General features: G+C 33.1%; 1 protein-coding gene and 1 long non-coding RNA gene across 2 annotated transcripts; one reads left to right on the top strand and one right to left on the bottom strand.

Moving 5' to 3' along the window:
• Positions 1-17,476: 17,476 nt before the first annotated feature.
• LOC139851676 (probable WRKY transcription factor 14) lies at positions 17,477-47,398 on the bottom strand. Its single transcript, XM_071840776.1, has 3 exons — positions 46,529-47,398; positions 45,571-45,711; positions 17,477-18,019 (listed from the first exon to the last, which is right to left on the bottom strand). The coding sequence occupies exons 1-3, from the start codon at positions 47,059-47,061 to the stop codon at positions 17,557-17,559; spliced, it is 1,137 nt and encodes a 378-aa protein (XP_071696877.1). The 5' UTR covers positions 47,062-47,398; the 3' UTR covers positions 17,477-17,556.
• LOC139851677 (uncharacterized) lies at positions 46,343-47,456 on the top strand. The gene is made up of 2 exons (XR_011760685.1): positions 46,343-46,691; positions 46,789-47,456. It is a non-coding gene; the product is annotated as an uncharacterized lncRNA (long non-coding RNA).
• Positions 47,457-72,089: the final 24,633 nt, after the last annotated feature.

Below are 72,089 nucleotides of genomic sequence, written 5' to 3' on the forward strand. Positions count from 1 at the left end.
CGAATATTAAGATGCTTCTCCGATCCTTGGGGTATTTCATTCTTTAAATTTCTCTCTTTTAAAACACCTTGTTGCACCTCCTTTATTTGAGTAGTAAGGTTAGTGTGAATCATTATATTCATAGCTTTTACTCGAATGGGTTCTCTGTCCTTTCTGCTCAAGGCATCGGCTACCACATTTGCCTTCCCCGGGTGGTAACGAATCTCAAATTCATAATCATTCAATAATTCAATCCACATGCGCTGCCTCATGTTCAGTTGTTTCTGATCAAAAATATGTTGGAGACTTTTGTGGTCGGTATATATAATACTATTGTCCCCATATAAGTAGTGCCTCCAAGTCTTCAATGCAAAAACAACAGCACCCAATTCCAAATCGTGAGTCGTATAATTTTGCTCGTGAATCTTCAATTGTCTTGACGCATAAGCAATTATCTTCGTTCGTTGCATTAATACACAACCGAGACCTTGCTTTGATGCGTCACAATAAATCACAAAATCATCATTCCCTTCAGGCAATGACAATATAGGTGCCGTAGTTAGCTTTTTCTTCAATAACTGAAGCGCTTTCTCTTGTTCATCCTTCCATTCAAATTTCTTCCCTTTATGCGTTAATGCAGTCAAGGGTTTTGCTATTTTGGAAAAATCTTGGATGAATATTCTGTAATAACCAGCCAGCCCTAAAAATTGGCGTATGTGTTTCGGAGTTTTCGGGGTTTCCTACTTTTTAACGGTTTCAATCTTTGCTGGATCCACCTGAATACCTTCTTTGTTCACTATGAGACCGAGGAATTGAACTTCTTCCAGCCAAAATGCACACTTTGAAAACTTAGCGTACAATTTTTTTTTCTCAGCAACTCTAGCACTTTTCTCAAATGTTCTTCGTGCTCTTGATCATTCTTTGAGTAAATAAGTATGTCATCGATGAAAACAATGACAAACTTGTCAAGATATGGCCTACACACTTGGTTCATGAGGTCCATGAACACAGCTGGTGCGTTAGTCAATCCAAACGGCATAACTATAAACTCGTAATGACTGTAACGCGTCCTAAAAGCAGTCTTTGGAATATCATCCTCCTTCACCGACATTTGATGATATCTAGAACGTAAATCGATCTTCGAATAAACCGACGAGCTTTGTAGTTGATCAAATAAGTTGTCGATTCTCGGTAATGGGTAACGGTTCTTGATGATAAGTTTGTTCAACTCTCGGTAGTTGATACACAACCTGAATGTACCATCTTTCTTCTTGACAAACGGAACAGGAGCTCCCCATGGTGATGTACTTGGTCGAATGAAACCACGCTCTAAAAGTTCCTGTAACTGACTTTGTAATTCTTTCATTTCGCTGGGTGCGAGTCTGTATGGAGCACGAGCTATTGGTGCATCTCCTGGTACAAGGTCTATTTGAAATTCAACGGATCAATGTGGGAGTAATCCCGGTAATTCTTTCGAAAATACATCGGAAAATTCTTTTGCGACGGGAACATCACTGATGTTCTTTTCTTCAGGTTTAACTTCTTCGATGTGCGCTAGAATGACGTAACAACCTTTTCTTATTAGTTTTTGTGCCTTCAAACTACTAATAAGATTTAACTTCGCGTTGTTGTTTTCTCCGTACACCATTAAAGGTTTTCCTTTTTCACGCATAATGCGAATCGCATTTTTGTAACAAACGACCTCTGCTCTCACCTTTTTCAACCAGTCCATGCTAATTATTACATCAAAACTCCCTAACTCGACTGGTATTAAATCAATCTTAAACATTTCATCACCATTTTAATTTCTCTATCCCGACATATATTATCTGCTAAAATTAATTTACCGTTTGCTAATTCAAGTAAAAATTTATTATCCAAAGGCTTCAATGGGCAACTTAATTTTGCACAAAAATCTCTACTCATATAGCTTCTATCCGCACCTAAATCAAATAAAACATAAGCAGACTTATCGTCAATAAGAAACGTACCCGTAACAAGCTCCGGGTCTTCCTGTGCTTCTGCTGCATTAATATTGAAAACTCTTCCGCGGCCCTGCCCATTAGTATTCCCCTGATTCGGGCAATTTCTAATAATGTGGCCCAATTTTCCACATTTATAACAAACAACGTTGTTATTACTTGCTCCAACACTACTCGTTCCGGCATTACTTGTTCCGACACTATTTGTTCCTTTAGTTCTGTTAAACCTTGGTCCGTAGACCTCACACTTTGTCGCGCTATGACCATTTCTTTTACACATGTTTCAAAATGTCGTGCAAAACCCCGAGTGATTTTCTTCACACCTTTGGCATGTCTGTTTTTGGTTTTTGTTGTCGTTGTTGTTATTGAGGTTGTTATTGGGATTGTTATTGTTGTTGAAACAGTTGTTGTAGTTGTTATTGTTTTTGGGACGTTTGTTGTGTTATTGTTAGCTTGCCTCCATAAGTAGCACCCGTTCTATTTGTCAAAAAGAAAGAGGGTACGTTGAGAATGTGTATTGATTACCGAGATCTCAGCAAGCTAACCATCAAGAATTTTTATCCATTCCTGCTTATTGATGTAGTTTTACCAACTGCAAGGATCAAGTATCTATTCGAAGATTGATCTTAGGTCGGGTTATCATCAATTGAGAGTCAAGGAAACCGATGTTCCTAAGACTACTTTCCTAACTCGTTATAGACATTATGAGTTTCTTGTCATGTCTTTTGGTTTAACCAATACTCCTGCTGTATTCATGGATCTTATGAACCATGCATGCAAACCTTATCTTGATAAATTCATAACCGTTTTCATTAAGGACATCTTAATTTATTCCAAGAGCGAGAAAGAGCATGAGCAATATCTGCAATTGATTCTAGGGCTCTTAAAGAAGGAACAACTGTATGCCAAGTTTTCCAAGTGCGAACTTTGGCCGTGAACCGTACAATTTCTTGAACATGTAGTTAATAGTGAAGGAATATGTGTCAATCCTATAAATCACCACTACTCAGAAATTTTTCAAGAACTAGTCATGGCGGAAGTCCATAAGACTAGATATTCTAATCACCTAGGCTCTTTTAGCTGAAATTTCATACAATATCAACTCTCATTCAAGTAGGTCCCCACTGTAATTAAGTGTAGACTTTACTTTAACAAAATGTTAACCGAATGATAATTTTTAGTCAACACTTCCTGTTAAATAAAGTTCATACATTTCACATCTCGAATCTTAAAAAGTGTCTTGTTGACGATATACTCGTTATTCCCTTAAATGATCTTCGCATTAATTTCACTTCATCGAAAAACCTATAGAAGTTGTGGATCGTGAGGCTAAACGTTTGAAACAAAGCTCTATTCTGGTTGTTAAGATCCGTTGGAATTCACGTAGAGGCCCCGAGTATACCTGGGAACGTGAATACCGGATGAAGCGGAAATATCCCCATCTATTCTCAAACGTTAATACATCCGAGAAGTCTTCCTGAAACTTCGGGATGAAGTTTAAATTAACGGGGAGGTACTATAACAACCCTCACTTTTCCCTTCTGAATTTACTAAGTCGTCCTTAGGGTTTCAATGTCATACTCTGTGCATCATCATTAGGGTTGTTATCCATTTTGTCAAACGAACATTTATGCTTTCATTAAATGATCGCGTGTATTGTTAACACCCTGAAATTTCATAAAACCCTAAACCTAACCCAACTTACTAACTACTAAACCCTAATCCCATTTAATATTTAATATTAAATCATAACCCTAATACTAAATAAATAATATAAATAATATGTCATAAATTGAAATGTGATAATATTTAAGAATTTATATCAACAAATTGGAACCAAATATAATTAATAAAAGTTAGGGTCTAAATATTAAATAAATGTAACCCTAATATTAATGATATTAATAAAAAAATACAAATAATATATATAAAAAAATAAGTATACCGTATAAAAAAATAAAAATAAAGAAGTCATATGTATCACAAATAAATCAGTTGTAGGGGTTTTTAGGAAGACAAAACTTGTTTCCTAAGTATTATCAAGCCTAATTAAACTCAAACTAATCCTTGAATCCAAGAGCAATTAGGAAACAATTAAAACTATAAAACCATCGTGATTTTCCTAGAGTTCTCACCACAATATCCTGCAATCAAGTCGACAGTTTTCCAGCTTGCTTTCCCTCTAAATATCGTCGACTATCTCCTGCTATTTCCCTCAAGTTTCGGTCGATTATAAACCCCTAAACCAGCTGCAAAGTCAGTCGATCCTATCACCTACATCAGTTGTTTTTCAATCGACAATAACCTCCACACAAACCCTACTTGTAATCGTCAAATACCATCATCATTCGCCATTCAAACCTCCTGCTTATCTTCTGTCTTCTGTTGAACTAAATAGCCCAGGAAAAATTCAAGTAAGTTGCTTCTGTCCTGCTGTATATTTCAATACCCAACAGCCCTTTTATGTTTGATTATTGATGCTTGTTTTTCTTCTGTTTCTTGCGTGATCAAACAGCCCAAAATAATCCATATTTACTGCTAAACCTGCTGCTACCTACTGCTGCGTGTTCTCAGTTTTCTGTCGAGCAGATTAGAACCAAAAGGACACTAATTGGGTCGTACTGCTGCTGCTGTAACCTGTTTCTGTTTCGCCATTCATCATCATCAAACCTTGTCTCCAATCTTGCTTGAGGTAGCCTTTAAAACCTAGTCTAATGGTGTGTTTAAATCAATTATACATAAGTATGTTACTAGGTATTATGTTAAGTATAATATTGAAGAATGAATAACAATTGTGTTTTAAAGTTTATAAAGATTTATGAATTGATGTAAGGTTAATTATAATGATTAATGATAAAGAATTTGATCAAGTATTATAATTAGTTATTAAAAAGAAGTTTATGATTTTATGTAGGAATATGGTTAAAGATATTATGATAAAGAGATTAATTAGTAGTTATAAGTATGGTGAATATGAATAAGGATTTCAAGATTTTTAATAAGTTTGTGATTAAAAGAACTAAGATTATGTACATGAAAAAGATTATGAGTATTATGTATTAATGGATTATAAATATCATGTATGAATAAATATAAGTATTATTGAATATAAAGTATGAACTTGATTAGTTATTAGGATGAACTAAGAGATTAAGAAGTTATGATTTTATGTGATTAAAAGATAATAAAGGTTATGATTATGGATTAGTAAAGTATTTATGATCATGGTGTACGTGCATGCATGCATGCTTGCATACGTACGTATGTGCATGTATACATTGTAGGTATATGTGTGTATATATATAAATATATACATACGTGTATATGTATATGTATATATGTATGTATATGTACGTGTGTATGTATGAATGAATGTGCATTATGTAAGTTATATGCGATTAGTAAACATAATAATAAAAGTAATAAGCGTATATATACATATCATCTTACACTTACCTATATGTAACACCTACACCTAATGTATATATATACCATATAGTTATAAATACATACATGTATAATAATAATAAAGAATATATGTATATGTATGTATCACATAGAGGTATATTTATAGATGTAACATATAGTGAATGATAGACATAGTAATTGATTAAAGTAAATAATAATACTATTATTAGTATAACTTATACACTTATCTATATAGTAACACTTAAGTACACTAAGTATATTATCACTTATATAAATATAACTTTTCTCGAGAACTGTCACTGTTAATATAGTTTGCTATAATAATAAACAAACTTTATGTCTATAAGACATTAACTAATCGAACATAATATCTCTAGGTTGAGATCTCTTCTTACACACTCCATTCGTACTACTCGCGTGGATTTTTCTTGCTTGTTATTAAGGTGAACTTCATAGCCCCACTTTTTAACTATTTATATTACTTATTTTAAACTTTTGGGGTGAGACACATGCTTGCTTTCAAACTATTTTACGCTTAGACACAAGTAACCGCAAACTATTTAACTATGCTGACATGCTTTGATTCATGCTAAATCCCCACCATGATATCGTTAATTACTGGAATTTGGTAAGCTTAGTTATTGTGAATAGCGCTATTGAGAGTGAAGTCTCTAACCATTTGACCGTTGGTCTTTGGTTACATAATAATGATTACGACACTGACAGTTCAAGGTGTCCAGGGGTAACTCTGTTTACGTTTCGATATCATAACTTTAGCATTTACTTTTGATAACTAAATCTTGTGGTCTAAGACTATATATATTAAACCTATGTTGTTCACTCAACCATTTTGGTTGACACTTTAAGCATGTTTTGTCTCAGGTGAAGATTGCTAAAGATTATTTGTTATTTGGGCTTGCTGCTTTTGGAGTCCGCATATATACATTCATATTATTGCATTAGAACATTAAAGTATACAATTGTAATGACTTAGTACATTCCGTGCTTTAGTACATTGGTTATCAAATAAAACGTCTCATATAAAGTCGTTCTCGTTTTTACATACTTGTGTTGTGATATTGTGAAGTCATATTTCCCCAGCCCTATTTGGGGGTATGACAGGATAGGTAGAGTCAAAATAGGTTCTCAACCCGTAGCGTAAAATTGCTTCTGGGTTTCCTGCATTTAATGCCTTAAAGAAAACACGGCGTAACTTAAGGTCTCCCCAATGTGATAGACCCCATATTTCAAAACAAAACCTTTTATAAACTAAGGCATGTCTGGAACGTTCTTCAAATGTTCTACAAACTAATTTTGCCGTAAACGATTGTGCCGACGAATTCTGACCAACTCTAGACAAGATTTCATCAATCATGTCCCCAGGTAGGTCTTCTAAAATTTTTAGTTGTCTATCCTTAACATCCATTTTGTGTTTTTATACTGTAAAAATAGACGAGTTTTAGATTCATGAAAATACTTAACAAACAATACAAGCAATTTTTATATTTATCATAAAAGCACAAGCACACTATATTATATATATTACACAACATGATTACAACTCTCTAATCTGAATCACTGGATTCTTCTTCTTCGGACTTAGTTTGTTTTCCTAATTTTCTAGGAATATATGTGTTCCTCTAATACGAGCCGTCATTTTTCATAATGGTTTAGAAAAACCTGGTGGTTTAGAGGTTCCCGGGTTATTGTTACAATTTAGGAAATACAGATGTTGCCGATACATATAAAGTTCATCGGGGTTGGAATCAGGTTTCTCTATTTTTATACCTTTTCCCTTATTATTTTCTTTTGCTTTATTAAATTGGGTCGAGGTAATTTCTATAATATCATCGGAATCCTCATCGGGATCCGATTCATCGAAAAATTGGTAATCTTCCCAATATTTTGCTTCCTCGGCGGAAACACCATTGACCATTATTAACTTTGGTCCGTTGGTTGAGGATTTTCTTTTATTTAATCGATTTACTGTAGGTATTAATATTTCTTCCTCCGGAACCTCTTCTTCTTCCGGTTCCTCCTCTTCCGGTTCCTCCTCTTCCGGTTCCTCCTCTTCCGGTTCCTCTTCGGAAATTTGTGAATCTTCCCAAAATATATTCGACTTTTTATTATTATTAGGCGCGTCGATGGGATTTGTACTAGAGGTAGACATCTATCACACAATATCAAACATGTTAAGAGATTAATATATCACATAATATTTTCATGTTAATAATATATAGTTTCCAACAAAAGTGTTAAGCAATCGTTTTTAAAGAAAAACACGGTCGAAGTCCAGACTCAATAATGTATCCTAACAAACTTGATAAGACACACTAATGCAAATTTTTGGTTCTCTAAGACCAACGCTCGGATACCAACTGAAATGTCCCGTTCATATCGATTATAAACGTTTCATATTAATTGATCTCTTTGCGAGGTTTTGACCTCTATATGAGAAGTTTTTTCAAAGACTGCATTCGTTTTTAAAACAAACCATAACTTTTATTTTATTGACAAGATTAAAAGGACACCACCTAGATTATCAAGAATTGATAATCTAAAAATATCACACATACACACGACCAATACATATTGGTTTACAATATTAATATGTTACAACAAAGTAAATCTCGAATGCAGTTTTAACAAATATTATACAATCATGCTGACACCGAATCTTGTCCATATTTTATCATGCAATAGCGGAAGCTCTTAATAATTACCTGCGAATAAACATGCTTTAAATGTCAACAAAAATGTTGGTGAGTTATAGGTTTAACCTATATATATATATATATATATATATATCAAATCGTAATAATAGACCACAAAATTTCATATTTCAATATACATCCCATACATAGAGATAAAAATCATTCATATGGTGAACACCTGGTAACCGACATTAACAAGATGCATATAAGAATATCCCCTATCATTCTGGGACATCCATCGGACATGATAAAAACGAATTCGAAGTACTAAAGCATCCGGTACTTTGGATGGGGTTCGTTAGGCCCACTAGATCTATCTTTAGGATTCGCGTCAATTAGTAGATCGGTTTACTAATTCTTAGGCTACCAAGCAAAAGGGGCATATTTGGCTTCGATCATTCACCCATATAATGTAGTTTCAATTACTTGTGTCTATTTCGTAAAACATTTATAAAACTGCATGTATTCTCATCCCAAAAATATTAGATTTTAAAAAATGGGACTATAACTCACTTTCACATATTTTTCATTCGTCAGAAATAAGACTTGGCCACTGGTCGATTCACGAACCTATAACAAATATGTACATATATATCAAAGTATGTTCAAAATATATTTACAACATTTTTTATTACATTTTAATGATTTGAGTTTATTAAGTCAGCAGTCCTCGTTAGTAACCTACAACTAGTTGTCCATAGTTAGATGTACAGAAATAAATCAATGTATATATTATCTCAAATCAATCCACGACCCAGTGTCTACAAGTCTCAGACTCGATCACAACTCAAAGTATATATATTATTTTGGAATCAACCTTAACCCTGTATAGCTAACTCAAACATTACTGCATATAGAGTGTCTATGGTTGTTCCGAAATATATATATAGATGGGTCGATATGATATGTCAAAACATTGTATTGATGTCTATGGTATCTCAAGATTGCATAATATGTTAGAATACATGTATAATACAATATAAGTTAGCTAGGATATGATTAATATAGATTTGTTACCAATTTTCACGTAGCTACAACAAGCAAAATTATCCAATCTTGTTTTACCCATAACCTCTTCGTTTTAAATCCGTTTTAAGTGATTCAAGTTACAACGATAATCGTTACATATATGTCTCGTTTCGAAATCCTTAAGTTAGTAGTCTTGTTTTTACATATGTAGTTCATTGTTAATACACTTAATGATATGTTTACTTATCATTTATCATGTTTAACATAGTGTATCAATATATTAATATGATTCATATGTATTTAGTAAGACGTTGTTACAACGATAATCGTTATATATATCGTTTCGAGTTTCTTAATTCAATAAACTCATTTTTATGTATATCACTCATTGTTAATATACCTAGTGAGATACTTACTTATCATACTATCATTTTGACTATATAAATATATATATATATATATATATATATATATATATATATATATATATATCCATATGTATGTCATCATATAGTTTTTACAAGTTTTAACGTTCGTGAATCGCCGGTCAACTTGGGTGGTCAATTGTCTATATGAAACCTATTTCAATTAATCAAGTTTTAACAAGTTTGATTGCTTAACATGTTGGAAACACTTAATCATGTAAATATCAATTTCATTTAATATATATAAACATGGAAAAGTTCGGGTCACTACAGTTCTCATCTACTAGTGGTTTGGACTTAGGTGGCGGAGTTTCATCAAAAGTGACATCTAACGATTCTTCTTTGACATTAGTGTACTTGTTTAGAACCCTATAGGCTTTGATTTCTAATGAATATCCTAGGTATACTCCTTCATAGGATCTAGGTTCGAACTTTGTTAGGCATTACTTTTTGTTTAAGATGAAACATTTACATCCAAATACCCTAAGATGACTTACGGTGGGTTTCCTACCATTAAGAATTTCATAGGGTGTTTTATCCATTGAAGGCCTAATTAGAACTCTATTTTTAATAGAGGTAGAGGTTGTTACCGCTTCACACCATAAATTTTTGAGGGATTGATTGTTCATTTTACATTGTTCTACTCATTTCTTGAAGAGTTCGGTTTTTCAACAACCCCATTTGATTGTGGTGTGCGAGGAGCCGAGAAATTATGAGAAATTCCATGTAAATCACAAAAGACTCCAAATTGAGATCATTATCAAAAACTCTTCCATGATCCGTTCGTATGGTGACAATTGTACACCCAAGCAAATTTTGTATTTTTGTAGCAAAAATTACGAATCTCTCAAATGCCTCATTTTTGTGTTTTAGAAAAATTGTCCATGTATATCTAGAAAAATCATCAACGATTACCAAGGTGTAGAAATTCTCACCATAACTTTGAATGGATGATGAACCAAACTAATCCATATGTAGGAATTGTAGATATCTTTTGGTTGAAATGATGTTCTTAGGTTTATGACTAGCATGGACTTGTTTTGATACTTTACATGCATCACAAAATGACTTTCATATTTTAGCTTGGGTAAATCTCTAACCATTTCTTTAGAAGATATGTTGTGAATTATTTTCATATTAACATGCCCAAGTCTCCTATGCCACAAAGTAGTAGTGTCATGAATGGAGGTAAGATAAATATCTAAATGTTTAAAGTCATTTGGTTTACACGTGTAAAGACCTTTTTTTCTAATTCCATTTATAACATTTTTACCATCTTTGGTTATATGTGAAGATGATTTAGTGAATATCATGTTATAACCTTTATCACATATTTTACCAACACTTAGCAAATTAAAGCTTAGATTCCTAATATGCAACACATCTTCAAGAGTAATTTTAGAGTTAGTGATGTTACCTTTACCGAAGATTTTACCTCATACATCGCCACCAAAGATTACATCACCACCGTTATGTTCTTTGTACCTTGTGAAGAAGTCTTCGTTCCCCGTCATGTACGTTGTACATCCACTATCGATTATCCAATCTTCTTCTTGTACAACGCCATTTAGGCAAACCTATATTTGGTTGATTAATATCTTTGGTACCCAATGTTTATTGGGTCCATCTTGATTAGCATCAAAAACTCCTATTCTAACCCATCTTTTTACGACCTTAGCATTGTAGTTTCCTTTTGGTTGGGCCCTTGTTTCAACTATTTCTTTCCTAGGGTTTCTAGAGTGGTTAGTTCTACTTTCTAAGAAATTCTTCTTGAAATGTTTAATTTCTTCCTTTTGAAATAGTCTAGATTTTAAGGATGGACCTGCAGTCGACTTCACGGTCTTGCCGTGCTTCGACCGCACGTCCTCTGTGACATTTATCTTTCCTTGAGACTTAACAAACACTATAGGTTGTTGTTTTGATGCCTTAATTTTGAGAGAGCTTTCTTTAAAACCTAACTCATGTTTGTTATTGCTTGTCCGTTGTACACTTAAAATATCATCTAGCACTTTTCCACTTTTATTATATATTGAAATCTTGATTTTATTTTCAAGTAGTGTGACGATTTTGTTAAGCGTTTTATTTTCATGCTTTAGATCATCACAAGTAAGACATTCATGTGAGTTAGCTATTCTTTCCTTTAGCCTAGACACCTCTAACTTAAGTGAGTTATTTTCTTCTTTTAAGTTAGTATACTAGTGCTAACTCTACTACTAAGATCACAAAGCTTAATGAAATTATCAAAATTAAATTCAAGAGAGTTTGGAAGAACCTCATTGTCGATTTGTCCGACTAGGCAATCTTCATTATCTCTTTCCGAGCTTGGTGCTTCAATGGTCATGAGACATGTTTCCTTTCCTTCTTCTTGTGTCCCATTCTCTTCATCGTCCCATGCACCTCCAAGAAATGCCTTCTCATTCTTTCTTTGGGACATTCACTTATTAAATTATTTAGATCACGGCATCCAAAACATTTCCTTATGAACTTTTTCTTGGAATTAAAAGGTGCTTTCTTTTAGTCCATTGGAGTTCGGACATGATTTCCGGGTCTTTGGTAGAATTTCTTGAACGATCGAACAATAAATGTAAGTTTTTCATCGTCATTTAGGATATCATATTCATCCTCTTCGTATTCACCTTCTTCACTTGTTTTGGCCTTCAAAGCAATTGACTTATTCTTTTCTTTCTTGACTTTGTCCGCTTCTTCATCATTGTCTTGGATGACCTCGTGGACTTTAAGATTTCCAATGAGTTCATCAAGAGACAATTTTTCTAAATCCTTTGACTCATCTATTGCCGTCACTTTAGGTCTCCATTTTGGTGAGGGTAATGCTCTTAAAAATTTTCGAACATATTGCTTGTTCGTATAGATAGTGCCTAAAGCTTTCAAACTTGACAAAATATTTTTAAATCTTGATTAAGCAATATCAATTTTCGCATCATCCGATATAACAAATTGTTCATATTGAGCTACTAGTAGTTCAATTTTATTTTCAATGACTTGCACATTTCCTTAATGAGTAACTATTAAACTATCCCATATTTACTTTGCACTCTTAAGCATAAAGACCCTTTTATATTCTTTTCTAAGCAAAGCGTTAATATGACTAGTTTAGCTTAGTAGTTTTTTCCTACATCCGTTTTATTTTCTTTGGACCAATTCTCTTCGGGTACAATTATTCTAATGTTTCTATCCTCACTTAGTGTGAATGGAACATAATCGCCCTTAGTAATGATGTTCCAAACGTCTATATATTTAGCACGGACTTATGTTTCAAACCTTTGTTTTCAGTAGCAAAATCCTTCACTCTCAAATAATGGAGGTCTTTGCATAGAGGAACCTTCACTATAGCTCAAGTTCTCAAATTTTTGTTCCATGATCTTTAACTCAAAAGTTTGCAAAAATTAATTTTTATCTTAAAAATAAAAATTTTAGCAAAACGTTTAGAGCAACCGCTCAGATACCAATTGTAAATAACTAGAGGGGGTGAATAGTTAATTAGTACAATTTTTAAAACTTTTTTCTATTTAGAACTTGAGATTGCTATAGTGTGATTTGATTAGTTTGTTCACAAGTATAATAAATATAAAGATATGGGATAAGAGAACAAACACGGAGATTTATAGTGGTTCGGGAAGATGTTAACTAATCTTCCTTAATCCACTCCCCAATTCTAACGAATTGAGAGTTAGTTTCGCTATGATGCTCCAAAATCGGTAGAGTTTCCGGATACAACACTAGCTCATCGATAAGTCGCAACTTATGAACCCTTACGTCCCTTTGAAGAATTCAGAATCACCAAATGCTCTTACCACAAGATCCTAATGCTACCGCTAAGTGAAATCTCACATATCTTCTAGATCCCTTTAAGAAGATAGTTTACAAGTAAACTTTCAACTAAGTTTACAATCACTCTTGCTTGAATCACTCTAAATAGATTACAGTAATATTTGAATGATATCAGTAAATGTATGGAAATGTAAGTGTAAGAGGTGAGTCTTCAAGTACTCAAAGGTTTGGCTTTTATAGGCAAGATAAATTCAAACCCGGATAACTGCGGCTCACCTCACGATCGACCGTGGGTCGACCGTGCAGGTCTCTGACTTCTGAATTTTTAGCTGTTTGAGATCTTTAACTTTTTCATTTTCCCCTATTGGATGACTGCAATTAGATGCCAAAAACATCTGCAAAGACCTGCATTACCCCTTTTGTCTTGGATGTATTCTTTAAGATTGACCTTGGCTTAAAAGAGGAAAGTCACATTGTACTAGAGGTGTGTCATTAAATTCCCTTTAAGGCAAATGCGGAATTTTGATCCCATGACAACCACAAACTTACAAACTTCAAGTCACAAGTGTTTAAGCCTTTTATCAATATTTTGCAAGGATATGCACTCATTGATTACTTGCAACCTTCCAAATTAGACCAACTTGTATTTACATGAAGACTTTTGGGAGTTTACACTAAACTCTTATTAAGCATGTAATTAATGTTTAATGGTTTATCAAGTGGAGAGCATTTCTTTACATGAGACTTAATGACCATCTTAAGTGGTTCATTACTTTTAATTAGATTTAAAAATATACCCTTTGAAAAAAAACTTTTAGCCATATTTGTGTATTTAACATTAATCATAAGCTAAAAGTGTCATTAAGGCGCCATTAAGTGTGATTAACCAAGATTCGTGTTTTAGTGACCAAAACTCATTTGAATATGAAGGAGACAACTATTCTAAGCATGTTTAAATAAGTTTTGTAAATTATAGATGCCCCGAAGTAGTCAAACATTTTTCGATCAAAAATTCGGACAGGAGAAACTGCGGTCGACCCACGGCTGACCGTGGAGTCGACCGTGTACCTTGTTTCGTGGAACCAAGGTACAGGGCATCCACGATCAGACCTGCGGTCGACCGTGTACCTTGGTTTTGTGTATTGGTCGTTTGCTAGAGATTGTGTAGGCTTGTGAACTTGTGTTATTCTATACGTTGTTTAAGCACACAAGACTTGGTGTCATGATCAAAACAAAGTGGTTAACATTTAAATATTCTTATTGGATCACTAACCAACACACTTGATTCCCAATTTTTGATTGAACTCTTCAAAATCATTATTTATTGAATTACTGTACTCTTCCTTCCCAATTTCTTCCACACTTTTCGAAAGTGCCATTAATGATCGATTTGAAGAGTTGATTGTTCTTTTCTTCTTCGGGATTTTCCTTGTCATTTTCTTGAGATTTATGATTCGTGAAGAAGTCTTTTAATTGCATACCTTACTCCTTAAATGCTGATTATCTCTCTAGTCTTGCGTATTGATTGATCGATCAAATGCGGTTCTAATTTGGGATTTGTGAAAAAAGCTTTTTTTAATAAATGGCATCAAAGTTTCCTTTTTAATTAACTTGCCTAATTGATTTTTGTAGTCTTGTATTATTGTAGAAAAGAGAGTTGTTTTAAGATTTAGTTTCATATAAGTAGCAGATCTATATAATATTTTGTTATGAGTGGTTGTGATCTGATCGTGGTAACCTCCAGCCAGTAACAAATATTTATGTTGTATGGCCCAAATCATGGTAACCTTCGGCCAAATACTGATCTTTATAATATTTTGATTTGGTTAAGTATTGATATTTTTAGGTGCTAATACTTAGATTTTATGATTTTTGATAAAGATAGAAGATGTAGATGAAGGGTAATAAAATGATGAAAATACCCTCAAGTGCGTCAAACATGAGTTCACTTAACGGCCAAAAACTTACATAAATTAATGACAGGGTTATTCATATTGAAATTTGACAAATGAGGGTCAACAACGTCAAAAACAATACAAAAAGGTTACCTATGTCGTTTGATACAAAAATGAAGGATTAACTGTGCAATTTTATCTATTATTTTAAACGATACATTGAATTAATATAAATATAAATATTGATAATATATATATATATATATATATATATATATATATATATATATATATATATATATATATATATATATATATATATATATATATGTATATATATATATATATATATATGTATATATATATATATATATAAATGGTCATATATTGAAAACCATTTACTATATATATATATATATATATATATATATATATATATATATATATATATATATATATATATATATATATATATATATATGGTCATATATTGAAAACCATTTACAATGTGTTTTTCTTTAATAAAAAGTATAAAATAGATATTTCTTTATTAACATAGTAATATTATCTATGAATGATATTTAATATAATATAAAATTAATTTACAGTTTGCGCATATATTTGGAAAATTACGTTAATATGATAATTGTAGAATATTATATAAACGCAAGGGCTCATGTTGGTCAATTGAAATTAAAAATGATTATTTGATAATCCTTATAAATATTTAGATGTATGTCTGCTATGCTTCGTTTGAGATTTTGATATAATGGAATTGGTTTGTTTTAAAAAGCATATACCACTAGAGATGTACATAAATATTATTCTTTATGATCGGTTTTAAAACAACTTATTGAGGGCTCATGTTTGATGTTTTATCGATTATTTGTCAATTAACGTTAAAATGATTTCAACGGACGAGCTCATAATTTATGCGTAAGTACTCATACCTAATGTTTTCGATACAAACCTTATCAATAATAAATCATTTTTTTATTCTAATTATACTCTGCATTTGATAAGTACCAATATTAACGTTGTCGACTAATAATTTATACAAATCACATATAACACACGAGTTGATAAAACTAGTATATATACATTATATAAAACGCGTGTCATTATAGTGACGTATCAACTCCTCCTTTATTCTTGTCACGTGTCATTTTATCATTCTTCCCATCTATTTAATTGATTTTCTCAAATAAGAAATGTATTCATAATCTAAATAAAATACAATTACTTTAAATATTACATTAAATATATAAAATAATATAAATAAAAAATGAAAGTAACAGGAGTAGTAGAACTTCACTTTTGACGTTAACAAAAATATATAATAAAATTAATAAATTAAATTAAATTAATAAATTAAATAATATAAAAATATAATGGTTAATATTGTTTAATCATATTTTAAGTACAATACAATTACTTAAATATTAAATCTAACAATATTATTATCGGCTATTAGCAGGTATACATATAAAAAATAGTAAACAGGATCTGCATCCTAAGACATAAGATTATATTTGAGCATAAATTATACTCCACAACACAAATGTGTGTGAAATGTACGGAAAGTAAATGAATAAACTTTAAATAAGACTAAGTATATAACTTAATTCAAATAAACAATCAAATATCTATACTAAATAAAAAAAATAACATTTAAATAAATTTAAAGTATATCAAACTTTTTGACATTTGCGACACGTATTTTAACGGACGGGCTCATAAATGTATCACTATATGTTCAAGAAACTTTGCGACATTGAATGGGAACAACTGATTATTGTATTGTAATTGTATTCGGTACTAATGTTTACGATATTAACGTTTTCAATAACTCATACTTATGTTATCATACATTACATAAAGTGTGTAATACTAATGTTATCGTATACAATGCTTTCGATAATAATGCTTTCGATACAAATGTTATCGGTGATAAACAATTTATTATTATAATTGTATTATACATTTATTGAGTATTAATACAAACGTTATCGTAATCAGATTTATATAAATGCCGTACAATGCACGGCTCATAAAACCAATACATATACAATACAAAAATTACTTCAAAATCACACATCTTACAATCAAACAGTAGATGCACAATAACACAAAAACACGTGTCATGTTTTTTGTAATGTCAAGTGTAATGAGATATACAAACGCTAAATAAAAATCGCCCAAATAAAAGCGAGAAAAATCAAAAATGTTATGCATATCAATTTAATATAATAAAAAAAAATATATTTTTTACTCAATAACACAAACACGAAACAAATAGATAAGATTTCTTTTTTAACAAATCAATAATAAGTTAATAAATCCAAATCTTGTTGGTTAACTTATTAATAATATTTCAACCGAAAGGGTCCAAATCTTTATTATAATTTTCCGCTTCTTCATCACCACCCAAAAAACCTTGATTCAACAACATGCTTATAGTATCACCCTCTATTTCTCCTAAACCAGAAAAGAAATCATTGGTAGCACCATCATCATGTCCCGGTAACTCGGGCCGATATCCTTGTGGAAAATTTGCATCTAAAACTTGTAATTCATCTTTCACTTGAACTTGTAGTTGTTCTACTACTAGTGTTGACCCTTGATTATCTTCTGTGGTGGTTTCTTGTTGTGTTTGTGGTTCGTTTTTTGTTGGTTGCGGCGTTCGGGTTGACCCTGCTAGAGCGTTTCTTTGAGTGGGCCATGGATGGTTGTGTTCAGATGTGTAGGTGATAACTAACATGTTAGGATCCGTTTTACTTCTTTCCACTTGTTTTCTTGCTGAGCAGCCCTTTGAACTGCTGCATCTATAATACCCTCTGAAAATTATGATGATACTGATTATTGAATACTGTTATTAGAGGAAATCAAATGGTTTAAATATATTAGATTGCATTAAGTTCGTTACAAATTAGAGAAGTCTATAACTAAATATTTGGTAGCTAGGGATTGATTTTGTTGTTGAGCTGCTTTCTTTTCCTTTTGAAATGGATATACAATTGACATTCGTGGAGTAATTGTTTTTTGGTTATAACTAGTTTTTTAACACACACTCGCTTCGCACCGGGTTCGGTTTCCAATGTATTTCATTGCATTTATTTTGCAAAATTATTTCGTGGCTAACGATGATCTCGTTGATGCGCAACTCTAGTCGAACGAACAGTTATAACCCATCAAAGATTTAGATGTTACCTTAAATTAACAATATATGTGTATTTTCTCGTTTCGCTATGGAGTTGTTAACTTTTTAAAATTTAACGCAATTAATTCATTAGCTTATATTAACACTCCGTATAATTTATGAATGGAATATTTACTGAGTAATATCAAAAAAATTACTAAATAGTTTTTAAAAAAAATAATAAGATTCATATGTATATGTTGTTAATATATAGATGAAAATAGTTACGGAGCCCGTGAGGAAAAAATTAACGTGTATGAAAGGTGGACTCAAATATTTAGCTTTTTTTTAAAAGCGTCCGTTTTGCGTATAGTTAGTGACATTGTGTTCGTAAAATTTTTTCGAGCTTAAAGATGTTGTCGGAAAAATTTAACTCGTTGCGGGCAAGAAGATATGACCCGTTGAATATCTGAGTGGAGTTTATTTAAAAAAATTTTATGAAAATTTTGATTTGACACTTTACTCCCTGTTTGGGGGGTCGATTTTAATTTTTGAACAAAGTGTGGGTACCTTTTTGGAAAAAAAAGTGAAATAACGAAAATGCCGTTGGTATTGTTCATAACTTTTGTCTAATAGATAATATAAAATTTCTAAAGTTCAATATTCACTTGGACTATATCTTTTTAAATATAAGGTATAATATACTACCTAAATTATTGAATATAATGGAGTTACAATAATATTCCTAATTTACAATATACCGGCACGAATGAACAGTACCGCTACAGTAACTTTTTTACAAACTTCGTTTGCTACAGTACTGCTACAGTACTTTTTTTTAAAAAATTTTTTTTTTTACAAACTTCGTGTAGTAGGTTCAAATTTTCTGGCCCAACGAAGTGGGCCAACGGCCACTTCCTAGTTCCTAATAAGTATATTAGTCCAACAAGAAGAATGAACAGTAGCATAACATTTTTTCTTATATATATATTTTTTTATCATTTATTTTTCTTTTGTATTTTTTTTCTCAACAAGAATGAACAGTAACATGATGTTTTTTCTTTTAGTGTTATTTTCATTTTCATTTTTTTAACTTTTTTCCTTTTTTCTAAATAAATGTTCTTATGCGGTTCAACATAGTGGCATGCCGGGCCTCCGTCTAATTGAAATAATAGTTGAGGACGATTGTAATAGTAACCAAATTTTAAATATTTAGAATATATAAATAATGTCCTTAATTCGTATTCTCAAAGTCAAGATTTAGAATGATAATGAACCGAATGTCGAGCAAGTGATGTCGTATATATACCATTTAGTTTTTGTTCATCTATATTCATATTCATATTTATTAAATTTCAGCTTATTCATTTATATTCATAACCAAATATAATAGATTAAGCGGTTTAATGAATATCCACTGAATATTTAAAAAATATTTTAATATTAACTACTATGTAATTAAACAAAAAGTTATTATAACTAAAATACATGTAATGTGACATAATTTAAACATCTATATACAAGAACTGTACTTTTTTTTTTTTTAAGATATAACACAATTTGTTATATTTACTATTAAATATAGACTATGAAAAATAAAATGTATAATTTGTATAGTCGATATATGTGTTTTATGTAATTATGTAATTATGTAATATAATATAGTTAATTTATTATATTATTACAAGTAAAATGTATGCGTATTTATATGGTTGGAAGAAAAATGTATGTGTATTGGTAAATGTAATCATCAAGAAGGACGCACTTTTTTGGGTGAATGTGGGGGGAAGTAAACTTTTTTTCAAAAATTAAGATCACATAAAAATATGAATATTTATAAAGGATCATTTTGTGATGAATTTTATTATGTTGGCTGGAAAATGCCCAAAGAAATAAATAATAACATGCATCATGATTAATGTTTTAATTAGAGTTTTTTTCCATCATTTGTTTTTCATCTTATGTGAAGTTTTTAAAAAAAAAAAAAATTAGTCCGATTTAGAGTTTATAGTTTAGTATTTTGGGTTTAGTCCCTAAACCCAAAATCCTAAACCCTAAACCCCAAACGCTAAACCTTAAACTCCAAACCGTTCGTGTTAAAAATTCAATCTAAACCATAATTTTTAAACCCTAATTTCTAAATCCTAATTTATGAACCCTAATTTCTAAACCTTAATTTCTAACCCCTTAAAAAAACTTTAATTTAAACATTTAATATGATATATGATACATGTTATCATTTATTTCTTAGAGCGTTTTCCCGCCAAAATAATAACATTTATCACAAAGTGTCTTTTTAAATGTTTATATTTTCATGTGATCTTAATGTTTGAAAAAAAGAATTTTAAAAAAGGAAAAAAATTACTCCCCCCCCCCAAAAAAGGGTTTTCCTCTTGATTAAAACACCACACACACACACACACACACACATATATATATATCTATATATATATGTATATATATATATATATATTGATAAAGTTATTTGTAAAATTTTTAAAATTCAAACATAATATAAGCAGGGGTGGAGACAATGGGGGACTGAGGGGTCCTCAGCCTCCCCCAACGTCCAATCAAGACCCGAGTTTCAATTGTATTATTTTGTCTAAATAATTGTAAGTCTCCCTCAAAGTCGAAGTCTTACTAATAATATTATGTTCTAAATATTTAAATTAAAAGACCCAACTTTCCAAGTCTCATATAAGCCACTATCATTTGTAAATCCTGACGTCGGCTCTGAATATAAATAAAATTGCTTGGCAAAATTTCTTTTAATGGGGGAGGCAATCTATGTGTAGATTGAGCCCAATCTATGTGCAGATTGAACTTAATAATGTGCAGATTGAACTCAAACTGTGGTTCAGTGAGTCCTCTCACACATTTAGTTCTCTGTAGATCCTTTCACTATATATATATATATATATATATATATATATATATATATATATATATATATATATATATATATATATGATCATAATCAAGAGGGAATCACTTTTTTGGCGGGAAGTAGGGATGGAAGCAAATTTTTTTCGTTTTTTTCAAAATTTGTTTTTTCAGGCATCAAGTTTAGGTGAAAATATGAACATTAAAAAAAGACAATTTGTGATGAATGTTATTATTTTGGCGGTAAAATGCTCGAACAAAAAAATGAAAACATTCAATGCATTGAATGTTTTGATTCTGAGTTTATTTGCATCGTTTTGTTTTCATCTTGTATGAGGTGTTTTTTTTCAAAATTTAGCCCGGTTTAGAGTTCATATTTCTTAATGACTTTTTATATTATTACTTAATTCATTAATTGAAATATCAAAACGGAGTATAATATTACAGGTTATATAAAATATTCACCGAATTAACAATTAATTATTGTACCTCGCTTGTTATGTCACCCAATGAAAAGCCTAACACATGCTAAAAAAAATGTAGTTGTTGAGCTACAACTAAAAAAATTATCATTTAAAATACAAATGATTATAAATAATTACTCAGTATCAGGCTAACGATAAAACTATTATCGTGACTGATAATTCATTTAAACTATATACTAATATTTTAATTGAATGTACCATACAATAATAGTATATGGAGTATATATATAGTTTTGATGGTTTTGAGTGTGGCTTCCTACTCTCCGTAACCTGGGTTTGATTCTTTTCCTAACAATAGTTGGAGTTGTTTACTTTGATTTTGTATTAATTACTGTTTTCATATGCATATATATATATATATATATATATATATATATATATATATATATATATATATATATATATATATATATATATATATATATATATATATATATATATATATATATATATATATATTGAAAAAAAAGGTGTCTAACACACAATTTTTCAGATTAAATTAACAGATTTAAGTGACAAAAACTTTATTTAGAGAATTAAAAGTCGTACAATAAATAGATAATTAAGTGAAAAGTAAACAATTCCTTAGTATCAGTTAAAAACATCAAAATAATCTTTTTTAGCTGAAAATGTATACTCGAAATAAAAAGAAAAATTACTTGGGTGGTCCATATACGATATCCCAAATTTTACGCGGAGTCCCTGTGTTTTTTTTTTTATTTGGGTGGTCCATGTGTTTTACCAATGTTATGTGGATAGTCTCCTTGTTAAACGTCTATCCAAGTCAGACGTTAACTTCTAACATGTGGCAAGCACATGAAAGTACTATTGTCATTTTTCCTCAAAAAATTATTTGGGTGGTCCCTGTGTTTGACCCTAAACTTTACGCGGAGTCCCTATATTTTTTAGGACATGCGTGGTTAGTGTGATTTACCAATGTAACGTGGATGGTCCATGACGCTAAAAAAAAGTTAAAAAGTCTATTAAGTACCTAAAAGTGGCACGGATCTAATGATCCTAGCTCTTCGGTACATCTTAGAGTGACCACTATAGTTTTCGATGTTTATTTTGAACTCTTCGGCCTCTATACGACTCCGAAAGGCATAAAACTGAGAGTGTGACGACCCGAAAATTTTCGACCAAATTTAAACTTAATTTTTATATGTTTCCGACACGATAAGCAAAGTCTGTAATGTTGACATCTTAAAAACTTTGAACTGTGTTTAATATATTCATTTGACCTTCGACTAGTTTCGACGATTCACGAATAACTATTTGTAAATAGATACATATATATTTAAAAAAGTATATATATATATATATATATAAATATATATATATATATATATATATATATATATATATATATATATATATATATTAATATAATTTGAAATATTATATTATGTAGTTATTAGAATTAAGATTGTAAAATAAAATGATATAAGTAATAATAAAATTTATTATTAAAATAAATATATATAAAGTATATTAAAAATATATATTTGGTTTCGAAATCATTCTGTAAACGATAGTAGCACTCGTTCATCATTCGATGGTTAATTAAGAAAGTTAAATTCAAACTTATGTAATTTTAAAATAAACGGTGATCTGAAAATGAGTTCTATAAATTATAGAGTTATTAAAAATGTATTTAGGAGCAGTTTGTTAAATTTTAACACTTTTTATATTTTACCTATAAATGAGAGAGACAGTTGATGTAAATTTTATTTAATAAATTAATGATCGAATTTTATACCATAATGACCAAAATAAATAAATATAATTAAAATAAAAAAATTGGGATTTTTTCTGAAAAACTTTTATCCGCCACTGATTATCAACGGAGTACGAAATTCACTGTGTTTATTAAAGAATCCAAATGTGTCGGTAGATGAAGTTAAGATTCATGGCTGCTATACTGTACTTAAATGGAAATATGTGTGATTGCTTTATAGATATTTCTTCAATCAATGTTTTTTTCTGTTTTCAATCACAATCACTTTCCTCTATCTCTGTATATATAATATATACATTTACCACATGCATAAGAAATGCATACAACTACCTATCTATTTCTTTCTCGCATTATAACTATCTACCTATCTAATTCTCTTCTTTCTTGCTTATTAACCTAAGTCACCACTTCACTATGAAAACCACCATCATCAAAACCCACTTCTTTCTCTATATATATTTATACACCCGTATCACCATCACGTTCAACCACCTTCGATCATCATTACACCTTACCACTCGACCATCACGAATTTATGTTTTATTTCCTGTCTGATCGAACCCATGTCAAACACCCATCAAACATGATTTTGTTTCTTCTTCGCACAGATCATGAAGGCCAACACCACTTGTCATCTTTCTAATACAATTTCGATTCATCAAGCTCACCTTCACCCCTTCCTCAGTTCATAAACACCACGAACCACCATCAACCTATTAATGCTACTATATACACGTTTTCTGTTTCCTTTTTCGTGACACAACTAAACCCACACTAATCATTTCACTATTGCTACTTGTTGTTAGCTACAACCATCGAACCCACTACAACCACACACCACCTTCTTCATCACCACTTCCATCACCCTACCACCACTTAAAACTCGCCACCATCACCCACGGATTTCTGTAGCTGCAGTTCTCCTACTTCCATTATGTTTCTGTTTCAAGGACCGACACCATATTCGAAAACCCACGTGCTATTCGAGACAAGCTACTACACGATGATATATTTTACAACTGCAATTGTCTTCGCTGCTATGGATACTTTGTGATATGTGATAAAGCTAAAAGATGATATATAGATAATAAATACCGCGAGATATCTCCTTGTCCCCTTTCTGCTCTGAATGTTATCATTAAAAGGTTGATGGTTGGCGACATATGCAAGTGGGTAGGGAATCACCTTTTGCAATTCAATATACACATTTGGTAGAATAATGGGATAGAGATGCAGATATGATAGTAAACTCATGGTACACGACAACTTTTCAACCTTTTTTTTATAGTAGTGGGATCACTATAGCATGCTTAGGATTAATTAATCTGCAAATGGAGACCCTTGTTATATTTTATTTTCATTAACCGATTGCTGTACGTGTGGGTACCTGATTACCGAAACCCAATCCTTATTCTCTTGGGCCGTAACCCTGTGAACTATTTATCGGACTGTTGTGTTTTAATATTGGACCGTGATTGTTGGGCCGCAGTAAAACTGGGACGGAATATAGTGATAGTTAGTGTACATATTCCTGCTATTTACTCTTGCTGATAACGAGCTCTTATAACCGCAAGCATTGACGATAAAATTTTGATAACATAATAATTCAAGAAAATGATGATGATTAATTCGATTATGAATGATATAGATTAAGGTTATGATAGATGAAAAAGGATGATGGCAGGGATATTGTTGTGATTGATAAAATGATGAAGACGATAATTATGTGATTAGTGAATAAGATGGGGTTTTAGTTGTAAATCATTTTTAGTCGATTGAATGTTTGAAGAGGAAGAAGATCACGGTTAAAAGGGTTAAATAAAAATAAGTACCAGTTAATTCAAGAAAAACAGTAGACAGATCCATGGTTAAGGATGTTATCGGGACGTCGCGGGTTCAAACCCGGACTTGGGCATTTTTTTTTGGGCTACTTCTTTGAGGTAGTATTACTATTACCATTACCATTATTATTATTATTATTATTATTATTATTATTATTATTATTATTATTATTATTATTATTATTATAATTATTATTATTATTATTATTATTATTATTATTATTATTATTATTAGTATCATTTTTTATTGAAGACTATCATTTTTGTTAAAATTATCATTTTTATTATTATTATCATTATTAGAAAAGTTATCACTTTTATCAAAATTATTATTATTATTATTATTATTATTATTATTACTATCATTATTAATATTTTTATATTATCAATATTATTATCAAAATAACTATTATTATTATTATTGTAAAATAAAAGAACATTTTATTTATTATTATCAATATTATTTTATCAAATAACTATTAGTTATATAAAACAATATTTACTATATATAACATAACTATATTAATATTTTATAATAGATATTATTAAATATAATTAGTTAGGTTATTATGGAAAACACATAATTAAAATAACGATTAAATCACTAATAATATATAAATTCGTTCGATTACAATTATATGTGTTAATATATATGAATGATATAGGTTCGTGAATCCGAGGTCAACCCTACACTTGTTCAATGCCGTCATATGTATTTTTACTACAGAATACAGTATTGTGAGTTTCATTTGCTCCATTTTTAAATGCTTTTGCAATATATATTTTTGAAACTGAGAATACATGCACTTTTATAAATGTTTTACGAAATAGACACAAGTAATCGAAACTACATTATATGGTTGAATGGATCAAAGCCGAATATGCTCCTTTTAGCCTGGTAATCTAAGAATTAGGGAACTGGCCCCTAATTGACGCGAATCCTAAAGATAGATCTATTGGGCCTAACAAACCCCATCCGTTGTTGCGGACGCTTTAGTACTTCGAAATTTATCATGTCTGAAGGGAGTCCCGGAATGATGGGGATATTCTATATGCATCTTGTAAATGTCGATTATCGGGTGTTCAATCCATATGAATGATTTTTATCTCTATGTATTGGATGTTTATTGGAAATGAAAATCTTGTGGTCAATTAAAATGATGGAAATGAATGATTACGATAAACTAATGAACTCACTAACCTTTTGGTTGACACTTTAAAGCATATTTATTCTCAGGTATTAAAGAAATCTTTCGCTGTGCATTTGCTCATTTTAGAGATATTACTTGGAGTCATTCATGACATATTTCAAAAGACGTTGCATTCGAGTCGTTGAGTTCATCAAGATTATTATTAAATCAATTATAGTTAGATATATTATGAAATGGTATGCATGCCATCATCTGTCGATGAAATGAAAGATTGTCTTTTAAAAACGAATGCAATGTTTGTAAAATGTATCATATAGAGGTCAAGTACCTCGCGATGTAATCAACTATTATGAATCGTTTATAATCGATATGAACAGGTCATTTCAGTTGGTATCAGAGCGGTGGTCTTAGCGAGCCAGGTCTTGCATTAGTGTATCTAACTAATAGTTGTTTAGATGCATTAGTGAGTCTGAACTTCGACCGTGTCTGAATGTCAAAAGTTTTGCTTATCATTTCGTGTCGAAAATCATCTACTTATCATCCTTAGGAAATTACCTGCTTATCATTCTTAGTCTAGACACATCTTGCTGCATTGATTGCATGAATAGTGTATAGACAAAATTCATATCTTAGCGTATCTGTTAATTCATATCTTAGTGTATCTGTTACTATAAACTTTGCCTGTCAGTTCCGAAAAATCCTCCGTAACTTATGAGATTTTGGAATATCAAACTAAGTCCTATAATCTATTGCATATCGAAAATCAATTCCCTGATCGCACCAGATGGATCCCTCAACCAGTTCGATTCCTTCGGATTCCGATAAGCTATTCCGATAGTCGTTCCGACCGCTATTCTGATATGGATATTTACCTAAGCTCCGAAAGCAGCGTAACCAGAATTGATCAACCAATTAGCCATCACCTATTTTGGATGAAATGGGGATGGGTTCGTAGTCAAATTAAACAATCGAGACGAGAAGAAGGCGATCCTTTCCACTAACCGAATTCACCTCTTGGTGAAGAGCCTGAAACACTTACGAGCGAACATGTCCGAAACACCATTTTCAGCCTCATTTCCAGAGTAGCTCGAAACGATTATATTCTATCCACAATTCTAAACCTTATTCATCCGCTCGTTCCGACTGACAATTATCCCGGAATAATAGAAGAAGTCAACGAACTTCGCGCTCAAATAATCAATTTGGAGAATATGGTGTAAAATTTACCAGCTTCAGCAACATCATCGGCACCAATAGTACCATCAATAAACAGCATTAGCACCATCAACAATCCATGCCTTAACATCTCATTCTGTACCTCGAGTATAATCATCGTTCTACGTATCGTTCTGCATCAATTATCTTCGTTCTTCATGGCGATTATGTAATCTCTAATATTTTAGAGATTATGTATTCTAGTTCTGACGGTAAATCAAATGAGATCAATAGCTTATTGACTCATTAAACCCATGATTATATCTGAAGAAAATATATAGGTATATATGTTTTCATAAAGATTATAATTAAAATTTTTTTGTACAAACTGTTAATGGTGAAAATATTTTAACGGGTAGGTAATACCCGAGGAATATTTAGATTTCATCTTAATAAGTTACACTGTACATTCTTCAAAGCTGATTCAACAGTCATTTACTATCCTACTTACAACCACCGAGATACGTATCCATTCACCGCAGAATAACCATTTTCATTCAATTTCATATTTGGATTTTGTCCTATCAGAATCCAACAAGTGGCATAATGAAGAAAACATTTGACAAAATAAAATTTGTTAGAAACAGACAAATTAACTATGAGGAATTTTGTTAAGAATCCACGCTAACAAAATTCTAGCTAACTGTTCCTAGATAACTGTTAATTCCATATTACATTTTATTTTATCGCAATTTATTTATCGTAATTTAATTATCGCAATTTAAATTTTCGCAATTTTATTTATCGTCATTTAATTTCTGTTATTTATTTTACGCACTTTAAATATCGGGACACGTATACAATGTTTTGACATATCATATTGACGTCATCTATATATATTATTTGGAATAACCATAGACACTCTATATGCTGTAATGCTCGAGTTCACTATACAGGGTTGAGGTTGATTCTTAAATAATATATATATATACTTTGAGTTGTGATCGAGTCTGAGACATGTATATAATGGGTCACGACACGTATTAATTAAATTCGAATATTATATATGAATTGTTGAACTACTAATTGTGGACTACTAACTGTGGACTAATAACATTGGATAATTAAAATGAATTAAAATATTGATTATAACATATGAAACTAAACATTTCTTCAAGTTTGCCACTTGATTTCATCTTAAACCTCATTTGTATCTTGACAATTTCAATCTGCGTTCCAATCTTTCATGATTCTTGAAAACACCTCAATCGAGAGGATGAACCAACCACACTTCATCTATGGAAGAAAAGATTCATGCATATAGTGATGCACCTGAAAAACTCTCAAAACCTGAGTAAACGTTTAACATGTATCTGTGCTAGCTCCTTTGGCATTGTTATTACCGAAAATAACTTTGCAATCCCTTTCCAAAGTAGCCAATTTTGTCACAGCTCCAGCAAGTCAACTTCGACTTTTCAGTAGGATTAGCCTTATTATAACATTGTTATATATACGTTGCCCTTTCGCCATCGTTACCGGGGAACCGTTTATGTTCCACCACATTAGCAAGAAACTTACCAACAACTTCACTGATCTTTGACTTTCCGAAAAATCATTATAATTATCGAAACCCCATCATTTACTCATCCGCATCTTGTAACAAGAATTACCATATCAATTACCGGAAATTAGCAATCAATATTTTGAAATCTCGCAGTGTTTCTACAGCAACAGTTATATGTATACATATAATATTTATCTCCTATGAATATGATCTTCAAATCAGAAAACCACCCAGTCTATGAATCAATACTCGGAATGTTGAAAAAGTTGAATGAAGCAGCAAAATCTGTAAACGATCTTAACAACCAAAAGTTTAATGATAAAGAATTGTATGTTGGCAAAGCTCAGAAATGTTGGAACTGGAAAAAGGATTGAACAAACTATGAAGGAAGCCGTGGACAAATCACAAAGACTAAACCTGCCTTCAAAGAATCCAAATGATTCAGTATCTGCTGAAGTCATTAACGAATACCTTGCTCTTGACTCTACACTTTTTCAGACAATCTTCATCATCATCCATCGATATTAGAAATTCTAAGATATCATCATATCTTTCATTATAAATATCCTCGATATTTCTGAAGATATTTTCATAACTATTCTTATCTGAAACCATTTATCTCTCCGCGATATCAGTGTTACATCAGAAAGGAAACTGTTTTAGTTTCTAAATTATGAAAAATTCGAATTTAAAATATGAATGTTTTTGAAGAAGTGTTGGGAATTGAAGCATGAGTTAGTATAATATAATGACACTTGATCAACATGATTATATTACAGTAAGTCATGCTGAGTTTCTAAATGGAACATGATGATTCACAGACTATAACATCATCATGTGCCATGTTACATGACTCTTACATTCTACTTAATCTCCAAACACATCGAGAACATATCTTTCTGATAGTTCTATCTTTTCTCTTAAATTTTGATAATTTAACCAATCAAGATCGTGCTATTACAATCTCTCTCTTAGAACATTAGTCATGTTCATTCAAAACTTCATACTTACGAATTCTGGACCATTATTCGCTTGACTTAAAGTTTGTAAAAGAAAACAAATGTATGGAGCTCCAAAATACAAAGAAAACGAAGAGGGTGGATTTATAGTGAAATATCCGACAGAGCAATCGAGACAGATCATCGTATTTAAACAAAGAGGATTTTAATTTCCTTAATTACCGAAGAATCAAATCCTATTACGAAGATTTTCTCTAAATTCCTTGAACTCCGGAAAAAAACCCTATCAACATCAAAAGATATGACGAAACATTATTTTCTCATTTCACTCTTTTGTGATAGCTTCACTTATACTCTTCGCGTAATCGAATTGTTTTATCCATGTTACTCAATGATGATAAAACTTTAATTTCTAGCTCGTATGCGTCATGAAAACATACTTATTGTCAACCATGACCATCCCAATTAAATTTCGAGACGAAATTTTTTTAACGGGTAGGTACTGTGACGACCCAGAAATTTTCGACCAAATTTAAAATTAATCTTTATATGTTTCCGACACGATAAGCAAAGTCTGTAATGTTGACATCTTAAAAACTTTGAACTGTGTTTAATATATTCATTTGACCTTCGACTAGTTCCGACGATTCACGAATAACTATTTGTAAATAGATACATATATATTTAAAAATGTATATATATATATATATATATATATATATATATATATATATATATATATGTATTAATATAATTTGAAATATTATATTATGTAGTTATTAGAATTAAGATTGTAAAATAAAATGATATAAGTAATAATAAAATTTATTATTAAAATAAATATATATAAAGTATATTGAAAATATATATTTGGTTTCGAAATCATTCTGTAAATGATAGTAGCACTCGTTCAGCATTCGATGGTTAATTAAGCAAGTTAAATTCAAACTTATGTAATTTTAAAATAAACGGTGATCCAAAAATGAGTTCTATAAATTATAGACTTATTAAAAATGTATTTAGGAGCTGTTTGTTAAATTTTAACACTTTTTATATTTTACCCATAAATGAGAGGGACAGTTGATGTAAATTTTATTTAATAAATTAATAATCGAATTTTATACCATAATGACCAAAATAAATAAATATAATTAAAATAAAAAAATTGGGATTTTTTCTGAAAAACTTTTATCCGCCACTGATTATCAACGGAGTACGAAATTCACTGTGTTTATTAAAGAATCCAAATGTGTCGGTAGATGAAGTTAAGATTCATGGCTGCTATACTGTACTTAAATGGAAATATGTGTGATTGCTTTATAGATATTTCTTCAATCAAAGTTTTTTCTAGTTTTCAATCACAATCACTTTCCTCTATCTCTGTATATATAATATATACATTTACCACATGCATAAGAAATGCATACAACTACCTATCTATTTCTTTCTCGCATTATAACTATCTACCTATCTAATTCTCTTCTTTCTTGCTTATTAACCTAAGTTACCACTTCACTATGAAAACCACCATCATCAAAACCCACTTCTCAATCGCCACCACTTTCTCTATATATATTTATACACCCGTATCACCATCACGTTCAACCAACTTCGATCATCATTACACCTCACCACTCGACCATCACAAATTTATGTTTTATTTCCTGTCTGATCGAACCCATGTCAAACACCCATCAAACATGATTTTGTTTCTTCTTCGCACATATCATCAAGGCCAACACCACTTGTCATCTTTCTAATACTATTTCGATTCATCAAGCTCACCTTCACCCCTTCCTCGGTTCATAAACACCACGAACCACCATCAACCTATTAATGCTACTATATATACGTTTTCTGTTTCCTTCTTCGTGACACAACTAAACCCACACTAATCATTTCACTATTGCTACTTGTTGTTAGCTACAACCATCGAACCCACTACAACCACACACCACCTTCTTCATAACACTTCCATCACCCTACCACCACTTAAAACCCGCCACCATCACCCACGGATTTCTGCAGCTACAGTTCTCCTACTTCCATTACGTTTCTATTTCAAGGACCGACACCATATTCGAAAATCCACGTGCTATTCGAGCCAAGCTACTACACGATGATATATTTTACAACTGCAATTGTCTTCGCTGCTATGGATACTTTGTGATCTGTGATAAAGCTAAAAGATGATATATAGATAATAAATATCGCGAGATATCTCCTTGTCCCCTTTCTGCTCTGAATGTTATCATTAAAAGGTTGATGGTTGACGACATATGCAAGTGGGTAGGGAATCACCTTTTGCAATTCAATATACACATTTGGTAGAATAATGGGATAGAGATGCAGATATGATAGTAAACTCATGGTACACGACAACTTTTCAACCTTTTTTTTATAGTAGTGGGATCACTATAGCATGCTTAAAATAAATTAATCTACAAATGGAGACCCTTGTTATATTTTATTTTCATTAACCGATTGCTGTACGTGTGGGTACCTGATTATCGAAACCCAATCCTTATTCTCTTGGGCCGTAACCCTGTGAACTATTTATCGGACTGTGGTGTTTTAATATTGGACCGTGATTGTTGGGCCGCAGTAAAACTGGGACGGAATATAGTGATAGATAGTGTACATATTCCTGCTATTTACTCTTGCTGATAATGAGCTCTTATAACCGCAAGCATTGACGATAAAATTTTGATAACATAATAATTCAAGAAAATGATGATGATTAATTCGATTATGAATGATATAGATTAAGGTTATGATAGATGAAAAAGGATGATGGCAGGGATATTGATGTGATTGATAAAATGATGAAGACGGTAATTATGTGATTAGTGAATAAGATGGGGTTTTAGTTGTAAATCATTTTTAGTCGATTGAATGTTTGAAGAGGAAGAAGATCATGGTTAAAAGGGTTAAATAAAAATAAGTACCAGTCAATTCAAGAAAAACAGTAGTCAGATCCATGGTTAAGGATGTTATCGGGTTACCGGGACGTCGCGGGTTCAAACCCGGACTTGGGCATTTTTTTGGGCTACTTCTTTGAGGTAGTATTACTATTACCATTATTATTATTATTATTATTATTATTATTATTATTATTATTATTATTATTATTATTATTATTATTATTATTATTATTATTATTATTATTATTATTATTATTATTATCATTTTTATTGAAGACTATCATTTTTGTTAAAATTATCATTTTTATTATTATTATCATTATTAGAAAAGTTATCACTTTTATCAAAATTATTATTATTACTATCATTATTATTATTTTCATATTATCAATATTATTATCATAATGACTATTATTATTATTATTGTAAAATAAAACAACATTTTATTTATTATTATCAATATTATTTTATCAAATAACTATTAGTTATATAAAACCATATTTACTATATATAACATAACTATATTAATATTTTATAATAGATATTAATAAATATAATTAGTTAGGTTATTAAGGAAAACACATAATTAAAATAACGATTAAATCACTAATAATATATAAATTCGTTGGATTACAATTATATGTGTTAATATATATGAATGATATAGGTTCGTGAATCCGAGGTTAACCCTACACTTGTTCAATGCCGTCGTATGTATTTTTACTACAGAATACAGTATTGTGAGTTTCATTTGCTCCCTTTTTAAATGATTTTGCAATATATATTTTTGGGACTGAGAATACATGCGCTTTTATAAATGTTTTACGAAATAGACACAAGTAATCGAAACTACATTATATGGTTAAATCGATCGAAGCCGAATATGCCCCTTTTAGCCTAGTAATCTAAGAATTAGGGAAATGGCCCCTAATTGACGCGAATCCTAAAGATAGATTTATTGGGCCTAACAAACCCATCCGTTGTTGCAGATGCTTTAGTACTTCGAAATTTATTATGTCCGAAGGGAGTCCCGGAATGATGGGGATATTCTATATGCATCTTGTAAATGTCGATGATCAGGTGTTCAATCCATATGAATGATTTTTATCTCTATGTATGGGATGTTTATTGGAAATGAAAATCTTGTGGTCTATTAAAATGATGGAAATGAATGATTACGATAAACTAATGAACTCACCAACCTTTTGGTTGTCATTTTAAAGCATGTTTATTCTCAGATATGAAAGAAATCTTCCGCTGTGCATTTGCTCATTTTAAAGATATTACTTGGAGTCATTCATGACATATTTCAAAAGACGTTGCATTCGAGTCGTTGAGTTCATCAAGATTATTATTAAATCAATTATAGTTGAATATATTATGAAATGGTATGCATGCCGTCATCTGTCGATGAAATGAAAGATTGTCTTTTAAAAACGAATGCAATGTTTGTAAAATGTATCATATAGAGGTCAAGTACCTCGCGATGTAATCAACTATTATGAATCGTTTATAATCGATATGAACGGGTCATTTCAGAGAGTACTTATAGAAAACTATGATTCTCGCTCGTTGCGTCATTTTCGAGTAAAAACTCGAAAATCAGCAACATCCGCCATCGAAATACAAAAGTTTTACAACATGTGAAAATTTTGCGGAATTTGATTTTTAGGGCCGGATTGCTTTGAAGTTCACGTGGTCACTCTGAGACGTACCAAAGAGCTAGAATCATCAGATTCATGTCATTTTTAAGCTTTACGAAGTGGTTTAGAGAACTAATTTTTCGATGTTTACTTTGACCTTTTCAGCCTCTAAATGACTCCGAAAGGCCTAAAACTGAGAGTGCTCATAAAACTACGAGTCTTGCTCGTTGCGCCATTTTTGAGTTAATACGTGAAAATCAGCGAAATCTCTCACCAAAATACGAAAGTTTCGCAAAATACTAAAATCATGCAATTTTTAATTTTTCGGGTCGAATTTGCTTTGAAGTTCACATGGTCACTCTAAACGTACCAAAGAGCTAGGATCATCAGATTCGTGCCAGTTTTAGGTATTACCAGACTTTGTTAATGTTTGTTCTCATTAGGCACCACCCACATAACATTTGTAAATCACACTCACTACCGAACTATAAAAACATAAGGACTCTGCGTGAAATTTGGGGTAAAAATAGGGACCACCCAAGTAATTTCTTTAAGGTAAAATGACAAAAGTACCCTCAAGTGCTTAGCACATCTTAGAAGTTAACGTCTGACTTAGACAGGCGTTTGACATAGGGACCACCCACGTAACATTGGTAAAACACATGGATCTCCCAAGTAAAAAATACAGTGATTTCACGTGAAATTTGGAATTAAACATATGAACCACCTAAATAACTTTTTAATAAATCTTTTTCTCATGTATCTAATCTTTATGCATCTCTTCTCTCTGTATATATTTAAAGAAAAAGATTTTGAACATCTAATTTTAAAATTATGATTCAAATGATCAATTAAAATAACTTTAAAAGCTTCAACGTAATTTCATATTAACGACCCTTGAAATTAGAACTCTTAATTGTTGTTAAAATTTTACATTATATTATTATTATTATTATTATTATTATTATTATTATTATTATTATTATTATTATTATTATTATTATTATTATTATTATTATTATTATTATTATTATTATTATTATTATTATTATTATTATTATTATGTAACACCCCGTTTTTCAGTTACGCGTTATTTTGGACGTCATTCAAATTACGAGGCATGTAACCGTATATTTGGATCTCAAATAAAGTTTGATTTGATGTTCTAAAACCTTACCATTGGATAGTAAATCTCATTACGTTTCCAACGATATTTAATTCATCGAAAACGGAGTTACGGTTTGAAAGTTACGACCAAAACAAGTTCCAGTGTTAGTCTCAGTTCATTGAGACGCCGTCCAGCCATTTTGGATGCCGTCCAAAAGGCCTGACGGGCCAGCAGCTGTAATTTACTTAAATTAAAAGGGGTACTTTGGTCTTTTCACGTGTGGATGGATTTGTGGCTTTAATATCAGTTTTAGATCTACTTTTGGATCATTTTCACATCCATTCTCACTTACACTCTAAACCCTAGAGAGAGAGAGAGAAGCAAGGTTTAGAGAGGGAAAACTCCATTGGAGAAGAAGGATGTTGATTTCGGGTTGAGGTGCAAGAGTTAATGTTGTTCACCTCGTTCACGGCTACGTTTTGATAGTGATGGTAAATTCTAAATCCGGATTTCATTGTTTAAGATTCGTGTTTGAGTTAGGGTTTGTGTTAGTTAGGGTTATAAACCCATTTATTGTGAAATTTGGGAGTTTTGGGTAAGATTCATGTAAGTAAACCCAAATTGGTGACTTGGGGTTTTGATTGATGAAATTGTAAGTTTGGGTCTTGCATGTGTTGGTGAAACCTTAGAACACTCGTGTACTAGTGATTTTGGTGTTGTGTTGACTTGATTTTTGGGTGTAAACCCTGATTTGGGTCCAAATGGGTTTTGTGTTGAAATGGGTCAAGTGTTATTTGAATTTTGGTGTTAAATGATGATTTTGAGATACAATTACTAGTTGTTAGTGATTGTAGATACTTTGGGTGTAATTTGACAAGTCAAGCGAGTTAAACCTAAATTTGGATTAAATGGATGTTAAACGCTTTTGTTAAGTGTTAAATGACGTTTTTGAATGAAAGTAATCGTGGATAGTGATTTTGGGTTAAATGGTGTCAAGTATAATTTTGGTTAAATTGTACTTGTTTGAATGGGTCGGAATTACCACCCGTAGTGGTAATTGGTGAAGTCCACTTTAGGTGTCTAAATGGGCGGTTTGTGGGAGTAGGTATAAACCCTTGGTTAAGGGTGTTGGAGTCGAATTCTCTTGTAGAGAATGTATGTTGATTTTGTGTATATATATATGCATATTATATGTAAAAGCTTGCTCGGTTGAGTTTGGAGGCGATTTATACTTTTGACTTATGCGGACATTTCGAGGTGAGTGGAATATTTATGTATGTATTCATATGATTTATTTGCCCGTATTAATTGTTCACATAGCCGTTTTGTGCACATGGTTGAGTAATAGCTGCTATTAAGTGATGCCATAGCCGTTTTAGAACACTTTGGGGGAATACCATCGCCATTTTGGGATACCTCGGGGTTAGCATACCATAGCCGTTTTTAGGCGCTAACCGAATAGCCGGTTCTTACTCATACGATGATTAAGTGATACCATAGCCGTTTTGGAACACTTGGGGGGTGATGCCATAGCCGTTTTGGAACACCTCGGGGGTTAGCATACCATAGCCGTTTTTGGGAGCTAACAGTTGTTATGAACACCGATGACTTGTTCGCGAGGTCACTCCCTTGCGATATTGGTTAACCATGGTTTATACTTGTTGATGTTTAGCATTTCATTATTATTATGATTATTATGCTAATGATGTTGCTAGTGGTACGATTTGACGATACTAGCTATTGATTGCTTATGATGTTGCTAGTTTTATGATTTGACGATACTAGCTATTGATACGAAAGGGTATGTGATAATTTTATGTATTGTATGAGTTCGTGGATGCGAGTAGGTAAATTGTATATGCATGTACATATTTATTATACTCACTAAGCTATATGCTTACCCTCTCGTTGTTTACCTTTTTACAGGTATTGTGAATTTGAAGCCAACTAGTTGTTAGACTAGATGCTTAGGAGCGCTTGGATCGATGGGGTAGCTTTTGGTTATATGAATGCGGATTTAGGGATTTGGTAGTCCCCGGGATTATGCTCTTAGTATCGGGTTGGGTTGTAGAGTTCTAATCCGTTTAAGGATATAAATGGGTCGAAATCTCTACATTATTGTATATAACGGGTCGTTGGGGTCTCAAGGGTCATTGGGCCCGTTTTGATGTCCAAACATTTCTATTTTTACTTTTCGGATGTAATTAAACTTGGGTTAATGGTTATAAATCATTTTTGTGTTGTTGGGAGTGTTGATATAAAATGTGAAGGTTTTGGGACTGATCAGACATCTGGACGCCGTCCAGATAGGCTGGACGCCGTCCAGATAGGCTGGATGCCGTCCAGTATAACTGGGCTTAGTGAGTTTTTGTCACAGAGCTTTTTAGAACAACTGGACGCCGTCCAATATTTGGGACGCCGTCCTGGCCTTTGAAACTGGATGCCGTCCAGATAACTGGACGCCGTCCAAATTAACTGGACTATTAAAAAAAAAAATTTATGGCGTGTTTTTGGTAAAACGAAGAATGGGTTGTTACAAGTGGTATCAGAGCATAGTCTAAGGGAATTAGGTGACCTTGGAATAGGTGCCTAGTCTTAGACTTATTGTCGATTATGCATTATATGCGGGACTTATAGGAATACGGGTCAGACTGAGATTTGAAAGTGCCTAATGTAAGTAGGTGAACCTGGACATTGTTAGTGATAGTCACCTAGGTCGTAGGTTGACTTATTGTTGCGGTGTACTTGTGTACATTTATTATTATATTGTATATAGGTATATATATACAGGTATCTATTTGGAGCGGTGTCCTAGGGATGAATCTATTGGAGAGATTCGAATATTTGACGGTTTTGGGTGATCAAGTTCACGATAAGGACTTTGGTTATTCGGGTACTAGGAGTTATCGCGTGTTATTTGGTGTGAATGTTGCGTCAGTCCGAGTAAAGTACTTTGCGTGACCATGTGAAAATGGTAAGGTACGCATTTGTAATAGTGATTGATCACCATTATTACGAAAGTGTATCTTGACATCAAGCATGACATGACGCGTACCGAATGGAGGAAACGTGGCACGCTTGGGATAGATTCGGGATAAATAAGGAATTTTTTATTGGTTCCTAGGGTATGGTTGTCTCGGGTGATGTGCTTGTAGTCACATCGGGTTCATTGCGAGTCGGGAAGTGTTACGGTGGATTTGGTTAGTTAAGTGAGTGAGCCAACTCACGAGTTCTGCGCGTACTTAGTCCCCCTAAGTAGTGGGTGTATTATTGAGATTGTCATTCCATGTGGTTACTCATCGTAACTAGGATGACCGATTAGTGAGTGTGTGTGCGATGAGCACTTGAATCCCGTAATGGGACGTAGCAAGTCTAATGATTGTAGAATTGGGTTACACTCCGTAGAGTGTGTGGTTAGAGAATCGTGTAAGGATTCTAGTTATGAGTCATCTTGGACTTTACGAATCGAGGAGTCTTCGGGTCGTTAAACTCATGGGAGTGAGATCTGTATGAAAATGGTCGCGTTAGTGTGTTATGGATTATAGGGTAACATTCCTAACGGAATATCCCTTCTTGTATTGATTGTGTCGTTATTTGGAAGGGTGTAAGACTTGGTGTTCCAAGCACCTCTTAGCGTTAGACGGAAGGTTTTGTTAGGCTATATCGTTTAGCCTTGTGGAAGTTACGGGTAGTGTGTGATCGGCAGAAACTTTCGATAAGACAATAAACCGTAAGGTTTTTCGGGTAAGTATGACTTTGGGTCATTATTGGGGAGAGATGGGCAATGTCAGGTGTATGGAACCCAAAGATCGAGTTCTAAATCTCGATAGGTTGCGGTGGGAGTTTGCATGACACGGCGTCAGGTTATACCTGCTAGTGTAATGTTCAACTCCGGTGATGGTGTGATCATTTTGTGCTTAGGGTTCCCGTGAGATACCCTTGGAAGCATCGAAGGTTATAATAGTAATCGACGAGTGATAGTAATTCGACGGTTGCAAAAGTTGAAGTTTAAGAGCATTGCGGTAAATACTTCTTATGAAGTGACGGGTGAGCAAAGCTTGTTGCTCTTAAGTGATAGACAGGTAAAGATGACCGGTGAGTCAATGATGGACTTAATGGTCGGTTAGGCCGAAGGTTATGATGAAGTGTTGATATTGCGGTCGATGCAATTATTGTGTCAGGTTGGTCAATCTTCTCAATGAAAGTGAGCAATTGTAAATAAAGGTTCGTTCCGGGGAAGGTCAGGTGATCTCGACTGAGATGCACGACCGATTAAGCGGAGTGGCGTATGCCTAGGTTTAGAGGCGTACATAGGATTTTGGTGGTGTTCGCTTTGCGAACGATGAAGGGCGGTTAGTTGTTAATCGTGGTACGAAGGTGCGATGTCGTCACGTGTACGACATCTCTAGTGATTGTTTATGATGGCTCTGAGAGCCTAAGTTGAATTTACGATGATTTGGTGTGTATGACCAACGATGAGGATGGTCATGTGTGTCGTGGAATGACAATTCCGCGGGATGATATCATCTTGGCGGTGAGAATGAGGAGCTGAATCCTAAGTGGGGGAGTTTTTACTGCTATTTGAGGAAGCTCTGGTGGTGTTAGATCAAGTGAAGTGTAAGACTTCTTATGTAAGGTGGTCGTGTAGCACCAAAGTGCGGTATGAGACCAAGTGCGAAGTTGGAGATCACGGTGGTGAGAGAATGAAGTTGTTGTTGCAGGTGCTCTCAGAATGTAAAAGATGGATTGCTATGAAACTCGGATAGTATCATTGAATGGGTACAAGTTCGATATTGTGGTGGGTACCGTATTTTTCCTGTCGGGAAACATGATCGTGGAAATTGTCAAGTGGATTATTCCACTTTACGGACGATTGTGAGGCGGAAGTGTCGGTATTGATTATATCACATAGAGACATGCGGATGTTGTTTGGTTGCGAGAGTGTGTACCCTAGTGATGTGACCCGTAGGTTGCATTGAAATGTCGAGGCCATCCTTAATGGACGGCCTAGGTAGGAAGGTTCACCCAGATTTGGTGACTATTTTTGTGAGTCGTGTGGCGAATTACGGAAATTTTGTGATGATGATTCGCCGTTGACGGGATTTTAGTATACGAATAGCTTCTATGCTAGTACTAGGAAGCCGTATTGTACGGTTCAGAGGAGAAACCCTATGACGATGTGTTGATGTTTCGCCTAACTCGTGGTGTATTATTGTCGTCCTGGATTAATCCAGTGACAGGTAATCGTGTGCGGATCGATCGGTGGGAAAGTGTTACTTCTAAAGTGTTTATTTTGGGGTTAACAAAATTTCTTCGTTGAAAAATGACCCGAGTATGGAGCCGGAGAAAGTCGGTTCTTGGTCTAGAGAATATTCATGAATGATCGGTTAAGTAGTACGTTTATGAACCGATGGAGTACGGAGTTTTAAGGAAGCATGAATCCTTCTCAATTTGGATTAATGCAAGACATGGTTCATGACGTAGTGGATTTAGTAGATTGCGTTGGGTGATATGGTTATGGATGTAGCTTGTTGCGAGTTGTAGCCGAGAGAACTTGAAGGGATATGTGGTGTTTTTCGTATTTCCTAAATGGAAATTCTAGACGTTGGGTGTATGAGATATCGCTTGTTGTGGAAGTGCACGCTAGTGATTATTAGCGTGTGGTGAGATCTTAGAATTCACGGAAGATGTTATGGATGTTGGGCTTAGTTGTGTTTCGTAGAATCGTGAGGCGTGACGACAATGACTGTCGGTGAATTGTTCTACTTTTAGGACGATTGTAAGTGTATGGTACGAGTTTGGATACTCGGCGCAAGAGAAACGGTTGCGGTTGTTTTGACTAATAGGTTGATTACCCGATACCGTTGAAAATGACGGAATGATAAGGCCATTGGAAGAATATTATGAAATTTTCACGGTGTACTTCTGAGTGAGTGGTGGAAATTTTGGTCGAATGAAAGGGTGAAGTACGGTTGTTGTAATATGATGCGTTAATGTACGAAGCGAGATTTCAGTTGCGTGATTACTACATGTGTGACTCCGCGCTGGAGGTGGAAATGTTCGAGGGAGAAGTGCTTAACTTCTAGTGTAGGTGCGAATCACGAGGACGTGATCCAATTTAAGTGGGGGAGAGTTGTAACACCCCGTTTTTAAATTACGCGTTATTTTGGACGTCATTCGAATTATGAGACATGTAACCGTATATTTGGATCCCAAATAAAGTCCGAGTTGATGTTCTAAAACCTTATCATTGGATAGTAAATCTCATTACGTTTCCAACGATATTTGATTCATCGAAAACGGAGTTACGATTTGAAAGTTACGACCAAAACAAGTTCCAGTTTCAGTCTCAGTTCATTGGGACGCCGTCCAGCCATTTTGGACGCCGTCCAAAAGGCCTGACGGGCCAGCAGCTGCAATTTACTTAAATTAAAAGGGGTACTTTGGTCTTTTCACTTGTGGACGGATTTGTGGTTTTAATATCAGTTTTAGATCCACTTTTGGATCATTTTCACATCCATTCTCACTTACACTCCAACCCTAGAGAGAGAGAAGCAAGGTTTAGAGAGGGAAAACTCCATTGGAGAAGAAGGATGTTGATTTCGGGTTGAGGTGCAAGAGTTAATGTTGTTCACCCCGTTCACCGTTACGTTTTGATAGTGTTGGTAAATTCTAATTTCGAATTTCATTGTTTAAGATTCGTGTTTGAGTTCGGGTTTGTGTTAGTTAGGGGTTATAAACCCATTTATTGTGAAATTTGGGGGTTTTGGGTAAGATTCATGTAAGTAAACCCAAATTGGTGACTTAGGGTTTTGATTGATGAAATTGTAAGTTTGGATCTTGCATGTGTTGGTTAAACCTTAGAACACTTGTGTACTAGTGATTTTGGTGTTGTGTTGACTTGATTTTTGGGTGTAAACCTTAATTTGGGTCCAAATGGGTTTTGTGTTGAAATGGGTCAAGTGTTATTTGAATTTTGGTGTCAAATGATGATTTTGAGATACAATTACTAGTTGTTAGTGATTGTAGGTACTTTGGGTGTAATTTGACAAGTCAAGCGAGTTAAACCTAAATTTGGATTAAATGGATGTTAAACGCTTTTGTTAAGTGTTAAATGACGTTTTTGAATGAAAGTAATCGTGGATAGTGATTTTGGGTTAAATGGTGTCAAGTATAATTTTAGTTAAATTGTACTTGTTTGAATGGGTCGGAATTACCACCCGTAGTGGTAATTGGTGAAGTCCACTTTAGGTGTCTAAATGGGCGGTTTGTGGGAGTAGGTATAAACCCTTGGTTAAGGGTGTTGGAGTCGAATTCTCTTGTAGAGAATGTATGTTGATTTTGTGTATATCTATATGCGTATTATAGGTAAAAGCTTGCTCGGTTGAGTTTGGAGGCGATTTATACTTTTGACTTGTACGGGTATTTCGAGGTGAGTGGAATATTTATGTATGTATGTATATGATTTATTTGCCCGTATTAATTGTGTACATAGCCGTTTTGTGCACATGGTGTGAGTAATAGCCGCTATTAAGTGATGTCATAGCCGTTTTGGAACCCTTTGGGGGAATACCATAGCCGTTTTGGGATACCTCGAGGTTAGCATACCATAGCCTTTTTGGGCGCTAACCGAATAGCCGGTTCTTACTCATACGATGATCAAGTGAAGCCATAGCCGTTTTGGAACACTTGGGGGGGGGGGGTGATGCCATAGCCGTTTTGGAACACCTCAGGGGTTAGCATACCATAGCCGTTTTTGGGAGCTAACGGTTGTTATGAACACCGATGACTTATTCGCGAGGTCATTCCCTTGCGATATTGGTTAACCATGGTTTATACTTGTTGATGTTTAGCATTTCATTATTATTATGATTATTATGCTAATGATGTTGCTAGTGGTATGATTTGACGATACTAGCTATTGATTGCTTATGATGTTGTTAGTTTTACGATTTGACGATACTAGCTATTGATACGAAAGGGTATGTGATTATTTTATGCATTGTATGAGTTCGTGGATGTGAGTAGGTAAATTGTATATGCATGTACATATTTATTTTACTCACTAAGCTATATGCTTACCCTCTCGTTGTTTACCTTTTTACAGATATTGTGAATTTGAAGCCAACTAGTTGTTAGACTAGATGCTTAGGAGCGCTTGGCTCGATGGGGTGGCTTTTGGTTATATGAATGCGGATTTAGGGATTTGGTAGTCCCCGAGATTATGCTCTTAGTATCGGGTTGGGTTGTAGAGTCTTAATCCGTTTAAGGATATAAATGGGTCGAAATCGCTACATTATTGTATATAACTGGTCGTTGGGGTCTCAAGGGTTATTGGGCCCGTTTTGATGTCCAAACATTTCTATTTTTACGTTTCGGATGTAATTAAACTTGGGTTAATGGTTATAAATCATTTTGGTGTTGTTTGGGAGTGTTGATATAAAATGTGAAGGTTTTGGGACTGATCAGACATCTGGACGCCGTCCAAATAGGCTGGACGCCGTCCAGTATAACTGGGCTGGGTGAGTTTTTGTCACAGAGCTTTTTAGAACAACTGAACGCCGTCCAATATTTGGGACACCGTCCTGGCCTTTGAAACTGGACGCCGTCCAGATAACTGGACGCCGTCCAAATGAACTGTACTATTAAAAAAAAAATTTAAGGCGTGTGTTTGGTAAAACGAAGAATGGGTTGTTACATATTATTATTATTATTATTATTATTATTATTATTATTATTATTATTATTATTATTATTATTATTATTATTATTATTATTACTACTACTATTATTATTATTAAGATCTCCTAGCGACAACTCTAAAAATTGCCATTAAAATGCATAAAGTCTTGTACGTAACAATTATTTACTTGATTTAATATGATGATTATTAAATTATATAGTATTTTTACTGACGTTATTGACAACTCGTATCGTTAGAAATTCACTATTATTATAATTATTAAATTTTAATTTAATTTTACACGATCAGCTTACACATCTTGATTATTTTAGATAAAATTTGAAGGCTCAAATTAATTGATGAGTATATTTAATTCACAATTACACAGAATTATATATATATATATATATATATATATATATATATATATATATATATATATATATATATATATATATATATATATATATATATATATATATATATATATATATATATTGGATTTAACTAAATATATCTCTAAGAATTATACTTAAGAAGATAAATTATGGAATAAAAATGATACATGGAGAATAGTAAAATAGTTATTTGTGATGGTTATCATTTTATATATATATACCATATTTTATGACTCCAATATAAAAATTAGTACTTGTTTTTACTCAAGTAACTAACTAGAATTCATTATGTATATTTTTTAAAAATAATTTATTACTATCTAATATCTAATATTATTATTATTAACCATAACATATTGCATTATGTTCTCTCTACCTATATTATTCATTAAGTTTGTGATCATATATTACATCTCCTTTTTATGATAGATGTTAGGCTTCTTTAATTTTAATTATTTATATAGTAGAGTTTGAGTAACTTGTGTATTAAAGACATAATTAGTTAACCTTTATTATCTATATTAACTTTTTTTTTTTTTTTAAATCGTTTATTATAATTTGAATGTATACATCTTTATTAGTTATTATTACATAGTTATGAAGATTATAACTTTATTCAATAAGATAAACTCGTTTCATTCAATAAAGACAAATGATAGAATATTCCTTATTGTTTCAATCAAATAAATGAAAGGGTGCATTAGAGGGTTGTACCTTGGATATGGAGATCCTTTAATGGGTTTTTGACCATATTTTCTCCAGGCCCATAAGTCTGATGGAACCACTTCGCCGGTGGGTCTACTATTTGCAGGTGCTGGCGCAGGTATACACACAACTTTCTTTGCTTGAGTCTTCCTGCTCAGTTAACCATTGCTAAGTTTAGTCATGACAAAACCATAAAACCTAAAAAGTGGTTCTAAGAATGTCATTATGAACATACATATATATGTAGAGCAAAGTGTAGATAAAAAAAATGGTACATTTAGATAGTAAAATTTGAACAAACATTACACATTAAAATGGTACATTTAGATAGTAAAATTTGAACAAACATTACACATTAAAATTTTTAAAAAACAAAGCTATGCATTAAAAAAGGATATTAACAAAATGACCTTTTTGTAACTTGCTAGAACAATTTGGATAAAAAAGTTGTCAAATGCCACATCGCCAAATGCTAGTTTAAATCGCAAACCGCAAGGACAAGCGTGTGACTTACGAGTTGCCAAAATTGCTTGGTCATTTTGACTATTATCAAAATTACGTAACAAGCTAGTCCTTGCGATTCATTATTTGTGATTTTCGTCGTGAACCTTATCCATATAATATTTTACGATAAGATTTTCTAGATTTTATAGACTTTTCGGAAATACAAGCAAAATATCATAACTATATTAAAGAAAACAATTTTTTATATTTATTCTCGTATGTATTTATATAAATATATATATGTAACTATATTGTTTCTATAGCTAGCTAGGAATAAAAAAATGTCATAGAAGTTCTAAAAATGTATTATTTAATAAATACCTATAAGAGTCAGTTATGAAGCAATATGCATATGATCCTACTATATATTAATTCATTCATATGAATTAGCAGTTTCCCATAACAAAGAATAAAATATAGATAAAAATATATTTATATGCAAGGTATCTAGCTAGTTGTTTACCTTCTCTTGATGGCCGGATTTCGCGGTGACGAGATCCGTAAGGTGGTGGTACTAGTAGAAGCTTCTAGTAACCCACGTTTTGATGCAGAAGAAGAATTTGAAGAACATGTTATCATTTCATTATTATTTGTTGATCTAAGAGTCGTTGACTTTGCTGCATTTGGTGATATTTGCAACATCTTTGAAAACATGTTATTATGGTTTTGATTATTATTGTTTTGATCAAACCCTAATGGTAATGATCTTGTTGATTTTTGTAGATCATTGTTATTGGCTAAACTTGTTTCGGTAGCTCCAAAAAAACATGGTGTTGAAGATGTTTCTTCATGATTAATAATAAGTGGATCTGATAAAAGACTTGTAAAGCAAGGTTGACCAAAACCATCATCTTGATCATCAATTGTTGTTGACTGTTGGATCATTTGTGTTTCTTGATCAAAGTACTGCCAATCTGAAACCCCCGGAGGATCGACAGGACTAATGATTCCTGGCCGGAAAATATCCGCTAAATCGCCATGAAAATTGTTCTCCATTATGAATAAACTTCAAGAACTAATCAAGAAAGCCAAAAAAGTCTTGGTTTGACTGGTTACTTTTTTAAGTTTTTTTTTTTTTTAGCAAGAATGAAGATGACCTTGATGGGGTTGTTTATATTTGGTTTATATTTTGTGGGTTTGAGTTGGTTCTTGATGGGTGTCGGAAAAGACAATTTTTTAGGGTTTGGATGGAAGAGATGAAAGTAGAAAGAGAGAAAGTCGCTGACTTTTGATTTAGAAATTTGTGAGATACATATGAATATGATATATGATGACAGTTCTATTCCATACGCCAAGAGAAGGAAAAAAGGTTTGTATAATAGATTGATCGATTGATGATTAGTTAAATTGGAATTTTTTATTTGACTGAGATATGTGATGGGGTTATTATATAGTTTAGTTATTAGTTATAGTTAATATACATCCAAGATTATGTTACATTTTATTTGTCTTTTCGTGCTGATAAAAGTTCGTTTTTAATATTCTTGAAAAGCTTAAAAATCCACCTTTGGTAAAAGAGATATGGTATATAACCACACAATATTGAAAATATAAGCGAAGTGATTTTTGGGACCGGTGAATATTCCACAACCAATCACACATAGCATTTTCAATCGCACATGTACGTGTACAAGTTAGTCTTTTTTATTTTGGTTAGAAAAACATAACATTAAAGTCAAAGATTATTCATCAATCGATGACGCATCTACGCACAAGATACAAATAGAGAAACCCAACAAACCTCGAGCATAGAAAGCGCAACCTACACAAAACCACACTCAAACATAAAGCTATCGGTGCGAGCCAGGGGGGGGGGGGAGTGGGGGGCAAAAACGAAACAAGAGGCAAACCGCCAACTACAAACACAAGAAACACTAACTAAACAAGACAAACAAACCTACCACCTACACCAAAAGAACACAACAAGCCACAACCAATAAGCTAGAAGAGAGAATGAAATCAAAACAAAACCAGCATACCCATCAACATCTAAGTCCGCTTCCTACCCCTCAGACCCGATCTAATAACATTGCCTTTAACCTTATCCCGCAAGTTCAATCTGCACGAACGAGACACATAGGAATAAGATTAAGGCGATTCAACTAAAGACGAATCAATAATTTTACCTACCACTGGGGGAGGGCCTAACACCGCCTCCAAAAAAGAAACAATAGGAACACTCGAAGAACCATACTCCATGCTGACACAACCTTCATCCTGCATTATAATATAATCAACCGACAAGACCTTAGAAATGTTCTTAAAAAACTTTATCGAAATTTTCTCTAACCTCCTAGAATTCATACCAGTCTCCTTGGCCACATCATGACCCTCTGGTAAAAAATTTTTGGATCTCCTCATTGAAATCGAAATCATCCACAGTATCCTGTAGCAGAACGAGTCATCGACAACACCCTTATTCTTATTTGGAGTCGAAACCTTACCACCAACTCTAACCTTAGACCCAATGACCTTAGAAAAATTCACCAAGCCCCAAGCATTCTCTTTTTTATCGAACCACTCTCGAAAAAAACCACCACACTTGACCTTTGAGCAAGCACAAAATTTCCTACCAACCGTATTAACCATATACTTTTTCGGGTCAGCAATCAACACAAGTTCATTAACTATCCCTTTATCCCCGGAATTAAAAGAAATGGGAGTATGGCAACTCCTACCTTGTTGCGAAACACTCTGACCCGATTCCCTAGAGCCTTTCCCAGGCATATTCGAACAATTTAGATCAACAACTTGATTCATTACAAGGAATCCAGTCTCAACATTCGAACAATTTAGATCAACAACTTGATTCATTACAAGGAATCCAGTCTCAACATCTTCACCCGAACATGTACGATTACCAAAACCCCTAGCATGGAGTGCAACCTTATAAGACACATAATGATTCAAATAAGACACAACTGGAGGACGACTATGTTTACTGTTAATACCCGTATCAACTTTATCTTGACCAATTTGAATTCTAGCAACACACTCTTCAACTTCCACCACATGATGCTTTTTATCATCTAAGCAATATGAAGCATTCAAGGGGCTGTTCAACCCATCAACTAAATCTGTTAAAGTGCCACCCACCGATCTTCGGTCAAGCTCATCCTCCCCTAAAGTAACATCAATCAGTTCAACCAATCCAACTAACATCGGCTCATTTATACATTTTATTATTCGCGATATTGTGTTCTTTTGATTATAATTTGGTGAAGATTGAATGCTAAAGCTCGTGGATATGATAAAAATAATGGTTTCATCTCAAAAGTCTTCGTGTTAGTAATTTGGATTGTTGGTTAGTGATCCAATGATAATATTCAAATGTTAATCACTTTGTTTTGATGATGACAACAAGTCTTAAGTGCTTAAAAGCGTATAGAACAACACATGTTCACAAGCCTACATGATCTCTAGCAAACGATCGATATACATAATAAACAAGTTAAAAGAGTCATTTGAAAAATTCAGGATATGCACGGCTGGGTCCACGATTGATCGCATGTCAAACCGTAGATGTTCTGTACCTTGGTTCTGAGAAACAAGGTGCACGGTCGACTCCACGATCAACCACGGGTCGACCGTAGTTTGCTCTGTCCAAATTTCTTAACCAAATAAAGTTTGACCACTTCGGGGCATCTATAATTCACAAAAACTTTTTCAACATGCTTAGAATAGGTGCACTCTTCATATCCAAAAGAGTTTTGGTCACTAGAACGCTAATCTTGATTCATCTCACCTAATGACGTCTTAATGACACTTTAGGTTGCAATTAAGGGTAAAAACATAAGTGTTGCAAGATATTCTTTTGTACCTAATTGCAAATCATCCTTTTGAATCTAAAATATATCTAGACATGATTAGGATGGTCATTAAGTCCCAACTAAAGAGATGTTCTCTACTTGATTAATCATTAAGCATTACTTACATGCTTGAGTATGCTTATCTCTTTATGATTAGTGTAATTCCCTAAAAGTCTTCATGTAAAACAAATGGGTATTATTTGGAGTGTTGCAAGTAACCAATGAATGCATATACTTGCAATCAAATGTTGAAAAAAGCTTTGAAGACTTGTGATATGATCTTTGGAAGCTTATGGTTTGTCAAGGGATAAAAATCTGCATTTGCTACTATGGGAAATCAATGACACAATGCAAGGACTATGCGACTTTCCTCTTTTATAAGCTCATGTCCACTTCAATGAATGCATCCAAAGTATAAGATGAAGGTTAAGGACTTCCAGGTGTATTAAACATCTTTTGAAGGCTCTATATTGAGTAAAGAAGTCAAAAATTCAAAGCCAAAAGAGCTCCAACGGATATATTGAAAAGCTATCCAGAGACTGCGCGGTCTAGGCCACGGTCGACCGTGCATCGACCGCAGTTTTGTCTGTCAAGTTTTTCTTGGACTATAAATACACTACTTTGCCAAACTAGAAGACCACCTCTTTCCAACACACTTTCAAAGTCACATCAACCAATCTCTCAAGCCTCAAGCACATATCTATGGAGAGATTATAAGAGTGAAAGAGAGATTATACTTACATTAAGTAGAATTACATTGTAAACTTCATGCTTATCATTTGTATCTTTAAGTTTACTTTATGAGATACTTCCTTGGGGGTCAAGAAAGTTAAATAGTTCTTGTGATAGGAAACACCATTTTACTTAGTGAACTAACTTCCTTAAAGGGATCTAGGAAGTTGATTAATTCCATTGGGAATTAATACTTGTTCAAGGTGAAGACAAGTTTGATCTAATTAAGGTTGGTGTGACCTATTGAAGAACTATGAGAGATTGAGTTAGTAGAATTGATCTTGTGATAAGAGCATCACTTGCCTTAGCGATTCTTCTTCCTTAAAGGGATTTAGGAAGATGATTAATTCCATTGGGAATTAATACTTGTCCAAAGTGAATACAAGTTTAATCTAAGTAAGTTGGTGTGGCTTATTAATGATCATTTGGTGTAAACCAATCTCCACCGGGTTTGGAGAAATGCTTAGTGAAGCTAACTCCTGATTAGTGAATTGAAGAGTGGATTAAGGTGAATTAGTTAACATTCACCCGAACCACTATAAATCCTTGTGTTTGTGCACTTTACATTCTTTACATACTTGAATTAACAAACACAAGGGCTTCCACAACGACAACTTATGATTTGATTGTCAAAGATTTCAAAAAAGTTTTAAGAAACCATTAAGTAAATATTCATCCCCCCTCTAGTTACTTACATGGATGTTTTCAGAAAGTTTCGGTTTCAAATGAACAAGTGTTGGTGAAAAGTTGATAAGAAAACTGAACCTGTTGTACCTGCTTCATCTCGCGATCGTGAGACTAAAAGAGTTACTAAATTGATTAACTTGTCTAGCTATAGAAAGATATTCTAGATTGGTTGAATTACATGCAGGAAACTAGTGTAATTTGACTTATTGACTAAACCATCAATTAAGTAGGTAATTGTGAAGCTAAAAAGGGACATCAATTTATCCTTCATTTGAATCACCATCTTGAGTAATTAATTGATTGATTGTGTTCTTAAAACGCGTGAGGGAAACCAGCGTTATTAACTTACACTTTCATAATAATTAGTATCATAGTGATATGGCCAAAACGGATGGTTTTATTTATGCGATGTCGTTAGGTCGCAACACGTAAGAATCGGTTACCAAAAGAGAGTAATGGTTTTAAATTTATATTTAGCGGGGCCTAAATCATACTATTCCTTATTATGAGTAAGGGAAGTATGACCTAGGGTCATATTTTTAAGATATCAGTGGAATCAAACCTATAGTTAAAGCTTAAGATAATTATAAGGTGAATGAGTAGTGGTTTGTTACCTAATTTTGGGTTTTCTATTTTATAAGACAAGTAAAGTAAATGCAATAAAGTTTGTGATTCAGATAAGGTTAAAGCAAGCGCATACTATGATTTTGCCAGTTACTTTGCCGAGATTATGGAATGCTGGCTCACGAATAGGTATTGATCTTGTATTCATTACACTGGTCCTAAATGCCCCTGTCGTAAGACATGTCACTGGGTAATGCGATTGGCTTGAAGATTATGAATAGACAGCAACGTTCCTTACCCCCGACGCCCGTGTAGTCTGACTATAGGCATACACATTCAGACGTCTCATCCAATTGAGCGACTCGGTTGGGTGACGTATTAACATTCCACAAAGGTCTTAACTTTCTTAAGCATAATAGAATACAAGGTTTGCCCTTTTTTGAGAGACGTGATGTGCTTTGATGCTTTCATTAATGATTGGGTTTAAAAGGTAGTTACGCCCTTAAAAAGAGTTCAACCATAAAGAACACCATGGCCAAGTCGATTTTGACTTCCATGAACACGTTCGGTTGTCCTAACGGTCCAATCCTTTACGTGTTTAAACAAACAGTTCCTTAATTAACCAAGAATCGCTCAAGCGGGGTCCAATGCTTGAGACCACATTATGGTGAAGTGTACTAATCAGCACTGACCGGGTTCCATGGCCTTACTTAGAAGAGGTACAGCTTACAATAACTGTTGTGCTTCAACGTGCACGTACGAAGTTTATATGCTTGGTGACTACACTAGCATGGTCTAGGACCAACAATGTACTAGGGGTCTAGTTGGATGTTTCACTACGAAAGAGTCCTCCGTCAGAATCCAAGGCTCGGTGGACTTACTACAACCGGTGTGCCTCAGTCAAACTTACGTTGTATACGATATACTTCTCTTACCAAAGGGTGACACAGATAGTGCACTCTGAATCGGGGTTCGCGACTTCCTAATAACTGAGCCAATAACTACGTTCTATTAGTTGGAAAAGAGATTGAGTTTAAAGCATAATCGGAAAGCATCTTAACAACATACGCAAGCTATAATATTATTTCGGCATTATAACTGACTACATCATAGCATACACTAAAGATAACTACTCGCTAATCATGGCAACAATATCACAAAGCACAATAATGGAAAACATTATATAAAGACAAAGGATAGAAGTATCAGTAGATTAAACGAGTTCCGAATACAAAAGTGACAACTTCAAACTCCAGACCGCTCCTAATACAATCTTCGGCGTTCTTCTCCGCGTACTAGGTTTCCTACACGAAGTCGTAGTCCTTGAAAGTATGACTAATATTGTAGAAAGAGAGAGAGAAAGAAGTGAATTGAAGTGTGCGTAAAAATGGATGACAAAGACCCTTTAAGTAGAAGTGACATTGGCCTGCAAACGGCTGGCAGGCCATTTGCTGGGGTTGTTTGCAAGGTGGCCCGTTTCTTGTGCCCGTTTGCCTTGACCGTGTGGCAGGCCATTTTCCATAGTGGCAGACCGTTTGGCAAGCCGTTTGGCCTGCCCTGGTTTGCTGAATTCACTGGATCGTAACTTGATTTCTTATCTTTCACCGTTTTCGCTCTAGAATCTTCGTTTTACCTCCGATTCTCTTGATTCTTTTTGCACCGTCTTCGTAATTACTCATTCTTTAAATTTAACCGACGAAGTGGGTATTTTGGCGATAAAGTTTGGAACTTTATTGTTTTTGGGACTTAATGCCGAGGTGAAAACGTGACTTTTAGCCGATATCAAATATCCCACACTTAAACTTTGCTTGTCCTCAAGCAAACTTCTCGTTTTTACCTTAAGAAATCTTTTCGGGGCTTCTTTCCTAATAGCCTAGGCGGTTTGCTTTTTATTATAAGAGCGAAAGGTAAGGTAAGTTATCTATATTGGGGTTGAAACTATCTCTGCAAGCATGCGAGGAGGTTACATGACTTAGGCTAGCTCTCACGGGTCACTCAAATCACACAAGTGTGTAGGATTCCAGATAGATCTAAGAAATGAATTCACTCATAACCAGTCATGTTGCACCCATCATCATAGGCTTGATAAACACTCAAATCCTTGCTACTAATGTGAGAACGATAGTAACCATAGTTTCTAGGTCATTTGTCAATGATGGAAAGGAATTTTAGAGTGGTGAAGTTGTTTTAAGGGTAGGATAGTCTTTTTAAATACTTTTATTCGGAATTTTGGAAAGCATAAGATAGATAGGAGTGCTGATATTTTTGAGAAGCACTTTTGAACTTTTCTCCTTTAGATTGATAAGCATTTGCGGTCAAGTTTTTCTCCAGCGTTTCTCTTTATAAGTTCTGCTCCTTTTTTCAGAACTTTTGGAATTTTTTTTCCACATAGAGATTTTATCTCGAGAAATTTTTTGCCGGTAAACTTTTTCAATACCTTTGCCGTGATACTTGAGAGTCTTATATCATCGGGTTTTCGGAAGGAATCTTCTTTTCTGGATTTTTCGAGTGATAGTAAAGATGATGTTGATAAGTTGGTGAGGTAGAAGTAGTGTAGGTGCGAAAGGCTTATTTTGATAAATGGCTAGCTCTTCTGATTATAACCGAATCACATTTCGTTGCTTGGAAATGCAGATCTAAAGCAAGTTCTGATTCTGAGCACATACATTGGCACTCTCAACGGAAAATAGCGAAGCATTAAAGATGAATACTGGTCTTATTTGGGTGCCTCACCATAATCAATTTAGGTCGATAATGCCTAGTCATGCAATGCTCTATTATAGATTTGGTTCGTCCCAACAAGATTTCTACCTTACTTAAGCCTTAATTTTATTTACAAACGTTTTAGGTTTTTGAAAGTACTTTTTCGAAAAGGTTTTCTCTTGTTAAATTTTTTGAAATTTGGCTTAAGAACTCAGAATCTTTGTAATGAGTTATTTAACATAGCATAAAAAGATTATACCAACATCCCACACCTAGACGAACATTGTCCTCAATGTTCCTAGTGTATCCCACACTAAGGTGTTTTAGTTAAAGATTTGGGAGTATTTATCTAGTGTTTATTTGGGTTGGAATTTCACACTTAGTGATAAGGTAGGATGTGGCATGATTTAAATTTGAGCTAGTAACGGGAAGAAAGGAGTACCCCTAGCAGATGAAGACAGGTTGTTTCAGCAATCTTGGAAGTTACGTCCTTTGTTGATCGGCTCATTTGTCATCCTTTATTCTTCTATTCTACTTTATTGCACTGGTTGCCTCCCGAGAAGCGATTTTGTTTAAGGTCATTGGCTCGACCGTAATGATGCCTAAAAAGCAGACGTTCCCCTCTGGTAGTTGTGATCTTGGTCTTCTCGAGGGAATGTGAGTCTTGGTGGATAAATCCTGAAAAAGTGTCGGACCAAAAGTGGCAGGATCTGGTACTTCCCTTGAAGATCTTCTGAAAGATAGGTAGTGTGCAGTCTCGGCTCGTGACAAATCTTGAAGTCCAATGAGAATATGATCCACTGCTCTACTGGTTGACCCATGAATGTCAATCATTGAGGCGGTGCTTGTAGTGATTATTTCTCTGATAGGATGTTCATTTCGGAGATCTTCAAATAGTGTTAGAAACTGTATCTTCAGTATCTCAAAATCTTCTGAACGGTGGTCTCCACAGTAAGAGTCTGTAGCTTTGCACAGATTGGTCAAAAGGCAAAGCTGAAAAGAAGTGAAAAGCAGTCCTGACCCAAGCATTAATGTCACCGTCTTTGAGTATATCTCCCAACATCCAGCTTTGAATATGAAACTAGGGTCCGTGGATTCATGGAAGATACGTGTTATCTGCTTCATAACATAGGTGGCAATGTTGACTTGGTCTGGTTCAAGATGTGAGAATGGATTATTGTGTCTTTCTTCTTCTGCCACTACGTCTTGTAACTCCTTCACTACTACATTTATCGTCATTTAGAACCCCTTATTTAGACGTGTTAATAAATTAACACGTCTATTTGTACAAATTTACACGTCTAATTAGAAAAAATGCGGAACACCTCTAATTAACATATTAGTTAGACGTGTCAACACGTCTAATTGATATATTTAGACGTGTTGATGATACAAATTACAGAACACCTCTAATTACATATTATTTAGATGTGTTGACACGACATATTTAGACGTGTTGTTGATAAAAAAGGCTGAACACCCCTAATTAACATATTATTTAGACGTGTTAACACGTCTAATTGACCAAATTTGAGGAACACGTTTAAATATGTTATTATTTAGACGTGTTATTACATTTTTTAGGGCGGCTAACTTTTTAATCTTTCATCGAGTACTAATTTTATATAAGATTAATTTTTAATTATTATCCTTATATCTCAAAAACAAAAACACAGGTTACAATTTTCTCTTTTAATCTCTACATCGATTACACTTTAGGGATTTTCCCCTTCTACAATTCCAATAGATTGGGAAGATTTACATCTAATATCTATATCTATGGTTTCTTATTATTATTCCGTACGAAATTCAGTCGAAGGTTGCAGGTGGGGCTTGGTGACAAAACGGCGATTTGTAAATCCGTATTATTCTAGCCGCTACGGTATTTTCCAAGGAGAAAACGGTGATTTGACTTCTTCGACGTGATTTTGCTCAGTCTTTTCAATTTAACCAATGCTTTGGTTTTAATCAGTCTCGAGGTTATTTTATTATTTTATTGGTTTCTATTCGATGGGTGGAAAAAATAAAAAGAAAATCCCTCTAACTGAGTCTAGGGTTTTACGCAATAGGAATATTGGTGGTGATTCGGTTGAAGATTCAAAGAAAGAAGATAATCAGGTGGAGCCTTCTACTGATTCTGAAAATGACTAGATGTCTACGCAAGATGAGAGTAAATCTCACAGTAGTCTGATGAAGGATTATGTCGTCCTTGATGAAATGGAAGATGATGCACAGGGGAATAAAGTAATAAGCCAACATCAAAATCTGGTTCTTTTCTTTCAACTTCTCAGGTTTATGGGAATCCTCTTAATGAGGAAGAATCAACTGTTGCTGGTAATCAAGTACGAAAATCACTATAGGTAAACCATAATCTTATAGATAATTCGGATTTGAATGATGAACATGATGGCCCTAATGTTAATACAGATGCAAAGCAAATATGTATTATGATAGGATTAGTGTTCATTTAGTTTCAGTGAATACTTCTTCTCCTATTAAATCCGTGCATATTCTTGTTAATCCAGGTATAAACGAAGTGCAGGTGGGGCTTGGTGAGACAAAAGCTCTTGTTATGGGTGATAAAAAGTATCATAGATAATATTGTATTTATTGTTGTGTGGATTTAGTTGCATTTGTGATTTGACATGAATGCGTATATTTTGTTATGAATTTGGTTCTCAGGGCTAAAATTGAGGAAGATGATCCTTCAATATATCTTGCAATCGGTGCCAAGTCAGTTCGTTTCGTACCAGGTGTGTTTCATCAAGTAAATCTGATTTCTAATTCGTTAAGTGAATTTATGAAAACATTTGTGTACATACTATTTTGTTATTGAATTGTTGAATGTTTTTAGGTCGTAAAGTTTTCCTCATCCACCTTTTTTAACTTTTTAGTCTCATTTTCTTCATGTTTTTTCTGCTGCCTTTGTCTGTTCCGGAGGTATTGCTATTATTTGTTAATTACATACAATTTTAACTAATTTGACCTTCCTTATGTTCTCATTTTCTTCACGTAAAAATAGCCTTTTTGAAGTTGGACATTTGTTGGAATTGTATCTTGAGCAGAGGACAAAAAGTGTCTTCCTTGAGAATGTAAGATTTATTATGCTTATTTAATTCAATGTTAGTTTGTTTTCAAATTATAACACGTTGGTATAGAATACTTTTTAGGATACTTGATGTAGTGAACCGAACTTTTCCATGTTTATATATATTAAATGAAATTGATATTTATATGATTAAATGTTTCCAACATGTTAAGCAATCAAACTTGTTAAGACTTGATTAATTGAAATAGGTTTCATATAGACAATTGACCACCCAAGTTGACCGGTGATTCATGAACGTTAAAACTTGTAAAAACTATATGATGATATATATATATATATATATATATATATATATATATATATATATATATATATATATATATATATATATATATATATATATATATATATAGTTAACATGATATTATGATAAGTATCTCATTAGGTATGTTAACAATGAGTGATATACATAAAAATGAGTTTATTGAATTAAGAAACTCGAAACGATATATATAACGATTATCGTTATAACAACGTCTTACTAAATACATATGAATCATATTACGATATTGTTACACTATGTTTAAAAATGATAAATGATAAGTAAACATATCATTAAATGTATTAACCATGAACTACATATGTAAAAACAAGACTACTAACTTAAGGATTTCGAAACGAGTCATATATATAACGATTATCGTTGTAACGACATTTAAATGTATATATATCATATTAAGATATATTAATACATCATAATATCATGATAATGTAATAATTTAACATCTCATTAGATATTATAAACAATGGGTTAACAACATTTAACAAGATCGTTAACTTAAAGGTTTCAAAACAACACTTACATGTAACGACTAACGATGACTTAACGACTCAGTTAAATGTATATACATGTAGTGTATTATGTTATAATAACACACTTTTGGAAGACTTTAAGACACATATCAAAGTACTTCTATTTAACAAAAATGCTTACAATTACATTCTCGTTCAATTTCATCAACAATTCTACTCGTATGCAACTGTATTCGTACTCGTACAATACCCAGCTCCTAGACGTATATACTATTGGTATATACACATAATAATTTAGCTCTTAGCAGCCCTAGATAGTCAACAAACATGTGGAACCAACAATTAGACAACTAGCATGACTTATGAGCAAGGAAACAAAAACAAGAACTCCTTTTAACCCCACTCACCTTCACCACTCACCACCTACTCCATTTCACTTCCAATTTTCTTCCCAATTCTCTCTCAAAACACACACTCTTCCATGAACGTCTAAGTTACTATTTTTCCAGAAAAAATCATCAAATACAAGCTTTGGTTATTACCTATAATCATCATAAAAACAATTACTCAAGAACACTTCTAAGTTTACAAGTTTACTTCCAAGTTTCCTAATCCATTCCAAGCAATCATCTAAGATCAAGAAACCTTTATTATTTATAGTAGGTTATCTTTCTAAATCAAAGTAATATTCATATTCAAGCTTTGATTCAATTTCTATAACTATAACTATCTTAATTCGAGTAATAATCTTACTTGAACTTGTTTTTGTGTCATGATTCTATTTCAAGAACTTCCAAGCCATCAAAGATCCTTTGAAGCTCAAGTTATTTTTTCATCATTTCCAGTAGGTTTACCTACTAAACTTAAGGTAGTAATAATGTTCATAACATCATTCGATTCATATATGTATAACTATCTTATTCGAAGATTTGAACATATAATCACTAGAACATAGTTTAGTTAATTCTAAACTTGTTCGCAAACAAAGTTAATCCTTCTAACTTGACTTTTAAAATCAACTAAACACATGTTCTATATCTATATGATATGCTAACTTAATGATTTAAAACCTGAAAACATGAAAAACACCGTAAAACCGGATATACGCCGTCGTAGTAACACCGCGGGCTGTTTTGGGTTAGTCAATTAAAAACTATGATAAACTTTGATTTAAAATTTTTTCTTCTGGGAAAATAATTTTTCTTATGAACATGAAACTATATCCAAAAATCATGGTTAAACTCAAAGTGGAATTATGTTTTCCAAAATGGTCATCTAGACGTCGTTCTTTCGACTGAAATGACAACCTTTACAAAAATGACTTGTAATCTGTATTTTCGACTATAAACTTATACTTTTTCTATTTAGATTCATAAACTTAAGTTCAATATGAAACCATAAAAACTTGAATCACTCAATACGGATTTAAAACGAAGAAGTTATGGGTAAAACAAAATTGGATAATTTTTCTTGTTGTAGCTACGTGAAAATTGGTAACAAATCTATATTAATCATATCCTAGCTAACTCATTGTATTATACATGTATTCTAATATATTATGTAATCTTGGGATACCATAGACACGAATACAATGTTTTGACATATCATATCGACCCATCTATATATATATATATATATATATATATATATATATATATATATATATATATATATATATATATATTTCAAAACAACCATAGACACTCTATATGCAGTAATGTTAGAGTTAGCTATACAGGGTTGAGGTTGATTCCAAAATATTATATATACTTTGAGTTGTGATCTAGCCTGAGGCTTGTATACACGAGGTCGTGGATTAATTCGAGATAATATATATTGCTTTATTTTTCGGTACATCTAACTGTGGACAACTTGTTGTAGGTTACTAACGAAGACAGCTGACTTAATAAAATTAAAACATTAAAACGTATTAAAAATGTTGTAAATATATTTTGAACATACTTTGATATATATGTACATATTTGTTATAGGTTTGTGAATCGACCAGTGACCAAGTCTTACTTCCCGACGAAGTAAAAATCTGTGAAAGTGAGTTATAGCCCCACTTTTAAAATCTAATATTTTGGGATGAGAATACATGCAGTTTTATAAATGTTTTACAAAATAAACACAAGTAAATGAAACTACATTCTATGGCTGGATTATTAAACTGAATATGCCCCTTTTTAGTCTGGTAATCTAAGAATTAGGGAACAGACACCCTAATTGACGCGAATCCTAAAGATAGATCTATTGGGCCCAACGAGCCCCATCCAAAGTACCGGATGCTTTAGTACTTCGAATTTATCATGTCCGAAGGGAGTCCCAGAATGATAGGGGATATTCTATATGCATCTTATTAAGGTCGATTACCAGGTGTTCACCATATGAATGATTTTTATCTCTATGTATGGGATGTATATTGAAATATGAAATCTTGTGGTCTATTATTATGATTTGTTAAATATATAGGTTAAACCTATAACTCACCAACATTTTTGTTGACGTTTAAAGCATGTTTATTCTCAGGTGATTATTAAGAGTTTCCGCTGTTGCATGCTAAAAATGGACAAGATTTGATGTCAGCATGCTTGTATAATATTGTTTAAAACTGCATTCGAGATTTACTTTGTTGTAACATATTAATATTGTAAACCAATATGTATTGGTAGTGTGTAAGGGTGATATTTTAGATTATCATTTCTGGATAATCTAGGTGGTGACTTTTTAACCCTGTCGATAAAATAAAGGTTATGGTTTGTTTTAAAAACGAATGCAGTCTTTGAAAAATGTCTCATATAGAGGTCAAAACCTCGCAACGAAATTAATTAATATGGAACGTTTATAATCAATATGAACGGGACATTTCAGTTGGTATCCGAGCGTTGGTCTTAGAGAACCAGAATTTTTGCATTAGTGTGTCTTACCGAGTTTGTTAGGATGCATTAGTGAGTCTGGACTTCGCCCGTGTTTTTCTTCAAAAACGATTGCTTAACATTTTTTGTTGGAAACTATATATTATTAACATGTAAATATTATGTGATATATTAATCTCTTAACGTGTTTAATATTGTGTGATAGATGTCTACCTCTAGTACAAATCCCATCGACTCACCTAATAATAATGAAGAGTCGAATATTCTTTGGGAAGATTCACAAATTCCCGAAGAGGAACCGGAAGAGGAGGAACCGGAAGAGGAGGAACCGGAAGAAGAGGAACTGGAAGAGGAGGAACCGGAAGAGAAAGAACCGGAAGAAGAAGAGGTTCCGGAAGAAGAAATATTGATACCTACAGTAAATCGATTATATAAAAGAAAATCCTCAACCAACGGACCAAAGTCATAAATGGTCAATGGTGTTTCCGCCAAGGAAGCAAAATATTGGGAAGATTATCAATTTTCCGATGAATCGGATCCCGATGAGGATTCCGATGATGTTATAGAAATTACCTCGACCCAATTTAATAAAGCAAAAGAAAATAATAAGGGAAAAGGTATAAAAATAGAGAAACCTGATTCCAACCCCGATGAACTTTATATGTATCGACAACGTCCGTATTTACTAAAATGTAACAATAACCCGGAAACCTCTAAACCACCAGGTTTTTCTAAACCATTGTGGAAAACGACGGCTCGTATTAGAGGAACACCATATATCCCTAGAAAATTAGGAAAACGAACCAAGTCCGAAGAAGATGAAACCAGTTATTCAGATTAGAGGGTTGTAATCATGTTGTATATTATATGTATTGTAGTGTGCTTGTACTTTTATGTTCTATGTAAAAATTGCTAGTATTATTTGTTAATTATCTTTTTCGAATCTAATCCTTGTCTATTTTACAATATAAAAACCAAATGGACGTTAAGGATAGATAACCGAATATTTTAGAAGACCTACCAGAGGATATGATTGAGGAAATATTGTCTAGAGTCAGTCAGAATTCATCAGCACATTTAGTTATGGCGAAATTAACTTGTCAAACATTTGAAAGACTTTCCAGAAATGCCTTAGTTTATAAAAGGCTTTTCTTTGATAGGTAGGGTATATCACATTGGGGAGACCGTAAGTTACGCCGTGTTTTCTTTAAAGCGTTAAATGCAGGGAACCCAAATGCAATTTTACGCTACGGGTTAAGAACATATTTTGATTCAACATATCCCAACATAGGATTTCGTGAGTTAGAAAGAGCTTCTAACATGCAACATAAAGAAGCATGTTATACTTAAGGGTTGGTGATGTTCGCTTCTTACCAACGTGAGAAAAAGAATATCGGATTACAACTTTTAAATAAAACCTTCCCACAAGTGACGGATTCAGTAGTTGGGGTGAGAAACAAGGTTTTTAGATTATTACGGGGCTGTTGGACATTACGAAACCCTCGTCCTTTTGACGACATTACAACATACTGCCTAGCCAATGGTCATAACGGTTACTTTCCACAAGACCAAGGATGGGAAGTCGTCTTAGTAAAACCAGAATGCATGACTTGTTTCTGGACTTATGAATTACGTGTCTTTATTTCTTTTGCTGAACAACTTGCGTATTAACTAGAATTGCCTTTATAGCTGCCGAGTAGCAAAGTTATTATGTGCTATATTTCATCCTATATGTATAATAGCGGTATTGTAAGTTTGTAAAATATTGTATAAAAAATTTGAACGCGAAATTTTATTATAATCAATTTTTCCATATAGAATTGTAGTAGTTGAATTGTATATTAGCTACTAAGTATGAACTTAACGGGTAGGTACTACCCGAATTAAAACTATAAAACGCTAATATGAAGAAAAAGCTTTTATAAATGAGTTCATACTATGCTATGAAATACTATTGACAACTCTTAAAATTCTATATGATTAACTTAATTCTTTTGGGCTATTTTTGAAGGAAATGACACCGACGACTCGTCAGAATTTGAACATGAGCGAGGAAGATTCCGTGTTTTCCTTGCAGCAAACATAGCCGCAGTACAGGCTGCGATGCAAAATAACAATAACTCTGGATCTAGCAGTGGAACTAATTCCACAAGAAATCATTTAGGATGCTCCTACAAAGAATTCACTGCCTGCAAACCTTTGGAATTTGATGGAACCGAAGGACCAATTGGATTGAAACGGTGGACTGAGAAGGTCGAGTCGGTGTTTGCCATAAGTAAGTGTACTGAAGAGGACAAAGTTAAGTATGCTACGCATACCTTCACAGGTACTGCATTAACGTGGTGGAACACCTATATTGAACAGGTAGGACAAAATGCTGCTTACGCACTACCGTGGTCGGCATTCAAGAAATTGATGAACAAGCAGTACCGTCCTAGAAACGAAGTCAATAAGCTCAAGGTAGAACTTAGAGAGTTACGAACACAAGGATTCGACATTACCACATATGAATGACGATTCACAGAGTTGTGCCTATTGTGTCCGGGTGAGTTCGAAGATGAAGAAGAGAAGATCGACGCGTTTGTAAAAGGGTTACCAGTAAGGATTCAAGAAGATGTGAGTTCACACGAGCCCGCTTCCATACAGAAGGCAAGTCGAATGGCTCATAAATTCATAAATCAGATTGAGGGGAGAATTAAAGAACAGGCGGCCGAAGAAGCCAACACGAAACAACTTAAGAGGAAGTGGGAGGAAAATGGTGACAAGAGTCACCAGTACAACAACAATAACAATTACAACCACAACCGCAACAACAATCGCAACAATAACTGCAATCCTAACAATAACTACAACAAATGTCCCAACAACAACAACAACAACTACAACAACCGTTTCAACAACAATAACAATCCCAACAACAACCTCAATAACAACAAACAACAGAAACAACCATGCTTCAGGTGTACAGAGTACCATCCGAATGCGTTTTGCACAACAATTTGCACCAAGTGTAAGAGAAGTGGTCATGGCGTGGCAAAATGTGAGGTTTACGGACCAAAGAAAAACAAAAATAAAGAAACAAATAAGGTCGGAACAAATAATGCCGACGTAGTTTTATTATAAATGTGGAAAACCGGGCCAAATTATTAGAAATTGCCCAAACCAAGGGAATACTAATGGGCAAGGCCGCAGAAGAGTTTTCAATATTAATGCGGCAGAAGCGCAGGAAGACCCGGAGCTTGTTACGGGTACGTTTCTTATTTACAATACATCTGCTTATGTTTTATTTGATTCGGGTACGGATAGAAGCTATATGAGTAGAGATTTTTGTGCTAAATTAAGTTGTTCAATGACGCCTTTGGATAATAAATTTTTACTCGAATTAGCAAACGGTAAATTAATTACAGCAGATAATATATGTCGGAATCGAGAAATTAAGCTGGTTAGTGAAACATTTAAGATTGATTTGATACCAGTAGAGTTAGGAAGTTTTGATGTGATAATTGGCATGGACTGGTTGAAAAAGGTGAGAGCAGAGATTGTATGTTACAAAAATGCAATTCGCATTGTACGGGAAAAAGGAAAACCCTTAATGGTGTACGGAGAAAAGAATAACGCGAAGTTAAATCTTATTAGTAGTATGAAGGCGCAAAAACTAATAAGAAAAGGTTGTTACGTCATTCTAGCACACATCGAGGAAGTTAAACCTGAAGAAAAGAACATCAGTGATGTTTCCGTAGCAAAAGAATTTCCCGATGTATTTTCGAAAGAATTACCGGGATTACCCCCACATCGATCCGTTGAATTTCAAATAGACCTTGTACCAGGAGCTGCACCAATAGCTCGTGCTCCATACGGACTCTCACCCAGCGAAATGAAAGAATTACAAAGTCAGTTACAAGAACTTTTAGAGCGTGGTTTCATTCGACCAAGCACATCACCATGGGGAGCTCCTGTTTTGTTTGTCAAGAAGTAGGATGGTATATTTATGTTGTGTATCGACTACCGAGAGTTGAACAAACTTACCATCAAGAACCGCTACCCACTACCGAGAATCGATGACTTATTTGATCAACTACAAGGCTCATTGGTTTATTCGAAGATTGATTTACGTTCTGGGTATCATCAAACGCGGGTGAAGGAGGATGATATTCCAAAGAGTGCTTTTAGGACGCTTTAAGGTCATTACGAGTTTATGTTTATGCCGTTTGGGTTGACTAACGCACCAGTTGTGTTCATGGACCTCATGAACCGAGTGTGTGGACCATACCTTGACAAGTTTCTCATTGTTTTCATCGATGACATACTTATTTACTCAAAGAATGACTAGGAGAACAAAGAACATTTGAGAAAAGTGCTAGAGTTGTTAAGGAGAGAAAAACTGTACGCTAAGTTTTCAAAGTGTGCATTTTGGTTAGAAGAAGTTCAATTCCTCGGTCATATAGTGAACAAAGATGGTATTCAGGTGGATCCAGCAAAGATTGAAACCGTTGAAAAGTGGGAAACCCCGAAAACTCCGAAGCATATACGCCAATTTTTAGGATTAGCTGGATACTACAGAAGGTTCATCTAAGATTTTTCCAGAATAGAAAAAACCCTTGACTGCATTAACGCATAAAGGGAGGAAATTTGTATGGAAGGATGAACAAGAGAAAGGGTTTCAATTGTTAAAGAAAAAGTTAACTACGACACCTATATTGTCATTACCTGAAGGGAATGATGATTTTGTGATATATTGTGACGCCTCAAAGTAAGGTCTCGGTTGTGTATTAATGCAACGAACGAAGGTAATTACTTATGCGTCTAGACAATTGAAGATTCACGAGCAGAATTATACGACGCATGATTTGGAATTAGGCGCGGTTGTTTTTGCATTAAAGACTTGGAGGCACTACTTATATGGGGCCAAAAGTATTATATATACTGACCATAAAAGTCTTCAACACATATTTAATCAGAAACAACTGAACATGAGGCAGCGTAGGTGGATTGAATTGTTGAATGATTACGACTTTGAGATTCGTTACCACCCGAGGAAGGCAAATGTGGTAGCCGATGCCTTGAGTAGAAAGGACAGAGAACCCATTTGAGTAAAAGCTATGAATATAATGATTCACAATAACCTTACTACTCAAATAAAGGAGGCTCAATAAGGAGTTTTAAAAGAAGGAAATTTAAAGGATGAAATACCCAAAGGATCGGAGAAGCAACTTAATATTCGGGAAGACGAAACCCGGTATATGGCTGAAAGAATTTGGGTACCAAAATTTGGAGATATGAGAGAAATGGTACTTAGAGAAGCTCATAAAACCAGATACTCAATACATCCTGGAACGGGGAAGATGTACAAGGATCTCAAGAAACATTTTTGGTGGCCGGGTATGAAAGCCGATGTTGCTAAATATGTAAGAGAATATTTGACGTGTTCTAAGGTCAAAGCTGAGCATCAGAAACCATCAGGTCTACTTCAACAACCCAAAATCCTGGAATGGAAATGGAAAAACATTACCATGGATTTCATCACTAAATTGCCAAGGACTGCAAGTGGTTTTGTTACTATTTGGGTAATAGTTGATCGTCTCACCAAATCAGCACACTTCCTGCCAATAATAGAAGATGACAAGATGGAGAAGTTAGCACGACTGTATTTGAAGGAAGTCGTCTCCAGACATGGAATACCAATTTCTATTATCTCTGATAGGGATGGCAGATTTATTTCAAGATTCTGGCAGACATTACAGCAAGCATTAGGAACTCGTCTAGACATGAGTACTACCTATCATCTACAAACTGATGGGCAGAGTGAAAGGATGATACAAACGCTTAAAGACATGCTACGAGCATGTGTTATTGATTTCGGAAACAGTTGGGATCGACATCTATTGTTAGCAGAATTTTCCTACAACAACAGCTACCATTCAAGCATTGAGATGGCACCGTTTGAAGCACTTTATGGTAGAAAGTGCAGGTCTCCAATTTGTTGGAGTGAAGTGGGGGATAGACAGACTACAGGTCCGGAGATAATACAAGAAACTACCGTAAAGATCTTCCAAATTCAACAACGGTTGAAAACCGCCCAAAGTCGACAAAAGAGCTACGCTGACATTAAAAGAAAAGATATAGAATTTGAAATTGGAGAGATGGTCATGCTTAAAGTTGCACCTTGGAAAGGCGTTATTCGATTTGGTAAATGAGGGAAATTAAATCCAAGGTATATTGGACCATTCAAGATTATTGATCGTGTCGGACCAGTAGCTTACCGACTTGAGTTACCTCAACAATTCGCGGCTGTACATAACACTTTCCACGTCTCGAATTTGAAGAAATGTTTTGCTAAAGAAGATCTCACTATTCCATTAGACGAAATCCAAATCAACGAAAAACTTCAATTCATCGAAGAACCCGTCGAAATAATGGATCGTGAGGTTAAAAGACTTAAGCAAAACAAGATACCAATTGTTAAGGTTTGATAGAATGCTCGTAGAGGACCCGAGTTCACTTGGGAATGAGAAGATCAGATGAAGAATAAATACCCGCACTTATTTCCAGAAGATACGTCAACACCTCCAACTGCTTAAAATTTCAGGACGAAATTTATTTAACTGGTAGGTACTGTAGTGACCCGAACTTTTCCATGTTTATATATATTAAATGAAATTGATATTTATATGATTAAGTGTTTCCAACATGTTAAGCAATCAAACTTGTTAAGACTTGATTAATTGAAATAGGTTTCATATAGACAATTGATCAGCCAAGTTGACCGGTGATTCACGAACGTTAAAACTTGTAAAAATTATATGATGACATATATGTGGATATATATATATATATATATATATATATATATATATATATATATATATATATATATATATATATATATATATATAGTTATGATATTATGATAAGTGATTATCTCATTAGGTATGTTAATAATGAGTGATATACATAAAAATGAGTTTATTGAATTAAGAAACTCGAAACGATATATATAACGATTATCGTTATAACAACGTCTTACTAAATACATATGAATCATATTAAGATATTTTTACACTATGTTTAAATATGATAAATGATAAGTAAGCATATCATTAAGTGTATTAACAATGAACTACATATGTAAAAACAAGACTACTAACTTAAGGATTTCGAAACGAGTCATATATGTAACGATTATCGTTGTAAAGACATTTAAATGTATATATATATATCATATTAAGATATATTAATACATCATAATATCATGATAATGTAATAATTTAACATCTCATTAGATATTATAAATAATGGGTTAACAACATTTAACAAGATCGTTACCTTAAAGGTTTCAAAACAACACTTACATGTAACGACTAACGATGACTTAACGACTCAGTTAAATGTATATACATGTAGTATATTATGTTGTAATAATACACTTTTGGAAGACTTCAAGACACATATCAAAGTACTTCTATTTAACAAAAATGCTTACAATTACATTCTCGTTCAATTTCATCAACAATTCTACTCGTATGCAACCGTATTCGTACTCGTACAATACCCAGCTCCTAGACGTATATACTATTGGTATATACACATAATAATTTAGCACTTAGCAGCCCTAGATAGTCAACAAACATTTGGAACCAACAATTAGACAACTATCATGACTTATGAGCAAGGAAACAAAAACAAGAACTCCTTTTAACCCCACTCACCTTCACCACTCACCACCTACTCCATTTCACTTCCAATTTTCTTCCCAATTCTCTCTCAAAACACACACACTCTTCCATGAACATCTAAGTTACTATTTTTCCAGCAAAAATCATCAAATACAAGCTTTGGTTATTATCTATAATCATCATAAAAACAATTACTCAAAAACACATCAAGAACACTTCCAAGTTTACAAGTTTACTTCCAAGTTTCCTAATCCATTCCAAGCAATCATCTAAGATCAAGAAACCTTTGTTATTAATAGGAGGTTATATTTCTAAATCAAGGTAATATTCATATGCAAGCTTTGATTCAATTTCTATAACTATAACTATCTTAATTCGAGTAATAATCTTACTTGAACTTGTTTTTGTGTCAGGATTCTATTTCAAGAACTTCCAAGCCATTAAAGATCCTTTGAAGCTCAAGTTATTTTTTCTTCATTTCCAGTAGGTTTACCTACTAAAATTGAGGTAGTAATGATGTTCATAACATCATTCGATTCATATATGTATAACTATCTTATTCGAAGATTTGAACATGTAATCACTAGAACATAGTTTAGTTAATTCTAAACTTGTTCGCAAACAAAGTTAATCCTTCTAACTTGACTTTTAAAATCAACTAAACACATGTTCTATATCTATATGATATGCTAAATTAATGATTTAAAACTTGAAAACATGAAAAATATCGTAAAGCCGGATATACGCCGTCGTAGTAACACCGCGGGCTGTTTTGGGTTAGTTAATTAAAAACTATGATAAACTTTGATTTAAAGTTGTTCTTCTGGGAAAATGATTTTTCTTATGAACATGAAACTATATCCAAAAATCATGGTTAAACTCAAAGTGGAAGTATGTTTTCCAAAATGGTCATCTAGACGTCGTTCTTTCGACTTAAATGACTACCTTTATAAAAATAACTTGTAATCTGTATTTTTGACTATAAACTTATACTTTTTCTATTTAGATTCATAAACTTAAGTTCAATATGAAACCATAGCAACTTGAATCACTCAAAACGGATTTAAAACGAAGAAGTTATGGGTAAAACAAGATTGGATAATTTTTCTTGTTGTAGCTACGTGAAAATTGGTAACAAATCTATATTAATCATATCCTAGCTAACTCATATTGTATTATACATGTATTCTAATATATTATGTAATCTTGGGATACCATAGATGAAAGGACCCGTCCTAATCGATCCGGACAAAGTCCATATCGATTATAAACGATTCACATCAGTTGATTACATCGCGAGGTATTTGACCTCTATATGATACATTTTACAAACATTGCATTCGTTTTGAAAAGACAATCCTTCATTACATCTAAAATTGACAGACATGCATACCATTTCATAATATATCCAACTATAATTGACTTAATAATGATCTTGATAAACTCAACGACTCGAATGCAACGTCTTTTGAAATATGTCATGAATGACTCCAAGTAATATCTTTAAAATGATCAAATGCACAGTGGAAGATTTCTTTCGTACCTAAGAATAAACATGCTTTCAAGTGTCAACCAAAAGGTTGGTGAGTTCATTAGTTTAACATAAATAATCATTTCATAATTTTAATAGACCACAAGATTTCATATTTCCATTTCTAATAAACATACGTCCCATGCATAGAGACAAAAATATCATTCATATGGATTGAACACCTGGTAACCGACATTCACAATATGCATATAAGAATATCCCCTTCATTCCGGGATCCTCCTTCGGACATGATATAAATTTCGAAGTACTAAAGCATCCGGTACTTTGGATGGGGCTTGTTGGGCCCGATAGATCTATCTTTAGAGTTCGCGTCAATTAGGGTGTCTGTTCCCTAATTCTTAGATTACTAGACTTAATAAAAAGGGGCATATTCGGTTTAATAATTCAACCATAGAATGTAGTTTCATTTACTCGTGTCTATTTCGTAAAACAGTTATAAAAGCAGCGCATGTATTCTCAGTCCCAAAAATATATATAGCAAAAGCATTTAAAAAGGGAGCAAATGAAACTCACCTATTGTATTTTGTAGTAAAAATACATACGACGACATTGAACAAATGTAGGGTTGGCCTCTGATTCACGAACCTATGTCAAGTATGTATATTAACACATATGATTAACAGATAATAGTAATTAAACTAGTTTATTTATTATTTATTAAATTTAGTAATATATTTTTTATTTCAAACTTAATATATATAGTTATTTTGTAAAATAATTAATATTCATACATATAATTATACTAATACATATATATCTATATAATTAGTATTTTATTGTTAAATAAAAAAAATTTGTTATATGTAAATATTTATGTAAATAATGTTATTATGTTTAATATATAATGTATATGTATTATTAATATAGTTATAATATATGTAATTAGTATATTTTTATATATCAAACGTTTATTTGTTAAGATGATAGTTTTGAAAATAATTATTTACTAATAATAATAACTTTATAAATAATGATAATGTTAATAATAAAAATGATATTGTTAATAATGATACTTATGTTAATAATAATAATAATAATATTAATATTAATAATCATAAAACTACCTTTAAAAGAAAAAGCTTCCAAACAGAAAATAAATTGTCTCCGCCCAGGCTCGAACTCGCGACCTCTAGTTCTACAACCACAACTCCAACCATTGAACCACCCATTGCTTTCTAATTTAATTAGTATATTAATTTTATCTAACTTATAAATTCTCGTGCTTTCTTAAATACCCACTTAACATCTTTATCATCATCATCCTTTATTATAACTTCATGTATCATTATCTAATCATCTCCATAACCATTATCATAATCATATCGTTGATCATTTTCCTGATCATCAACATCACCACATCATCGATCTTGTATCATCCTCAACATCACAGATTCTTCATCATCATCGTAATAAACGTGTTTCATTATCATCTATAATCACTCCACTCGCCACTGTATCGTACCTCACCACCATTATGATCATCATCATAATCTCGTTCAAATTTCACAATCATCTTCATTAGGGTTCTCGAATCATCATCATTATTTAATAATCTTATTATTATTT

This window comes from Rutidosis leptorrhynchoides, chromosome 6 (assembly GCF_046630445.1).
Source record: "Rutidosis leptorrhynchoides isolate AG116_Rl617_1_P2 chromosome 6, CSIRO_AGI_Rlap_v1, whole genome shotgun sequence".
Lineage (NCBI taxonomy): Eukaryota > Viridiplantae > Streptophyta > Magnoliopsida > Asterales > Asteraceae > Rutidosis > Rutidosis leptorrhynchoides.

What these genes read in the sequence shown, in the direction of transcription:
- LOC139851676 (XM_071840776.1), bottom strand. Translation starts at nt 47,061, where the DNA reads ATGGAGAACAATTTTCATGGCGATTTAGCGGATATTTTCCGGCCAGGA. An exon ending in AATCCGGCCATCAAGAGAAG is followed by an intron (nt 45,712 to 46,528) that starts GTAAACAACTAG and finishes TTAACTGAGCAG; the next exon opens with GAAGACTCAAGCAAAGAAAG. An exon ending in AAAGGATCTCCATATCCAAG is followed by an intron (nt 18,020 to 45,570) that starts GTACAACCCTCT and finishes CATAATTTTCAG; the next exon opens with AGGGTATTATAGATGCAGCA.